The 72,089-nt window shown below is 37.3% G+C and overlaps 1 protein-coding gene and 2 non-coding genes across 3 annotated transcripts; 1 reads left to right on the plus strand and 2 right to left on the minus strand.

Annotated features, from left to right (window-relative positions):
- Positions 1-10,408: 10,408 nt before the first annotated feature.
- On the plus strand, positions 10,409-10,512 carry LOC148562303 (small nucleolar RNA R71). Its single transcript, XR_015888042.1, has one exon. It is a non-coding gene; the product is annotated as a small nucleolar RNA R71 (small nucleolar RNA).
- Positions 10,513-28,557: 18,045 nt separating this feature from the next.
- Positions 28,558-33,257, minus strand: LOC107647108 (uncharacterized). Its single transcript, XM_088489286.1, has 10 exons — positions 32,797-33,257; positions 31,681-31,962; positions 31,141-31,176; positions 30,811-31,046; positions 30,512-30,715; positions 30,311-30,403; positions 30,122-30,238; positions 29,548-29,990; positions 28,854-28,948; positions 28,558-28,676 (listed from the first exon to the last, which is right to left on the minus strand). The coding sequence occupies exons 1-4, from the start codon at positions 32,867-32,869 to the stop codon at positions 30,835-30,837; spliced, it is 603 nt and encodes a 200-aa protein (XP_088345412.1). The 5' UTR covers positions 32,870-33,257; the 3' UTR covers positions 28,558-28,676; positions 28,854-28,948; positions 29,548-29,990; positions 30,122-30,238; positions 30,311-30,403; positions 30,512-30,715; positions 30,811-30,834.
- Positions 33,258-39,688: 6,431 nt separating this feature from the next.
- LOC148562304 (small nucleolar RNA R71) lies at positions 39,689-39,796 on the minus strand. Its single transcript, XR_015887173.1, has one exon. It is a non-coding gene; the product is annotated as a small nucleolar RNA R71 (small nucleolar RNA).
- Between the last annotated feature and the right edge of the window lie 32,293 nt (positions 39,797-72,089).

Raw genomic sequence — 72,089 nt, forward strand, 5'->3', positions numbered from 1 at the left:
GCAAAGTAGCGTTCAGACCATTTAGAGTGGCATTAATGTTATTTTCCATAGTCTGTTGTCTTCGATCAATAGATTGTAGTAAGTCATCATTGGCAGATGAAGAAGGATAGGTAATTTGAGAGGTCTGCTGTTGGGTATTCTGTGGTCCTTGAAATTGCCTCAGGTGAGGTGCTCTGTAAGGCTGATTCTGATTCTGCTGCCTGTTATTGTTATTATTCCACCTCTGATATCCCTGATTATCTCTGCCTCCTCTGTTGTTGTTGTTGTCCCTCCAATTCTAGTTAGAATTGTCCTGCCATCCATGATTGTAATTGCCACCTTGATTGTACCCTTGGTTGGGGCAGTCATAGAAGTTATGAGTGGCTGCCGCGGTGTTGTCTTTCTGCTGGAGCTGCGGACATTCATCAGTATAATGACTGTAATCAGCACAGATTCTGCAAACTCTCTGTGGGACTAACTGTTGGTTTTGTTGTGCTGGAGAAGGTTGAGCTTGCTGAACTTGTTGTTGATTCAATTGCATTTGCTTCAGCAAGTTGGTCATTTCACAGATACTCTGAGTTAGAGCAGTAGTCTCTCTGCTAGAGGATACTTCTGCAACGGCTTTTGAACAGCCTTGTTTCTACCTGTGATTCCTGGTAGATTCAGCTAAGTCACTAATCAATTGCCATGCCTCATCAGTGGTCTTGTACTTTTTCATAGACCCATTGCTAGCACTTTCCAATGTGGTCTTATCTTGGGACTTCATGCCCTGTGTGACATAACCGAGTAACACTATCTTGTCAATCATATGGTGGGGGCATGCTACCAGAAGATTATTGAAGCGCTCCCAGTATTCATAAAGCATCTCGGATTCATCCTGAACAATCATGGAAATATCTTTCCTCAGTTTATCAGTAACTTCAGCTAGAAAGAACTTTTCCAAAAATTCTCTTCTGAGTGTATCCCAGTTGGATACAGTTGTTGCTGGTTGAGTGTAGTACCACTCTCTTGCCTTTCCCTCAAGAGAAAATGGGAAAGCTTTCAACAAAATTGAAGTTTCATCTGCACCATCACGCCTGACAGTAGAACAGGCTGCCTGAAAATCTCTCAGGTGCTTGATAGGCTCTTGAGCAGGTAAGCCATGAAACTTGGGCATCAAATTGAGCAGTGCGGTCTTTATCTCAAAATCTGTAGCCACCGCTGGATGATGCGTTTGGAACGGTTGCATTGAAAAATCAGGGGGCTCCAGCCTCCTGGATAGTAACTCTTCTGGCTGCCGCCATGTTACCTGTACGTAAATTAACCGAATCAGTAGAACGGGAGCTGGTTTCTTCCTCAAATGGCGTTTCAAATCCGCACTCAGAGAGGGCTAACTGACGCCGAGCTTGCCTTATTCGTGAAATAGTTCTTTCAATCTCAGGATCGAATACTGGAAAGCTTGGATCAAGAAGTGAACGCGTCATCTAACGAAAGAAACAAGCAGCTCATAGAACAAAATAAAATAAAATGCAAATAAATAAATTCCAATTAATAACTTTAGCACTCTATTGCAACTCTCCGGCAACGGCACCAAAAATTGGTGCGAGCAGAAATTGGCGAGTTAAGAATGATTATAAATTATGCGTTGCCAGTATAGTTCTCAACCAACCAGAAATCTGCTTATCAATTTAAAAAGGGGTGTCACAGAAATTAAAATTAAAATACTGGGAGTATGAATCCCAGGTCGTCTCCCAACGAGTTGCAGGAAAGTGTGCTATTTTATTAATCAGAAGGTTTTCAAAAAGGTTTGAGTTGAATGACAGAAAATTAAATTAGAGAATGTATATAAATATAAATGAAAGCCTTGACTGGGAGTTGATTAGATGGAAGCCCTATTCTTGTTGCAGTACTCTCAAGTTTAATTGACAATTGAGATTTATTGTGTTTAGTTGTCCCTTACTAAGTAAGGAAAAGTCAAACAAGTTGGAATGCTGTTCTATCCACAGGTTCTAATCCACTCTTGGGAGGATTGGTGTTAGTGACTAGAGGGCAATCCAACAATAAACCCAATTATAATCTTTCTCTTGAGCATTCCAACTCAAGGATTCCTTTTATCGACTCCCCATCAAGTTAGGGGACTACTCGCTCATTGTAAATGTAAAATTCATAACGTAAGAAAGGGAATTAAAGAAAGACATGATAAATAATGCTCAAAAGATTAATTTAAATTAAAAGTGATTCTTGTATTAATAAATGCTAAAATAATCCAATAGTAAAATTAAGTAAATTAAGGAACACGGAAGAGTAAAAGACAAGTGAAGAGAACGAACTAGAATGTCGAAGTCTTGATGAGGCAATAACTCTTATCAATATCCCAATGCAAAGATAACGAAAAATAACTAATCCTAAAAACTATGAATGTGTAGAGAGAAAACCTAGAGGAGGAGTAGAACTAGATCTAAAAACTAAAACTATGCGGAATGAATGTTCTCTCTGGTTTCTGCATGTTCTCTGGCTCTAGTATGCTTTTCTAGGCCGAAAACTGGGTCAAAATGGGGCCCGAAATCGCCCCCAGCGTTTCTGCAGATCGCGCATGTCACGCGATCGCGTCACTCATGCGGACGCGTCATTCGGCGTTCTGCTTTGCCACGCGGTCGCGTCATCCATGCGGCCGTGTCACTCGTACTATTCGATGCCGCGCGGTCGCGTCATCCATGCGGCCGCGTCACTGTGATTTGCTCTTCTCCGTGCGGTCGCGTCGTCCATGCGGCCGCGTCGCTTCTCGCTGGTCATCTCCTCAATTTCTTGTGTTCCTTCCATTTTTACAAGCTTCCTTCCCAATCTCCAACTCATTCATGCCCTATAAATCCTAAAACACTTAACACACAGATCACGGCATCGAATGGAATAAAGGGGAAATAAAATACATAATTAAAAGTCTCCAGGAAGCAAGTTTTCAATCATGCAATAACTTTAGGAAGGAAATATAAATGCATGCTTATTTAATGAATAAGTGGGCAAAGATCATGATAAAACCACACAATTAAAGACAATATAAACCATAAAATAGTGGTTTATCAGAGAGTAATGTTGTAAAAGTAGACAGAGAGTTGATGGAAATTGATCAAGAAGTGGATTCCATCATTAGTGATTTTTTGCCCACATTGATCAATCCCCTTGATGATCTTGTTGAGCCTTCTCCCAGTGGACTAGAACGCAATGTTGAGGAGGATGTGCAACCTCCAAGGCATATTGTGAGTGAAGAATTGGAAGAAGTGTCCCAAGCAACAAGCTCCCTTATATACGATGATTCCGCATCAATATATGACCCTTTCGAGTTTGAAAAGTCCTTCCCCAATATGCTTAGACTTGATGATAAGGTAGACTTCACTAGACCTCCTATCTATGATGAGAGTGATGGGGAAGAGATAGAAGAAATTGAGGAAGAAGTGTGTGAACTTGAGGAAGCTTGGCAAGAGGAGGAACTTGAAAAACCTTGCCAAGTGGTGGAAGCCTCTAGAAGAGGATGGACAGGAGTGGAGTGTGCTTTGTCAAGATCATTGGGAACTCTTCCACCTAGGTTGTCATCCAATCCTTTGTTTGAGTGGGTAAAACTTCTAATTCTAAGCTTTATTATTCCACTTGAATTTGGTTTGCTTGAAACGGATGGCCAACTTAGGGCGCTTTGTGGAATTAAGCGAAAGAAGAGGATGTTTAGTGGTTGGTGTTGTAAATCTAGGCTCATTATGGTTGGAAACTCAAAATTGAAGAGTATGGATTAGTGTAATGATCAATTAAATGGGTCTAGGAGGGTACTTTGGTGCTTTCATGAGAATTCTGCTTTCTTGTCACCCTGATGGAATGAAGGCGATTGGTGCATGAAATTGTGATCTCAACTGCGCCAACAACTTAGTACGCACGATCGTAATCTCAACTCTTTTTTACAACTCCGTACAACTAACCAGCAAGTGCACTGGGTCATCCAAGTAATAAACCTTACGTGAGCAAGGGTCGATCCCACGGAGATTGTCGGCTTGAAGCAAGCTATGGTCATCCTTGTAAATCTCAGTCAGGCAGATTCAAATGGTTATGAGGTTTTGATAATTAAAATATAAATTAAATATAAAATAAGATAGAGATACTTATGTAATTCATTGGTAGAAATTTCAGATAAGTGTCTGGAGATGCTTTGTTGCTTTAGAACCTCTGCTTTCCTATTGCCTTCTTCCAACCATGCACTACCTCCTTCCATGGCAAGCTGTATGATCCTCTCGGATGAAAACAAATCCATATGCGCTGTCACTGCACGGCTAATCATCTGTCGGTTCTCGCTAGCATCGGAATAAGACCATTGTCCTTTTACGCACTATCACTTGTGCCCACATTCGCAGGTTTGAAGTTCGTCACAGTCATCCCTTCCCAGATCCTACTCGGAATACCACAGACAAGGTTTAGACTTTCCGGATCCTGGATCCTACTCGGAATACCACAGACAAGGTTTAGACTTTCTGAATCCCAAGAATGCTGCCTTTATTCTAGCCTATACCACGAAGGTTCTAATCTTAGATTAGAAACCCAAGAGAATATACTCCAGCTATCGTCCAATGACTACATTGAACATCATGTAGATCGCTTTGTAGTTGTCAGGCACGCGACCTTGGCTAAGCTAGTAACAAAGATTGGGTGATTGTGACGGGTCACCTCTTCATTCTGACTTAACTGAATTAAGTACGAGAGTATATCTTGGAGAAGAAGTAGGCAAGAATTGAATAGAAAAACAGTAGTAATTGCATTAATTTATGAAGAACAGCCGAGCTCCACACCTTAATCTATGGGTGTAGAAACTCCACCATAGAAAATACATAAGTGAAAGGTCTAGGCATGGCCGTGAGGCCAGCCTCCCAATGTGTACAAAATGGCATAAGCCAAGGACTCCCCGTCCAGAGATGTCTAAAAGTAGTTTTTATACTAAACTAGTAACCTAGGTTTACAAAAAATGAGTAACTAAGTGCAGATAGTGCAGAAATCCACTTCTGGGGCCCACTTGGTGTGTGCTTGGGCTGAGCATTGAAGCTTTTTCGTGCTTCGGCTGTTCCTGGAGTTAAACGCCAGCTTTGGTGCCAGTTTGGGCGTTTAACTCTAATTCTAGTGCCAGTTTGGGCGTTTTACGCCAAGATGTTTTAGGCTAACTTTGAACGTCGGTTTGGGCCATCAAATCTCAGACAAAGTATGAACTATTATATAGTTCTGGAAAGCCCAGGATGTTTACTTTCCAATGCAATTGAGAGCGCGCCAATTGGGCTTCTGTATCTCCAGAAAATCCACTTCAAGTGCAGGGAGGTCAGAATCCAACAGCATTTATAGTCCTTTTTTAGCCTCTGAATAAGATTTTTGCTCAGGTCCCTCAATTTCAGCCAGAAAATACCTGAAATCACAGAAAAACACACAAACTCATAGTAAAGTCTAGAAATGTGATTTTTGAATAAAAACTAATAAAAATATAATAAAAAGTAACAAAAACATAGTAAAAACTATGTAAAAACAATGCCAAAAAGGGTATAAATTATCCGCTCATCACAACACCAAACTTAAATTGTTGCTTGTCCCCAAGCAACTGAAAAAAAATTAGGATAAAAAGAAGAGAATATACAATGAATTCCAAACTTATCAAAGAACTTAGTTCCAATTAGATGAGCGGGACTTGTAGCCTTTTTGCTTCTGAACAGTTTTGGCATCTCACTTTATCCTTTGAAGTTCAGAATGATTGGCATCCATAGGAACTCAGAATTTAGATAGTGTTATTGATTCTCCTAGTTCAATATGTTGATTCTTGAACACAGCTACTTTATGAGTCTTAGCCGTGGCCCTAAGCATTTTGTTTTCCAGTATTACCACTGGATACATAAATGCCACAGACACATAACTGGGTGAACCTTTTCAGATTGTGACTCAGCTTTGCTAGAGTCCCCAATTAGAGGTGCCCAGAGCTCTTAAGCATACTCTTTTTGCTTTGGACCACGACTTTAACTGCTCAGTCTCAAGCTTTTCACTTGACACCTTCACGCCACAAGCACATAGTTAGGGACAGCTTGGTTTAGCCGCTTAGGCCAGGATTTTATTCCTTTGGGCCCTCCTATCCATTAATGCTCAAAGCCTTGGATCCTTTTTATTTTACCCTTACCTTTTGGTTTAAAGGGCTATTGGATTTTTTTGCTTGCTTTTTCTTTTTCTTTCTTTCTCCTTTTTTTTGCCACCCTTTTTTTTCTGCAAGCTTTGTCTATTCACTGCTTTTTCTTGCTTCAAGAATCAATTATATGATTTCTCAGATTATCAAATAACATTTCTCCTTTTTCATCATTCTTTCAAGAGCCAACAATTTTAACATTCATAACCAATAAATTAAAAAATATGCATTGTTCAAGCATTCATTCAGAAAACAAAAGGTATTGTCACCACATCAAAATAATTAAACTAATTTCAAGATAGAATTCAAAACCATGTACTTCTTGTTCTTTTGTAATTAAAACATTTTTCATTTAAGAAAGGTGAAGGATTCATAGGACATTCATAGATTTAAGGCATAGACACTAGACACTAATGATCATGTAATAAAGACACAAACATAGACAAACATAAAGCATAGTAAACGAAAAATAGAAGAATAAGAACAAGAAAATTAAAGAACGGGTCCACCTTAGTGATGGTGGCTAGTTCTTCCTCTTGAAGATCTTATGGAGTGCTTTAGCTCTTCTATGTCTCTTCCTTGCCTTTGTTGCTCCTCACTTATGGCTCTTTGGTCCTCTCTAATTTCATGGAGGAGGATGGAATGCTCTTAGTGCTCCACCTTTAGTTGTCCCATGTTGGAACTTAATTCTCCTAGGGAGGTGTTGATTTGCTCCCAATAGTTTTATGGAGGAAAATACATCCCTTGAGGCATCTCAGGAATTTCATGAGGAGGAATTTCCTTATGCTCTTGTTGAGTTCCATGAGTGGGCTCTCTTGTTTGCTCCATCCTTTTCTTAGTGATGGGCTTGTCCTCTTCAATGAGGGTATCTTCCTCTATGACAATTCCGGCTGAATTGCATAGGTGACAAATGAGATGAGGGAAGGCTAACCTTGCCAAAGTGGAAGACTTGTCCGCCACCTTGTAGAGTTCCAAGGATATGATCTGATGAACTTCTACTTCCTCTCCATTCATGATACTATGGATCATGATAGCCCGGTCTATTGTAACTTCAGACCGGTTGCTAGTAGGAATGATTGAGTGTTGGATGAACTCCAACCATCCCCTAGCCACGGGCTTGAGGTCAAGCCTTCTTAGTTGAACCGGCTTGCCTCTTGTGTCTCTCTTCCATTGGGCGCCTTCCACACAAATGTCCCTAAGGACTTGGTCCAACCTTTGGTCAAAGTTAACCCTTCTAGTGAAAGGGTGAGGATCTCCTTGCATCATTGGCAAGTTGAATGCCAACCTCACATTTTCCGGACTAAAACTAAGTATTTTCTCCGAACCATTGTTAGCCAATTCTTTGGGTTCGGGTTCACACTTTGGTCATGGTTCTTAGTGATCCATGCATTAGCATAGAACTCTTGAACCATCAAGATCCCGACTTGTTGAATGGGGTTAGTGAGAATTTCCCAACCTCTTCTTCGAACTTCATGTCGGATCTCTGGGTATTCACTCTTTTTTAGCTTAAAGAGGACCTCGGGGATCACCTTTTTCTTGGCCATAACTTCATAGAAGTGGTCTTGATGCACTTTTGAGATGAATCTCTCCATCTCCCATGACTCAAAGGTGGAAGCAATTGCCTTCCCTTTCCTCTTTCTAGAGGTTTCTCCGGCCTTAGGTGCCATTAGTGGTTATGAAAAAATAAAAAGCTTAAGCCTTTCCCACACCAAACTTAGAAGATTTGCTCGTCCTCGAGCAAAAGAAGAAAGAAAAGGAGTAGAAGAAGAAGAAATCGAGGAGATGGAGGTGAAGAGAAGGTTCGGCCAAGGGGGTAGTATTGTGTATGTTGTGTGAAAATGAAGGTGGTAAGGAGAGGTATTTATAGGGTAAGAGAGAGAGGGTATTCGGCCATGTGTGGGTGGGTTTGAGAGGAAAATTGTTTGAATTTGAATGGTGAGGTAGGTGGGGTTTTATGATGGATGGATGTGAGTGGTGAAGAGAATATGGGGAACAGGGTAAGATTTGATAGGTGAAAGGTATTTGGGGAAGAGGTATTGAGGTGATTGGTCAATGGTGTTTGGGGTAGAGTGTTATAGAAAGGTGTGAAGAGGAGAGAAGAAGAGGTGGGGTAGGTGGGGATCCTATGGGGTCCACAGATATTGAGGTGTCAAGGAATTTGAGTCCCTGCACCATTCTGGCGTTCAAACGCCCATTCTGTGCTAATTCTGGCGTTTAACGTCAGCTCTGCTACCTTTCCTGGCGTTAAACGCCACTCTGCTGCCCATTTCTGCCGTTAAACACCAGCCAGATGCCAGTCAGCCTTTTCTGGCGTTAAACGCCCAGAGTGCTGCCCATTCTGGCATTTAACGCCCATAATGCTGCCAGGATGGGCGTTAAATGCCCATTCTGCTATCCTTACTAGCGTTTAAATGCCAATAAGCCTGTCCTCCAGGGTGTGCTATTTTTAATGCTATTTTTCATTCTGTTTTTGATTTTTCAGTTGTTTTTGTGACTTCACATGATCATCAACCTAAAGAAAACATAAAATAACAATGGAAAATAAATAAATATAATTAAATAACATTGGGTTGCCTCCCAATAAGCGCTTCTTTAATGTCAATAGCTTGACAGTGAGCTCTTAGAGAGCTTTACAGAGATTCAGAGCTTAATGGTGGCCTCCCAACACCAAACTTAGAAGTTTAGTGTGGGGGCTATGTTTGACTCTGTATTGAGAGAAGCTTTTCATGCTTCCTCTCCATGGTTACAGAAGAAGATCTTTGAGCCTTAAACACAAGGTAGTCCTCATTCAATTGAAGGACTAGCTCTCCTCTGTCCACATCAATCACAGCTTTTGCTGTGGCTAGGAAAGGTCTCCCAAGGATGATGGATTCATCTTCATCCTTCCCAGTGTCTAGGATTATGAAGTCAGCAGGAATGTAAAAGCCTTCAACCTTTACTAAGACATCCTCTACAAGTCCATAAGCCTGTTTCCTTGAATTGTCTGTCATCTCTAGTGAGATTCTTGCAGCTTGCACCTCAAATATCCCTAGTTTCTCCATTACTGAGAGGAGCATGAGGTTTATACTTGACCCCAGGTCACACAGAGCCTTCTCAAAGGTCATGGTGCCTATGGTACAAGTTATTAAGAATTTTCCAGGATCTTGTTTCTTCTGAGGTAATTTTAGTTGAACCAGATCATTTAGTTCATTGATGAGCAATGGAGGTTCATCCTCCCAAGTCTCATTACCAAATAACTTGGCATTTAGCTTCATGATTGCTCTTAGATACTGAGTAACTTGCTCTTAATTAATATCTTCATCCTCTTCAGAGGAAGGATACTCATCAGAGCTCATGAATGGCAATAGTAAGTTCAATGGAATCTCTATGGTCTCTATATGAGCCTCAGATTCCTTTGGTTCCTCATTAGGAAACTCCTTAGAGGCCAGTGGACGTCCATTGAGGTCTTCCTCACTAGAAATCACTGCCTTTTCTTGCTCACTAGGTTCGGCCATGTTGGTTATATTTATGGCCTTGCATTCTCATTTTGAATTCTCTTCTGTATTGCTTGGAAGAGTACTGGGAGGGAGTTCAGTAACTTTCTCACTCAGCTGACCCACTTGTGCCTCCAAATTTCTAATGGAGGACCTTGCTTCAGTCATGAAGCTGAGAGTGGTCTTAGATAGATCAGAGACTACAGTTGCTAGGTCAGAGTGGCTCTGCTTAGAATTCTCTGTCTGTTGTTGAGAAGATGATGGAAAAGGTTTGCTATTGTCAAACCTGTTTCTTCCACCATTATTATTATTGAAGCCTTGATTAGGCTTCTGTTGATCCTTCCATGAGAGATTAGGATGATTCCTCCATGAAGGATTATAGGTGTTTCCATAGGAATCTCCCATGTAATTCACTTCTTCCATTCTAGGGTTCTCAGGGTCATAGGCTTCTTCTTCAGAGGAAGCTTCCTTAGTACTTCCTGTTGCATCTTGCATTCCAGACAAACTCTGAGAAATCATATTGACTTGCTGAGTCAATATTTTGTTCTGAGCCAATATTGCATTCGGAGTATCAATCTCAAGAACTCCTTTCTTCTGAGTTGTCCCATTATTCACAGGATTCCTTTCAGAAGTGTACATGAACTGGTTATTTGCAACCATTTCAATGAGTTCCTGGGCTTCTGTAGGCGTCTTCTTCAGATGAAGAGATCCTTCAACAAAGTGGTCCAATGACATCTTGGACAATTCAGACAGACCATCATAGAATATACATATGATGTTCCATTCCGAAAACATGTCAAAAGGACACCTTCTGATCAATTGCTTGTATCTTTCCCAAGCTTCATAGAGGGATTCACCTTCCTTCTGTCTGAAGGTTTGGACTTCCACTCTAAGCTTGCTCAACTTTTGAGGTGGAAAGAATTTGGCCAAGAAAGCATTGACCAACTTTTCCCAAGAGTTCAGGCTATCTTTAGGTTGTGAGTCTAACCATGTCCTAGCTCTGTCTCTTACAGCAAAGGGGAAAAGCATAAGTCTGTAGACCTCAGGATTAACCCCATTGGTCTTAACAGTGTCACAGATTTACAAGAATTCAGCTAAAAACTGATGAGGATCTTCCAATGGAAGTCTATAAAACTTACAATTTTGATGCATTAGAGAAACTAATTGAGGCTTAAGCTCAAAGTTGTTTGCTCCAATTGCAGGAATTGAGATGCTCCTTTCACAGAAGTCAGAAGAGGGTGCAATAAAGTCACCAAGCATCTTCCTTGCATCTCCACCATTGTTATTGGGTTCGGCCATGTCTTCTTCTTTTTCGAAAAATTATGTCAGGTCCTCTCCAGAGTGTTGTGCCTTAGCTTTTCTTAGCTTCCTCTTTAGAGTCCTTTCAGGTTCCGGATCAGCTTCAACAAGAATGTTCTTATCCTTGCTCCTGCTCATATGAAAAAGAAGAGAACAGAAAAGAATAGGAATCCTCTATGTCACAGTATAGAGATTCCTTTATGTGAGTAGAAGAATAGAATAGTAGAATGAAGAAGAGAGAAGATGAAGAATTCGAACACAGAGAGGGAGAGAGGGTTCGAATTATAAGAATAAGAGAAGTGTTAGTAAATAAATAAATAAATAGAAAGAGATGAAAAAGAGATAATTCGAATTTTAAATTAAAATAAAAGGAAAATATTTTTGTTTTTATTTTAATTATTGGTTAGTATTCGGAATTTAAAAGAAATAAAATAAAATTTGAAAACTAATTAAATTAATTAATTAAAAAGATTTTTGAAAAAGTGTTAGTGATTTTTGAAAATTAGAGAGAGAAAAGTAGTTAGGTGATTTTGAAAAAGATATGATTGAACTAGTAAACAATTTAAAATCAAACAAAAAGCCAAGTAATTAATTGAAAAAGATTTGAAAATCAATTTTGAAAACATAAGAAGTTAGAAAAAGATTTTGAAATTAAGTTTTGAAAAAGATATGATTGAAATCTTATTTTGAAAAAAAATTGAAAAGGAAATTAAAAAGATTTGATTTTTGAAATTAAAGTTGATTACTTGACTAACAAGAAATTAAAAGATATGATTCTAGAATTTAAAGATTGATCATTTCTTAATAGGCAAGTAACAACTTGAAAATTTTTGAATCTAAACATTAATTGTTAGCATTAATTTCGAAAATATGAAATAAAAATAAGAAAAAGATTTTGAAAATCAATTTTAAAATTTTCGAAAAACATGAAAAGAAATTGAAAAAGATTTGATTTTGAAAAAGATTTGAAAAAGATAAAATTTTTAAATTGAAATTTTGACTTAATCAACAAGAAACAACTAAATTTTAAAACTTTTTGACTAAATCAGTTCAAAATTTCGAAATTTATGAGTGAAATAAGGGAAAGATATTTTTTATTTTTGAACTTTTAATGAGGAAAGAGAAAAACATCTAAATGACACATAATATAAAAATTTAAGATCAAAACTAATAATGCATGCAAAAATACTTTGAATGTCAAAATGAACACCAAGAACACTTTGAAGATCATGATGAACATCAAGAACATATTTTTGAAAATTTTTATGAAAAGAGAAACATGCAAGATACCAAACTTAAAAATTTTTACTCTATAGACACTAATAATTCAAAAATGCATATGAAAAACAAGAAAGGACACCAAACAAGAAAAATTTTAAAGATCAAACAAAGAAATTCATCAAGAACAACTTAAGATCATGAAGAACATATACATGGATTTTCGAAAATTTTTTAAGATAAATTAAAAATATACAATTGATACCAAACTTAAAATTTGATACTAGACTCAAACAAGAAACATAAAATTTTTTGTTTTTATGATTTTATTAATTTTTTTTTAATTTTTCGAAAATAAAAATAAAATAAAATTACCTAATCTAAGCAACAAGATGAACCGTCAGTTGTCCAAACTCGAACAATCCCCGGCAACGGCGCCAAAAACATGGTGCACGAAATTGTGATCTCAACTGCGCCAACAACTTGGTACACACGATCGTAATCTCAACTCTTTTTCACAACTCCGCACAACTAACCAGCAAGTGCACTGGGTCATCCAAGTAATAAACCTTACGTGAGTAAGGGTCGATCCCACGGAGATTGTCGGCTTGAAGCAAGCTATGGTCATCCTTGTAAATGTCAATCAGGCAGATTCAAATGGTTATGAGGTTTTGATAATTAAAATATAAATAAAATATAAAATAAGATAGAGATACTTATGTAATTCATTGGTAGGAATTTCAGATAAGTGTCTGGAGATGCTTTGTTGCTTCAGAACCTCTGCTTTCCTATTGCCTTCTTCCAACCATGCGTTACCTCCTTCCATGGCAAGTTGTATGATCCTCTCGGATGAAAACAAATCCATATGCGCTGTCACCGCATGGCTAATCATCTGTCGGTTCCCGCTAGCGTCAGAATAGGACCATTGTCCTTTTGCATACTGTCACTTGTGCCCCACATTCGCAGGTTTGAAGCTCGTCACAGTCATCCCTTCCCAGATCCTACATGGAATACCACAAACAAGGTTTAGACTTTCCGGATCCCGGATCCTACTCGGAATACCACAGATAAGGTTTAGACTTTCCAGATCCCAGGAATGCTGCCTTTATTCTAGCCTATACCACGAAGGTTCTAATCTTAGATTAGAAACCCAAGAGAATATACTCCAGCTTTCGTCCAATGACTACGTTGAACATCATGTAGATCGCTTTGTGGTTGTCAGGCACGCGACCTTGGCTAAGCGAGTAACGAAGATTGGGTGATTGTCACGGGTCACCCCTTTATTCTGACTTAACTGAATTAAGTACGAGAGTATATCTTGGAGAAGAAGTAGGTGTGAACTGAATAGAAAAATAGTAGTAATTGCATTAATTCATGAAGAACAGCAGAGCTCCACACCTTAATCTATGGGGTGTAGAAATTTCACCGTAGAAAATACATAAGTGAAAGGTCTAGGCATGGCTGTGAGGCCAGCCTCCCAATGTGTACAAAATGGCATAAGCCAAGGACTCCCGATCCAGAGATGTATAAAAGTAATTTTTATACTAAACTAGTAACCTAGGTTTACAGAAAATGAGTAACTAAGTGCAGATAGTACAGAAATCCACTTCTGGGGCCCACTTGGTGTGTGCTTGGGCTGAGCATTGAAGCTTTTTCGTGCTTAGGCTGTTCCTGGAGTTAAACGCGAGCTTTGGTGCTAGTTTGGGCGTTTAACTCCAATTCTGGTGCCAGTTTGGGCGTTTTATGCCAAGATGTATTAGGCTGACTTTGAACGCCAGTTTGGGCCATCAAATCTCGAGAAAAGTATAAACTATTATATATTGCTGGAAATCCCAGGATGTCTACTTTCCAACACTATTGAGAGCGCACCAATTGAGCTTCTGTAGCTCCAGAAAATCCACTTCGAGTGCAGGGAGGTCAGAATCCAATAGCATCTGCAGTCCTTTTTTAGCCTCTTAATCAGATTTTTGCTCAGGTCCCTCAATTTCAGCCAGAAAATACCTGAAATCACAGAAAAACACACAAACTCATAGTAAAGTCCAGAAATGTGATTTTTGAATAAAAACTAATAAAAATATAATAAAAAGTAACTAAAACATACAAAAAACTATGTAAAAACAATGCCAAAAAGGGTATAAATTATCCGCTCATCAGCGATCAACTAGAAGATGGGTGCGAAGATAAGATATGGAACCCTAGATCACACTACGAAAACCAATTTTGGGAACTCATATCTTGGAGAGAACCTCACCCAAGCTTGGTGAAGATGGTTGGAAATTCTGACGACCGATTGAAGGACAAGCACTCTTGGAAGTTCAAGGATGGATACAAACATAAACCACCTTGACAAGGAACCTCTCAAATATCCAACTTAAGGACTTAAAATAAAAGTGTTTGGTGGGAGACACCCCACCATGGTAAACTCTTTCTATTCTCTTGTAGATATAATGAATGAATGAATTGGGTTCCATTGTATATAGCTTCCTTACCCCCTTAGCACATTTTGCCTTGCTTGCTAAGTTGTTTATAGACTCTATGCCTTAATTAGGGATGATTCTTTGAATTTGAGTTTTTTCTTGGATTGCAAGTTTTCTCAATTTGTTTGAAAAATCCCCAAAAATTCAAAAATATGTTTGATTTTACATTTTAGCTAGTTTTAGAGGAGATTGGGAGGATTATGAGCTCTTCTTGGTGTTTCAAAAGAAAAGAAAAAAACCGGACACGCGCAAGTGCACAGTGCGCGCACGCGCCGGCTGTGCATTTCGCACTTTCAGGGCCAAGGACCAGAGAGTTGTGCCACTTTTGGGCCAACTTTGGGCCTTAATCCACGCGGATGCGTACGTGACGCGTCCGAGTCCTTTTTGTTTCCCTACCCACGCGTTGGCGCACTTGGCGCCTCCGCGTCCCATCATCATTCAACTCAACCACGCACAAGCGCACAATGTGCGCGCGCGTTGATGCGTTTTTGCATCACCCAGGCCAAAGACCCGAGAGTTATGCCAACTCTGGGCCACTTTTGTGCCTTTGGCCCAGCTCACCCATGAGGATGTGCATAGTACACGCCCGCGCCCATTCTCACATCTCCCATCCACGCCCAGGCGCATATGACGCTCCCGCACCACTTCCTTATTCTCCCATCCACGCGGACGCGCACGGTGCGTGCTCGCGTGGATTCAAAATTTCACTTACCCCAGGGGCGCGAAAGCCCTAGCACAGTCGCTCACTCCCTTACCCTTTCCCCCCAACGTCTCTCCCTCTTCTTCTCCCTCCATAACCATCACCCTTCCTCTTCTCTGCAACCATCATCGAGCACCTCTGGCGACACCATCGCCATCACCATCACCCTCACCTCTCTTCTTTCCCCTCTCCCTCTTTCTTTCTCTCCTCCTCTATTTCCCACTCACCCTAACTCCACTGCCATCAACAGCCGTGACCCCGATTGTCGCCGGCAAGCCTTCACCGCAACATCAACCTTCATCCAGCACACTTCCCCTCCATCTTCCTCTCTCCATCAACTTTCTGCTCTGTTCACTCTCTACTCCTCAGTTCTCTGCCTTTCCCCTGTTTTATTTCAATTCGTTGCTACAGCTAGTTAGTAATTTTTGTTAACTTAGTTTAGTTAGAAATGCATGTTAGTTGATTAGGTGGTTAGGGAATCTGAGCTAGATAGTGGATTTAGGTTTGTTTTGAATAATGTTGTTGTTTGGGATGTTGCTGTTCTATTGATTTTCCTGCTTTGTTTGTTGATGTATGGTTTGCTCTTATGCTAATTTGGCTTGTTTGACGCTGCTGCATACTGGTTTATTGCTACTTTGTCCTGCCTGGTTGATGCTAAGTCTTGTTTTAATTTGAACTTAATTACTGGATTCAGTTAGGAGCATCTGTTTGGATTCATGTTGCTTGCTTGTGCAGTGAGGATTTTTGCTGAATGTATGAATTTAAGTTGTCTTTACTGCTATTTTGTCCCATTTTGAACTCAATCACTTGAATCAAAATACTTAGTTGTTCAAATTCATGTTGAATGCTTGTGATTGGCTGATGAATTCAAGAAATAAATGCTGCTGGATTGTTTCCTATTGCTATTTTGATGCTATATTTTTCTCGTTGTTCCGATTTGAGCCTAATCATTGAATTCAATTTGGTTTAAAGTGTTTGAATTCAAATTACTTGCTTATTGAATGGTTTATTGTCAATGGAGTGATACTGTTTTCCTTGAATTCAAATTGAATTGTCAATTGCTCCACTTCAAGTTTCCATTTTGTTCTTGCTTCAAGACCCTATTGTTGCTGAATTCCTGTTTTATTTTATTCATGGTGCTGTTCTGGTGATGTGTTGTAAGCCAGTATTTCTGTACATTGTTTAAGAAAAGAATGTTGTTTTTTGCTGGCTGGTTTGCTTTAAATTGCTTTTTGATGTTTAGTTGCTGAAGGATTGGCTTATTTCTTTGGATTCATATGAATTCAGACATGATTTTTTTTGTGTTTTTACTAGTTAATGAATTCATATGGAATCTGAATTGATTTATTGAGTTTGGGAAATAGCCAACTTACTATTGAAATGCTGTCGGATTTTTCCTAACCATGTTTTATGAAATAACATTGTTTTATTTGGTGCAACAAGCTTCTATTTGACGAAATTCTGTGTCAATAGAATTTTATTTTCTAAATGGTTTCGAAACTCCTCAAGAACTTGTTTACAAGTGTTGGTCATGCTTCTAACATTCTTTGCTTGTTTATAATGCTGATCTACTTCTATGCATTGAATAGTTTGAGTGAGTTTTCATATTGACCATAACTTGAAATTCTTTTAAGATTTTTGTGCCTCTTTTGCATAAACTCACAAGTTTGAAGGTTTTTAATCTATGTGGCTGATTTGATTCATTCTATTTATACCTAATTTGCATTAAGTCACATAGATCATGAGATTTTCCATTCTTGTTCCAACTTGTGACTTTTATGCGTCTTTGGATTTGGTGTTGAATGTTTCTTGGTTAACTTGTTCTTCAATATTTTGACTTTACCAACACCAATTAAGGCGAGCCTGGTGACCTTTACATTGATTGTTGATTTGATACCCATATACATGATTTAGTGCAAATTTTCATATTCCATCATCAATGACTAAATGTCCCTCATTATTTTGAGTGTGCTTACAACATACTTTGTGCTTTTCTTTTGAATTGAGCCAAGAACCGTCGTACCACTATCTTTGATCCACTTTTTTTTAAACTTCTAACTTGTTTAACTAACTAATTTCTCTTTTGGTTTTCAACTTAACTCTTTTGATCATTCTTTTGGGTATGACGTTTCATGAGCTTAATACACAAAGCATTGTGCAATTGTGGTTTGAAATTCTTGGTTTGTGACTTGATTTGAATTCTGAATTTTGTTACTTGCATTCCAAGAATTCTCTTTTCTTCACTCACTTTATGAGTATGTCTTACCTTGAGTGCTATACATCTACTTGGCTAGTCGCTTATATCATAGCACATCTGTTTTTCAGGATGTCGGATAAAGAAAAAGCCATAGCTACTACCTCAAAGAAGAGGAAGCGCTCTAAAGCCTCTACCCCTTCTCCTTACGCCAACTATGCTAAGAATCTGCTAAATGACGTGGAAAAAGAGAATCAATTGTTACCATCCACGGACCCAATCAAGTTTTCCAACCTCTACTGTGAGCTTCGCTTCCCCAAATATCAAAAGACGAATCTGAATATTGAAAAGAAACTAGTCTTTCCCAACGACGTGAGACGCGCCATCAATGGCCGTATTCTGGAATTGGGCTTGGATTTTGTTGATGGGCATTTAGGAAGGATAAACACTTCGTGGGTGAAGGAATTCTACTGCAACTTCTTTTGTACCACTCTTGATTCAGTCCACTTGCGGGGTAGGGAGATCTTGATCACTAAGGCAGCTATTAGGGAGGCATTGCTTTGCCGACCTCGTACTGATGACACATGCGCCTATCAGCAGGCAGATATAGCTATCCACTGCATGACCTTTGATTATGAGGTGTTGAAGCGCGTGATTGCCACACCGGACTCCCCTTGGGTGATGGATTCTGGCAACAAGAAGCCTAAGGGGATGCTATTCACTTATCTGTCGAGAGAGACTAAGACTTGGCAGCATATATTCGCCCATTATGTCCTGCCCACCATTCACTTTTTAGAGATCCCAATGGATATGCTAGTTCTTATTGGCTGTGTCATGGAGGGGAAGGAGGTAGACTTCCCCCGGTTGATCAGGCAGAGCATGTGGGGTGCACACATTCGTGGCCTACTGTCATTTCCTACATTGGTCACCAGCATGATTGAGCTAGCCGATGTCCCATGGGAGGACGATGACGTGACACCACCACCCCCAGATGACGACGATAAGGAGGTTACTATTCCTTGGGGTGGGTGGGTGCACGAGAAACCTCTACCTAGACACCGTTTTCGAGCTAGAGTAGTGGTGGAGGTAGCTCAGCCTTCATCCTCCGCAGCAGCAGCAGGACCCTCCTCGGCTTCCACTTCTGCAACCGCAGCACCCTTGCCGCCACCACCAGCACCTGAGCCGACATACCTGCTTGTACAGCGCCTGTTTCGCTTTATGGAGCGCAGCGAGTGTCGTATCATGTGACGTCTCGATCGCATCGACCAGGTCTTCGTATCACAGGTATTGAGCTACCTCCACTCCCAGACTCTTCCGCCTCTGATGAGCAGGATTAGGAGGAGGAGCATGTTATGGGGTGACGATCGGATTTCTGTCAGTAAAGAATTATTTAAAAATAATCACGTTGTAAGTATAGTTTCTAAACCAAAAAAGAATCCTTTCTTACAAAAACTTTGGTTGTCACAAGTAACAAAACCCAATAAAATTTATAACCGAAGTATTTAAACCTCGGGTCGTCTTCTCAAGGAATTGCAGGGAGGTGTATTTATTATTGGTTATGAGTTTTCTGGGGAATGTTGAGTTTGGGCAATGGGCAAATAAAAAATTATAAATTAAAGCAATGAAAATTAACAAGAGAATTTATGTAATTAAAATAGAGAGCCTTGAATGAAAGAATGATTAATTGGAAGAAAATAAATTATTAATTAGAAAAACTCTTGGCAAGGTATGAGAACTGGAAATCCTATCCTAGTTATCCTTATCAGGTGTGATGAGAATTGTTTATTGCTCCCACTTAGTTAACCCTTACTAAATAAAGGAAAGTCAAGTAGACTAATCAACTTGATCCCTCAAGTCCTAGTCAACTCCTATGGAAATACTAGCTTTAGAGGAATCCAAATCAATCAGCAATTCCAATTTTCAATCAACCGCTGAGTTTGATAACTCAAGTGTCACCAATTACTCAACCAAAGCCAAAAGAGGAAAAATCCAAATTATTTATATCATAAATAAAAGAAAGCAGTCATAAATCTGAAATACCTCAAATTGCATTAAATAGAATATTCAAATCTAACATGAAGAGTTCATAAGCCAATTTGGCTAAACAAGTAATTACCAAGTGAAATAGAGCAACTAAAGTAATAGAGTAAATAAAAGTAGAAGAGAAACTAAATTAAAGAAACATTGAACCTGGAATGAAGAAAATGAAGGAATCCTAATCCTAAAATCTAAGAGAAATCCTAATCCTAAATCCTAAGTGAGAGGAGAGAGCCTCTCTCTCTAGAAACTACATCTAAAATCTAAAATTGTGAATTATGAATGTTGTATGAATTGTTGTTTGATTCTCCCACTTTATAGCCTCTAATCTGTGTTTTCTGAGCCGAAAACTGGGTCAAAAATAGCCCAAAAATTGCTCCCAGTGATTTCTGATACGTACAGGTCGCGGCACTGTTACGCGTGAGCGTCGTCTACGCGTTAGCGTAGATTGGATTTTTGCCAGGTCACGCGTCCGCGTGTTCCACGCGTTCACGTCACTTGGCTTCAGGGCAGCTATTGCAAATTATATATTGTTGCGAAGCCTCAGACGTTAGCTTTCCAACGCAATTAAAACCGCGTCATTTGAATCTCTGTAGCTCAAGTTATGGTCGATTTAGTACCAGAAGGTCAGGCTGGACAGCTTTAGCAGTTCCTTCAGTTTCTTGTATTCCTTCCACTTTTGCATGGTTCCTTTCCATCCTCTAAGCCATTCCTGTCCTGTAAACCCTGAAATTACTTAACACACAGATCACGGCATCGAATGGTAATAAAGGATAATTAAAAATAAATATTTTTAAAGCATAGGAAACATGTTTTCACATATATCATAGAATAAGGAAGGAATTATAAAACCATGCAATTTATATGAATAAGTGGATGAAGAATTGATAAAAACACTCAATTGAGCATAAGATGAATCATAAAATAGGGGTTTATCAACCTCCCCACACTTAAACATTAGCATGTCCTCATGCTAAGCTCAGGAGAAGCTATAAAGGAGTGAAGGGGAATGGTAAAACTTATGAAATGCAACCTATCTATATGAATGCAACTAAATGCAAAAATACTTCTACCTACTTGGTTAAGAGTAAACAAATCTTTTAAGAACAAATATGAACTGGATTTCACTAATTAAAATCATAAAAATAAAGTACAAATAGACTTGCAGAAGAAAATAGCTCATGAAAGCCGGGAACAAAGAATCGAGCATCGAACCCTCATCGGAAGTGTATACACTCTAATCACTCAAGTGTTTAAGGTTTGACTCTCTCAATTCTCTACTAATCTTGTTTTCTAAGGCTTGCTCTTCTTCTACCAATCAACTCAAATTTGATGCACAAATACACATATCAAGAGGTATTTTAAGGATTGTAATGGGGTTAGGGTCAAGGTAGGATTGTATTTGGTCAAGTGGACTAAAATCTGAATCCTTAATTAACTTAAACTTTCCACCTAACTTAGACAATCCATGAAATCAAAATACAAAACCTAACTATCCATTAACCATGTTTTCCACATATTCATGCATTCTGATTTCGAATACAGTACATATGCATTGCTTTCACCATTTATTTTGGGGCATTTTGTTCCCTTTTCATTATTTGCTCTTTTTCTTTTCTTTTTCTCTTCTTTTTTTTCCTTTTTTTTATTTTTTTATTTTATTTATATATATATTTTTTCTTTTTCTTTTATTTTTCTCAATGCATATGATTAAATTATTGAATGCATGAACATGTCCTAAACATTTTTTCACATTTTCATAAAGATATATAACACCAAATTCTTAAACCAAACATTTCCAAACTCACTTTTTCCCACACTTAATTCGTGAGCACTCTCACTAGTCCAAGCTAACCAAGAATTCAAATTAAGGACATTATTGTTTTCTGCTTAGAGTTAGTGATGAGCTAAAGTAAATAACAAAGGGGTAAAATAGGCTCAACATTGGTTTGCAAAGGATAATGAAAGGGTAAGGCCATATGGATGTGTAAGCTCAGTGAAACAAAGGCCTCAATCATACAAGTGCATGTATACATCAAATAATGGAAATATAGAATTAAGCAAGACAAAGATCACAAGTTTAGAGAGAACAACACACACCAAAAATAAAATATTGGTTGATAAAATAAAACCAATCAAATAAGCTCAAAAATCTCATAGGTTTTGTGTGTTCGAGCTCTAAACCGTGTTTCAAAATAATATTTCTTCAAACAAGTTCAATAGAAATTTTAATTAAAATTAGTGAAATGTTATAAAAAGTTTCTTGAAAAAGAAATTTGTTACTTCAACCAAGTGGTGGTAAAATATGCACAAAATCAAACAAATATGCAATCATAATGCAAATGCAACAATGAACAAACAAAGAAAATAAAACATTGGTGTTTGAGAAGGAAATAACTAACCCACGGAGATCGGTATCGACCTCCCCACACTTAAAGGTTGCACCATCCTCGGTGCATGCTAAGATCTGCGAGTGAACGGGTTGCTCCAACTGATACTTTTCTCCAAAGATTATGCAGATGGACTTGTCTGTCGCCCCATGTAAATATTTTCTGTTTTCCTTCCTCGGTGGCCATCCTAAAAGAAGAGGAAAAAAAAGAAAGGTAACCGAAAAACAAAGATAGGAAACAATTTAAAATATGGTTGGGTTAATGCCAAATAATAAGGGTCTCAATTACATGGTAGCTACAACATGCAAGTGAGAAAATAGTAGAAGTAATTGGCATATTAATAGTGCAAAAGTTGCAACAATGGGGAAAAGGCAATATAAATTCATGTCAATGTAAAAGGGATACAGGTAACATAAAAGATTGGCACTGACAGATAAATAATATCATCCAACAGTGTAAAACAAGTCACTAAGCACCAAAATAATACCAGAAAAGATACAACAGTTGAAAAAAATTTAACACCAATGGAAAAATAATAAATTCAGAAAAGAAAAATAAAAATATGCACAAAATTAAAATGCAATGGATGAAAGTATGCAAATAAAATAAAATAGAATGGAAGTGAAGAAGGATGAGAGATTAAAGGGATGAAGAAGAACAAAAAAGTAAGAAAGGAGGAAAAAAGAATGAGAGAAGATAGAAGAAAAGGGAGGGAAATTGAAAACGGGACGCGGCGCGTGCGTGCAGGGCACGCGTGCGCGTGAAAACTGCATAAACCATGTGACGCGTAAGCGTCGCCCACACGTACGCGTGGGTGGTCAGAATTTAAAAATGGCGTGCACGCGTCAGGGACGCATACGCGTGGGTGATTTTGTGCCTTGGGCACAATGCCCACACCAGGCCAGCACAACTTTCGGCCTGACACCTCTTTACGCTGATTTGTAGGGTCACGCGTACGCGTGGGTGACGCGTACGCGTGGAAGGCTGATTTTGCAATTGACGCGGATGCGTCAGGGATGCGTTCACGTGAGCTTGTTTGTGCCTGAGGCACGCCTCCAGCCACGCTCCCGTGCAACTCTCTATAAGGTTTAGCGTTGAATGTGACGCGTGCGCGTGGTTCACGCGCACGCGTGCGACATGCTTTTCTTTTTTTATGCAGTATGCAGGATGCAAAATGCAGATGCTGATGCAGATATTATAAATAAACACTAAGAAAAATAGAATAAAATAAAATTAAGAATAAAACGAAAATAAAATAAAACTAAGACTGAAAAAGAACGATTATACCATGGTGGGTTGTCTCCCACCTAGCACTTTTAGTTAAAGTCCTTAAGTTGGACATTCGGGGAGCTCCTTGTCATGGAGGCTTGTGCTTGAACTCATCCAGGAATCTCCACCAATGTTTGTACTTCCAGTAACCTCCGGGGTCCCAAATTAGACGCATAAAGTCTTCAAGCAAGTTGAAGCAAGTGACAAGACCCCAAGAGTGTTGATTGTTGGAATGAATTCCAGGGTCCCAGACTTCGCTTTTACACCCGTCTTCTTGTTGATCATCATGATTCCATCCGGGTAGCACACAATTTAAATTCTCACTGAGACATCCAAACAGCTTCCTAGACCCATTCAATTGAGAATTGTACCAACCATTGCACTTAGAATTGGAGCGTGTAACCATATTGAATCTTGCATGACATTCCAACCACTAACCATATTCCTCTTACGCTTAATGCCACAAAGAGATCTAAGCTGACCATCCGTCTCAAGCAAAGCATATTCAACTGGGCTAATTAAGCTTAGAGATGAGAGATTTACCCACTTGAATGAAGGAATGGATGGTGATGGCTTTGGGGGAGAGGTCTCCATCAACTTTGGTAAGGTGATTTCCAGCTCCATTCCCTTGAGTTCTTCCTTGACAACTTTCACCTCTTTGCAAGCTTCTTCAATTTCAACCTCTTCCTCTTGGTAGTTTTCTTCCAATTTAATATCTTCTTCATTACTTACCAAGGGCATGGGAGGTTGTGCTTCTTCTTCTTTAATATCCATGCCTAGTCCAATGGGAGAGGATTCAATTGTAGGTAAGGCTTCATCAATGCTCGAATCCATCTCTTGATCAACCTCTTCAATTGCAACCACATCTTGATCAAAGTCTTCAATTTCTTCCTCATCACTCAAGTCATAAGTTGGAGGTTGAGAAAAATCTACCTCTATATCATCTTCATATTCACTTGGGGCAGATTCTTCAGTCTCAAATAATTTAATTACGGATGCAAGTTCATCACTAGGAGAGCTTGATTCGTGATCATCATTACCAAGGAGACTTGATTCTTGATTTGTTCCGTCCAGTTCTTCATAAGATACATGCCGTGGGGGTTGTGCACTATCTTTCTTAGCATCAATTAAAAATTTCTTGGCGAAATTCTCTACAATTCTTGATTCCCATGGAGGCTCAGCGTCTCCTAAGTCTTCAACCAATTCATCTTCTTCGATAATTGTAGCTTCCTCTACTTGTTCCAGTACAAAGTCATGTTCCGTGTTGTCCACCGGAGCTTCTAATGTCTCCTTCGTACTGTGGGCTAATCGGTTTATCGCTTACTCCAATTGATGAAGGGTTGCATGGAATTGGTTCACTGTGTCCTTGTGACGGTCCTGTGCTTCTTGGTTTGATGGACATGGATATGGTGCATATGGAAGTGGTGGTTCTTGGGGGCATATGGAGGTGAATGGTTGTAAGTGGCTTGTGAGTATGGTAGTTCAAAGCTATGTTGAGGAGGTGGTTTATAGGCATATGATGGGGCTTGTTGGTAACCACAAGGGGGTCCACCATATCTATCATCTTGGTACGCACCTCGGAATGGCTCTTGACCATAGTAAACTGGTGGGGGTTGGTTGTCACGAGAAGGTCCACCGTAACTATTGTCTGGATGTGCATCGTAGAATGGTCGTTGTCCATGGTACTTTGGAAAGTGTTGTTGCAGAAAAGATTGATCAGATCCTCGTGGCTCCTTCCATCTGTGATTGGTTTGACCTTGATGCATATTCCTGTTATAGCTTCCATTCCTTTCAACAACATTAGAACCAAACTCAAAGCGACGGGGGTGAGAACTCATAGTATCTAATAAAAATTAAAAACAAAAATAAAAACAAATAAACAAGCAAAATAAAATATTTACAATAACCAATAATAAGGCACACAATTGCAATTCCCCGGCAACGGCACCATTTTTTGACGATCGAATTTCTGCCAGTAAAGAATTTTATAAAAATAATCACATTGTAAGTATAGTTTCTAAACCAACAAAGAATCCTTTCGTACAAAAACTTTGGTTGTCACAAGTAACAAAACCCAATAAAATTTATAACCGAAGTATTTAAACCTTGGGTCGTCTTCTCAAGGAATTGCAGGGAGGTGTATTTATTATTGGTTATAAATTTTCTGGGGAATGTTGAGTTTGGGCAATGGGCAAATAAATAATTATAAATTAAAGCAATGAAAATTAACAAGAGAATTTATGTAATTAAAATAAAGAGCCTTGAATGAAAGAATGATTAATTAGAAGAAAATAAATTATTAATTAGAAAAACTCTTGGCAAGGTATGATAACTGGAAATCCTATCCTAGTTATCCTTATTAGGTGTGATGAGAATTGTTTATTGCTCCCACTTAGTTAACCCTTACTAAACAAAGGAAAGTCAAGTGGACTAATGAACTTGATCCCTCAAGTCCTAGTCAACTCCTATGGAAAGACTAGCTTTAGAGGAATCCAAATCAATCAGCAATTCCAATTTTCAATCAACCGCTGAGTTTGATAACTCAAGTGTCACCAATTACTCAACCAAAGCCAAAAGGAGAAAAATCCAAATTATTTATATTATAAATAAAAGAAAGCAGTCATAAATCTAAAATACCTAACATTGCATTAAATAGAATATTCAAATCTAACATGAAGAGTTCATAAGCCAATTTGGCTAAACAAGTAATTACCAAGTGAAATAGAGCAACTAAAGTAATAGAGTAAATAAAAGTAGAAGAGAAACAAAATTAAAGAAACATTGAACCTGGAATGAAGAAAACGAAGGAATCCTAATCCTAAAATCTAAGAGAAATCATAATCCTAAATCCTAAGAGAGAGGAGAGAGCCTCTCTCTCTAGAAACAACATCTAAAATCTAAAATTGTGAATTATGAATGTTGTATGAATTGTTGTTTGATTCTCCCACTTTATAGCCTCTAATCTATGTTTTCTGGGCCAAAATCTGGGTCAAAAATAGCCAAAAAATCACTCCCAGTAATTTCTGATACGTACAGGTTGCGGCACTGTCACGCGTGAGCGTCGTCCACACGTTAGCGTGGATTGGGTTTTTGCTAGGTCACGCGACCGTGTGATCCACACGTTCGCATCACCTGGCTTCGGGGCAGCTATAGTAAATTATATATCATTGTGAAGCCCCGGACGTTATCTTTCCAACGCAACTGGAACTACATCATTTGGACCTCTGTAGCTCAAGTTATGGTCGATTTAGTACCAGGAGGACAGGCTGGATAGCTTTAGCAGTTCCTTTAGTTTCTTGTATTCCTTCCACTTTTGCATGCTTTCTTTCCATCCTCTAAGCCATTCCTACCCTGTAAACCCTGGAATTACTTAACACATAAATCACGGCATCGAATGGTAATAAAGGATAATTAAAAATAAATATTTTTAAAGCATAGGAAACATGTTTTAACATATATCATAGAATAATGAAGGAATTATAAAACCGTGCAATTTATATGAATAAGTGGGTGAAGAATTCATAAAAACACTCAATTGAGTACAAGATGAATCATAAAATAGGGGTTAATCAAAGAGACGACTCAGCAGGAGGCACCCCCAGAGACACAGGCCACCACAGAGGTTCAGCAGCTCCCTGAGGACTCACAGCCTGAGCCACAGCCCAGCGCGACTGTTGCCCCCAGCCCGTGCTTCAGCAGTAGCATCGAGGACGATGCTTCATCCTAAAGTGTGGGGAGGTCACCGTTCGTGACCGGTGGATAGCATTTGTGTGGTGAACTTTCAGAAATTTATCCTCTAGTTTCTGCTACTTTATTTTATTTTGCACTTTAACTTTGAGATTATTGTATATATTTGTTATCTTGGGAATACTTTACCTTAGTTGTCACATTTTGCACCTTAGATGGTATACATTCCATATTTTGGTTGGATTTTTATTATATAGTTGTTTTAGCGATTTTAGTTGTGAATTGGAAAAATATTGTGAATTGTTGAAACCTAGTTGATCCCTTTTGCGTATGAAATTTGCTTTGATTGGAAAAGGGGTAAACTAAGAATTTTTTTTTTTAGTTTTCCGAATCACAACATTTCATTAGAATAAGCTTAGTCAATATGATGAAAATTTCCAAGAATTCCATTTCTAAGGCTCCACTCCAACTGGTTGAAAAATGTTTTTTAGAACTTACTTGAATTATACACTTTGTGGATCATGTTTTGAGCAAAGAACACAAGCATGTGAGTTTTGAGCCTAATTGTGTGGTTACATCATGTGACCACTTATTTTTATTCTTGTGTGCATTATTCTCTTCCTATGAGTGTAATCTTTGATTTGTTTGGTTCTTTATGTCCATTATTTTATGTATACATGTATTTATATGATTGAGGCCATTGTTCAAATAGCTCACTTACCCAAATAGCGTACCTTTTATCTTCCATTGTTAGCCAATTTTGAGCCTATGCTTAACCCATTTGTTCTTAATTGTAGCACATTACAAGCCTAAGTGAAAAACAATAAATATCCCTTAATTTGGATCTTTCATTAGCTTAGGCTAGTGAGAGTGTTTATTATTTGATTGAGGGAGAGTTGGGAACACTACTACATATTTGATTTTCACTAACATTTAAAAAATGTTACTAAATCATATTAAAATGTTACCTATGTATATTAGCAACATTTTTACAAATGTTAAATATACTCTATGTTACTAAAAAATTTTACTAACATTTTTCTAAAGATTTAATAAAATTTAATAAAAATGTTACAAAAGATATTCTATAGTAATATTATAAGAAATGTTACAATAGATCATTCATAATAACACTTAAAAAAATGTTACCATAGATATTTTTAGTAACACTTAAAAAAATATTACCATAGATATTTTTTGTAACACTTAAAAAATATTACAATAAATCTTCTATAACAACACTCTAATAAATGTTACGATCTATTTTTTTGCTAACATTGAAAAAATGTTACAAAAACTCTTCTTTAAGAATAAAAAAATATTACCATAAATTTTTGGTAACATTTATAGCTATAATATCTATTTACTATTCATATTTTAATATGTAACCATTTATTTATTTATTTTTATATACATTAGAAGGGTAATGCCACTAATTTAAATGCACAAAACATTGAAGATAAATTCATAATAAACACAAAGTATAATAAAAAGAAAATTAATAAGCCAATTAAATTTCTTTTCTTTAATATTGTCTAAAATTACCACAAAACAATTCTAAAATAAACAAAAGATTATAAAATCCAAATCTTCTCTATTTTGTCATGTTTAATCAATATTAACAATTCAAACAAACAAATTAGAATATAAAATCTAATTTTTTTTAGTTTGTCATCTGAATATTGCTAACACGCCACTTTCTTCTTCTTTAATCTTTTCTTATGTTGATCATGCTTCTTTTTCTCCAATTTCAAGTCGAGAATCTCTTGAGTAGAAGAAGAATAAAGAGCCTGCAAAAAGATAACTATTTTAAGACATCAATACTAATATTCTCACTGAACAAGAAGGAAAAAGTAATATCAACTTTATTTAAAGGTAAAACATGTCACTTTAACTAATCTCAATATGATTATTACAAAATATGAATCACAGATGCTATTTTAATTTCATTTTAGTTCTAAATATACCTGCTTCTGTTTAGGTGAAACAATCACATTCTTCTTTGTTCGAGGTAATAGCTTAGCTTGAGACTTAGAAACACCTTCTGTAATAGTAGATGATTCTAGAATATTTCTACTAGCTGACTTTGAGTTACTTAGAACCTATAACATGAGAAAATAATAAACATCAAATCTATCATTAGAGCATATGATGATCAGTGTATGTATGCTATGCTCTAGTATGCTATCTATTTGACATGTAAATTTCTATATAAAGCATGATTATGCAGCTTTTTCAATAAATAAATTAAAATCCTTCTTTCTTTCTTCATTCTATCTATCTATCTATCTATCTGTTCCAATTCTACTGCTACAAATTATGCTCCTCTGCCACTGCTTCTATATCTTTTAATCTATCCATCTATCTATCTCTTTTATACATTCAAGTCATGTTCCATAGCGCATCATCTATATCATTCTCTCATTGTCACATCGCTTAACACACTATTCTATCTCAGCTTTTATTTTGCCACACAAAAATGCCAAATTAACATAGATATATATGCCTAACTTAAAACCAGCTCTCAAGACACCAATTATCCACAAACACATTACTTTAGTGTAGTGTAGATTAAATAATTGACTACATTTAGAACAACACTATGAAGAGTAAATTTATAATTAATTATTAAGGAAAAGATACAAAGAAAGTTATAAATACCTCTTTTTCAGTAGCAGCAGTAACTTCATGATGTGTTGTTGCAGTAGCTTCTACTTCCTTCTCATATAGAGTAGTTGACATGAAAGAGAGATTCGGAATCTCTACTCCTGGGAGGTTTTTTTGTAGCTGATTTAAAAATATATTAAATCCATACAACATCTGTGACTTCATGGCTTCCATTCTTTCTTGAAGTTTTGTTTCCATCTCCTCTTGCATTTTTTGTTGTATATTCTGAATTTCAGCTTGAGCATTCTCTTTAACTTCTTCAATTAACCTCTCCGTCTCAACTTGAGATTTAGGTCCCCACAAATTCGAAGCTACAACACCTCTACCATAAGTTCGGACACGACCGGGTTGATCTTTCCCCAACACTTGAGAAAGTATATCATCTTGGTTTGTACTTTCTAATTTTTCAGGATGTGAAGCTATGGCATCCTCAAGCTCTAACTAAAATCCAAAATTCAAACTACATTAATTTATGACAAAACATCTATATCACACTATATATATATATATATATATATATATATATATATATATATATATATATATATATATATATTAAAAGAAATACATATCTTACAAAAATTTTGCTTGTTCCCTCACTCATTGATTTTCCATCTCTTGGCTTGTGTGTTAAAAAGAACATGTTCACTCGAGATGGTTCTCTTCTATCAGGATTTTTCATTGCCTATTAAGAAAAAACACAATTAACTAAAAAATAACCAATGCAAATAAGACAATGTAAACACATTAATTCTACCTCTTCTTCACGTATTTCAGCAAATGTTTTTGATCCTGTTGTATGTTAACTTGTATTCTTTGCTCTACTAGCTTTATTCTTCTTGCTTTGTTCCTTTAAAATCATAAAAAGATAATTGAATAATTAAGCCTAAAAGTAGCAAAATTAATTAGTATAACTAATTATAGTATGAAGGAAATTACATGCTAAGAATTAGTATACCTTAATCATATCAAGGCTCCAAAATTGAATAAGAATCTTCCAATGATCAAGTGGAACAGTACGAGGACAATTTTTCATATTGTAAGCTAGTGACATGTTTTCCTTAAAATACTGTGTTTTCAACCGACTTTTATATGTCCTCCAAGATGAACCCAAGGTTTTGAAAACCCACGCTTTACCAAGTACTCCAATGTCAAACTTTTCCTGCACCATAATGAACATAGATATGTTAATTAATATTTAGTTTTTAAAATCAATAAAAGAAAAACACCTAAGTTAAAAGTGTAAAAATGTAATACAATGGTAGCTTCCCACAAATCTTCTCAATTATCTTTAAGTCCATGCCAACTTGTGTATGTCAATGGAGCAAGGCGTGCATTTCTAACCAAAGTCCCCAAATGACTGCTTAACTTGGCGCGATTACAACCAATTGGTTGACCATACTTATTTAATCTAATTGATAACCGATCCTCATAGCTTAAACCATGAGTTTTAAGGCACTTTGTCGGACCCCTTTTTCTCTTAGTTACTGGTCCTGTTATGGGAATCAATAAATAAAAGGCAATTATACAGAAAATACTACACATTTATTATTAGTATTAAACTAAACATAAAACATGATTACTTACTATCATTATCATTAGCTTGGGGTGCTAAAGCTGGTCCTATTATCAAGAATGAAAAAGTTTAGAACAGAGAGGAGAAAATTTTTAAAAGACATCTATCTATTCATTCAATCTAATTTTATAAAAGTACAATTTTAAATTAATTCAAAATCTTTATTTGTTTTCCCTTCTGAAAATTGGCAATGACCACTGTATATCAAAGAGCCAAGTATAATAGTTCTCATAAGAACTCTTATGATAATAAAAATGGTGATCCAATAACACAATATAAATCCAAATATTTATCTAACAAAAAGTTCCAGCATCACTTTGAATGGATAAACTCAAAATTTCCCTAGAACAAAACTCTTAAGAAGCTTTGGCTTTATTCATGTGTATATATACAAAACTCATTACCGTAAGTTCACTTTCTCATCATCATGATTCATTACACATCAGAACAAGCACGTCTTAGATTATAATAAACCACAAATTATATATGGCTTTTTTTCAATTGATTCTTTGTAAACTCAAATTAAAAAAATGCAATAAAGGATCATTTACCATCATCATTAGTATGCAATACTAAAGGTGTTTGTGAAGGGCTTGATGCAGTATCCTCTAGCTCACCAATGATATTAACCATAGAACCACCTTTCAATCCTCTACTTTTCTTCATAGATGATATTAATCGGGATTGACGAGAGCCTAATTCAATTTGCTCTTCTTGTTCATAGATGATATCTCTCATTGAGATGCTTGACCTTAAAGCTTTGTCTTTCTTGTTTGCCATAGCACTATTATAAACCAGAATCACAGAATTGATACCACCGATGCCTAACTCCTCTGTAAAATCTCAATCAAATCCATATTCATATAAAAATTAAAAAAACACTGTCAGCTTGTAAACTTCAAAAACTGAGCAGAGAAGTCTTGAGTATTAACTATCATAAAGTAATTGATGAGTTGTTTTTAAGCCTCTTGTTAATGTTTTGTGAGAAAAGGAGCTATGACCAAAGCTTGTTTTGCTTCCAATTTTGGGTGGCTAAAGCTAAACAAAGCATGGCACTAATCTTGTATTTTGATATACTAACCTTGTGTCAGAAAAAAGAAAATATAGATTAATTAAGCAAGCACTTTTATGAAGTAAAATCAACAACACATACATGAAATTAATTAAAATATCATATGACAAAATCTATGAAAATTGGAAGTTCCTATTAGCTAAATAGTTTTGATAATCGTGGCTTATTATTTGTTTCAACTTGTTTCTTAGTGGCTCCAATAAAACCACCAACACCACTAATGGCACCGGCACCAAAAATAATTCAGATATTCGAAGGCACATCCCACACACCATATATGAAAACGTATTATAAGCTAGAAGTGAAGAAAGATGATAAAAGGACAAAGAAAAAAGAAGAACAGTAGCAGAATTCAATAATTCATCAAGTCTCAGTCACATACATCAAGGTAAATCTATCAAGAGGAACAAGTTAGATCAATAATTCAACTTAAGGAACCAGTTTCAATTAATGAAATCAAACCACATTTCATTTTGCTTTATCAATAAGCATAGTAAATACTAATCATAAGCATAGTAAATACTAATCATAGTAAATACCGGGTACTCTGTTGACACAAGCTGCAAGCTTTTCTTTGACAATGCTCTCAGCCAACTAACGAAATTATTATCCATACACCAACTAACGAAGGCAGCCATAAATGGACAATTAAAAGCAAACACAACCATAATTGAACAATTAAATAAGAAAAGACCAGAAGAACAAGAACTAAATCACAGCACAAATAAGAACTAAAATCAAGAACAAAGACCTATAATAACAGCAAAAGAGCAAGAACAAGAACTAAAAAAATTAAAAAAATCACAGCAAGACCAAGAACTGAATAACAAGTAATCAACCAAGGCATCCATTATAAACCAACAACATAAATTAAGTGAAAGAAAATTATTCTCCAAACACCAACTAACCAAGGCAGCCAAAATTGAACAATTAACAGCAAACACAGCCATGATTGAACAATTAAATAAGAAAAAACAAGAACAAGAAATCAAACCAGTAAATCATAGAAAACACAGCACGACTAAGAACTAAACAACAAGAAAAATAACTTAAATCGCAGCAAACCTTCACTCGAATAGAGTATGAGGGAGAGGGAGCACGATGGAACTCAAGGGAGAGAGAGCACGGCTAAAAACTGCAACAGATGGTGGTAGAACGAATTGACGATGGCGTGACGCTGTAGTGACGCCGCTTGGCTTGGGTATCTGGAGAGTGGAAGGCTAATTCCCTTGCTTTGATAGAGATTATTATCCTTATTTATGGGGGGTTTTGTAATTTCATTTCTTGCTCTCCATTCGATTCCTATGAGAAAGATAAAAATCAGTGCTCTTACTATGAAGAAGAGAGAGATTGATCATCATTGCTTCTTCAGTTCTTCTTCTTTCTATATTTTTGTTAGTATATTTTTCATAAAAAAATTTTCTTAGTTTTCTGTATTTCTATATTAGCTTTTTTCTTTTTTCTCTCTCTATAATATAATTTTTATGGAAATGGATTATTGTATGCAGAAAAACACAATGTATGCAGAATTATCTATAAAAATCTATAACATTAATGGATTATTGTATGCAGAAAAACCATCAAATCTAATTTCCTTTCCACCAAGAACAACCAAACAAAAACACTCAAATCTAGTAGTAACATTTCTGCCAAGAACCAAACCAAAACCAAAACCATCAAATCCGAAAACATTTCCTCCAAGAGTTCATCATCTTCTAAAAACACAACCTCCAACACAATGGCTTCAAGAAGCTCAATTCCACAAGCTCCACCTCCAACAAGAGTAACAAGCAGCTCAACTCCCCTACTATTCCCTCATCCACTTCCAAGTTCAAGAAGCTCCATTCCACATCAACATCAAAACAAAAATTAGAATCCAAACTTAGTAAGAAAAAGCAACTAGAAAACAGAGGATATGAAAACCTAATAATGTATGGTTTTTAACAACTTAATAAGCAAATAAACATGTTTTCAAATCGGTAAATAACCTAAATTCAAAACCTAACTACTAAATAACCAATTAAAAACTAAAATCAACTAATAATTATACATCAAATTAATTACTACCTAAAGATTAAAGAGGATTGAGGAGTAAGAAACTAAATAAACAAGAGAACTGGAACTTACCAGGCCGTGGGACGAGCTGACAATGGAACCGGCGAGAAGACGGCGGTGCAGGCGAGAAGACGGCGATGCAGGCGAGAAGACGACGGCGCGAGAGGATGAACCAGAAGCGAGACAACGCGAGCTGGAGTGAGAGTGAGAACACCGGATTGTGGTTTCGATTCGCGAACCGTGAGATCGAAGAGGCGGAACGAGAGATCAAAAAGGCGGAACGAGAGATCGAAGAGGAGGAGCAAGAGGTGGTTTCACAGCTTCGAGAGTGGGAGTGAGAAGACGCGTGAAATTGGGGGAAAATGAAGACTGAAGAGAACACCCTCGAGAGTGGGAGTGAGAAGACGCGTGAAATTGGGGGAAAATGAAGAGAACACCCCTGGGAAACGAAGACTGAAGAGAACACCCCCTTTGTATTTGGTAACGTTTATATCTTATTTTTATTTATTTATTTTAAATAAAAATAATATTTTCTAACATTTATTTTACAAATGTTACTAAAAGTATAATTTTATTAGTATAGCTAACATTTTAAAAAATGTTAGATAAAAAATGTTAGTAAATGTCTGAATTCTAGTAGTGGAACATTGGGTAGAGATAAAAGTGGTTTTTGTATTTGTGTTGAAAATCTTGAGAATTGGGTACATACTCATATATTAATCATGTGTAAACCATATTCATTGATGTTCTTGCATATATATATATATATATATATATATATATATATATATATATATATATATATATATATATAAAGAAAAAGAATTGCAATAAAAAGGGGACAAAATGTCCCAAAGTTTAAAGTTCAATAAATTCAATGCATATGTGTGGTGATCAAAAAGAGAATGCACGAGTATGTGTAGAAAAGTGAAGAATTCATAGCTAAGTTGTTTAGAATTGTATAAGTTGTCATAGGTTAGGTGGGAAGTTTAAGTTAATCAAAGATCCAAATCTCAAACTCACTTGACTATATGCATCCTACCTTGACCTAGCCCCATTACAACCTATGGGAAAGTCCTCATGATATTTGTATGCATTCATAAAGTAATTGTTGATTGTTAGATGAAAAATAAATCTTGAAAAGCATGATTAGGGGAGAATTGAGTGAATCAACCCCATACACCTGAGTTCCTAGAGCGGATACACATCTGGCGAGAGTTCGATCGCTCAATTACATGTTTCCACCCATGATCATCTTTTCTTGCAAGTTTGTAAAATCTTTCAATGATTCAATCCAATTGTGGTTTGCTTTGATTGCTAATGCCTGATGAGCAGATAATTTATACGGTTTTGACATTGTTTTTAGTATGTTTTTAGTAGGATCTAGTTACTTTCAGGGATGTTTTCATTAGTTTTTATGTTAAATTCACATTTCTGGACTTTACTATGAGTTTTTGTGTTTTTCTGTGATTTCAGGTATTTTCTGGCTGAAATTGAGGGACTTGAGCAGAAATCAGATTCAGAGGTTGAAGAAGGACTGCTGATGCTGTTGGATTCTGACCTCCCTGCACTCAAAGTGGATTTTCGGGAGCTACAGAACTCGAAATGGCGCGCTTCTAATTGCATTGGAAAGTAGACATCCAGAGCTTTCCAGCAATATATAATAGTCCATACTTTGGCCATGAATAGATGACATAAACTGGCGTTCAACTCCAGCTTTCTACCCAAATCTGGCGTCCAGCGCCAGAAAAGGAGCCAAAACTAGAGTTGAACGCCCAAACTGGCACAAAAGCTGGCGTTCAACTCCAAGAAGGACCTCTACACGTGCAACACTCAAAGCTCAGCCCAAGAACACACCAAGTGGGCCCCGGAAGTGGATTTATGCATCAATTATTTACTTTTGTAAACCCTAGTAGCTAGTTTATTATAAATAGGACCTTTTACTATTGTATTAGGTATCTTTGATCAGTTGTATGCTATCTTAGATCATGTTTAAGGGCTGGCCTCTCGGCCATGCCTGGACTCTCACTTATGTATTTTCAACGGTAGAGTTTCTACACTCCATAGATTAAGGTGTGGAGCTCTGCTGTTCCTCAAAGATTAATGCAAAGTACTACTGTTTTCTATTCAATTCATCTTGTTTCGCTTCTAAGATATTCATTCGTACTTCAATCTGAATGTGATTAACGTGACAATCATCATCATTCCCTATGAACGTGTGCCTGACAACCACTTCCATTCTACCGTCGACTGAATGAGTATCTCTTAGATCTCTTAATCAGAATCTTCGTGGTGTAAGCTAGAATGATGGTGGCATTCAAGAGAATCCGGAAAGTCTAAACCTTGTCTGTGGTATTCCGAGTAGGATTCAATGAATGAATGACTGTGACGAGCTCCAAACTCGCGATTGCGGGGCGTTAGTGACAGACGCAAAAGGATAGTAAATCCTATTCCAGCATGATCGAGAACCGACAGATGAATAGCCGTGCCGTGACAGGGTGCGTTGACCATTTTCACTGAGAGGATAAGATGAAGCCATTGACAAGGGTGATGCCTCCAGACGATTAGCCGTGCCGTGACAGGGCATTTGGATCATTTTCCTGAGAGAAGACCGAAAGTAGCCATTGACAATGGTGATGTATCACATAAAGCCAGCCATGGAAAGGAGTAAGACTGATTGGATGAAGATAGCAGGAAAGCAGAGGTTCAGAGGAACGAAAGCATCTCCATTCACTTATCTGAAATTCTCACCAATGAATTACATAAGTATTTCTATCTCTATTTTATTATATTATTTTCGAAAACTCTATAACCATTTGATATCCGCCTAACTGAGATTTACAAGGTGACCATAGCTTGCTTCATACCGACAATCTCCGTGGGATTCGACCCTTACTCACGTAAGGTATTACTTGGACGACCTAGTGCACTTGCTGGTTAGTTATGCGAAGTTGTGAAGATATGTTTAGACCATGGTTCTGTGCATCTGTTTTTGGTGCCATTGCCAGGGAATCAATTTCGAACAACAATTCACAACCTGAGTAGCAATTTCGCATACCACGTTTTTGGCGCCGTTGCCGGGGATTGTTTGAGTTTGGACAACTGACGGTTCATCTTGTTGCTCAGATTAGGTGATTTTCTTTTTGTTTTATTTTCAAAAATTTTTCAAAATTCTTTCAAAAATTTTTTCTTGTGTTTTCGAAAAAAAAAATAATGTTTTCAAAACTCAATTTTTCTTCAGAATTTTTAAGAATGAATTCTAGTGTTTCACGAAGCATGCGAAGCCTGGCTGGCTGTAAAGCCATGTCTAAATTCATTTGAACTGAGGCTTGCAATTTGTTATCAAGAGCAAGCTAGTTGTTGTTAATCCACCTGCTACTGTTCCTGATTTACATGCTAAAGCTTGGCTGGCCATTGGCCATGTCTAGTGTTTTGGACCGGAGCTTTCATTGAAAGCTTGGCTGGCTGATGAGCCATGTCTAATTCCTGGACTGAAGCTTTAGACTAACATGGCAAGATTCCTGGAATTCATATTAAAAATTTTGGAATCCTTATTTTTCTTTTTCATATTAATTTTCGAAAAAAAATCCAAAAAAATTAGAAAATCATAAAAATAAAAAATATTTCTCTGTTTCTTGTTTGAGTCTTGAGTCATGTTATAAGTTTGGTGTTAATTGCATGTGCATCTTGCATTTTTCGAAAATTCTCATGCATTCATAGTGTTCTTCATGATCTTCAAGTTGTTCTTAGTAAGTCTTCTTGTTTGATCTTTGCATTTGCATGTTTTGTGTCTTTTCTTGTTTTTCATATGCATTCTTGACTTCTTAGTGCCTAAGCATTAAAGAATTCTAAGTTTGGTGTCTTGCATGTTTTCTTTGCATTAAAAATTTTTCAAAAACATGTTCTTGGTGTTCATCTTGACATTCATAGCATTCTTGCATGCATTCATTGTTTTGATCTAAAAATTTCATGCATTGCATCATTTTACTTGTTTTTCTCTCTCATTATTAAAAATTTAAAAATCAAAAAAATATCTTTCCCTTTTTCTCTCTTAAAATTTCGAAAATTAGATTTGACTTTTTCAAAAATTTTTAAAAATCTAGTTGTTTTTATGAGTCAAATCAAATTTTCAATTTAAAAATCTCATCTTTTTCAAAATCTTTTTCAAAAATCAAATCTTTTTCAAATTTCTTAGTTATTTTCGAAAATTCTAAAAATATTTTTCAAAAATATTTTTCTTATTTTTATATCAAATTTTCGAAAATAACATAATCAATTAATGTTTTGATTCAAAAATTTCAAGTTTGTTACTTACTTGTTAAGAAAGATTCAAACTATAAGTTCTAGAATCATATCTTGTGATTTCTTGTGAATCAAGTCATTAATTGAGATTTTAAAAATCAAATCTTTTTCAAAAACTAATTTCAATCATATCTTTTCAAAAAATATCTTCCTATCTTCTTATCTTTTCAAAATTGATTTTCAAAATTTGTTTCAACTAACTAACTAACTTTTTGTTTGTTTCTTATCTTTTTTAAAACCACCTAACTAACTCTCTCTCTAATTTTCGAAAATATCTCCCCCCTTTTTTCAAAAATTTCTTTTTAATTAACTAATAATTTTTTTTTGAATTTTCGAAAAACTACTAACCTTTTTCAAAACTATTTTCGAAAATCACTAACTCTTTTTCAAAAATTATTTTCGAAAATCCTTCTCCCTCATCTCCTTCTATTTATTTATTCATCTACTAACATCTCTTCCTCACATCACCAAAAATCCAAACCCTCTCTCTCTCTCTGAGTTCAGATTTTCTTCTTCTTTTCTTCTACTAACAATAAGGAACCTCTTTACTGTGACATAGAGGATTCCTCTTCTTTTCTTTTTCTCTTCTCTTTCTTATGAGCAGGGACAGAGAAAAAGGCATTCTTGTTGAAGCTGATCCAGAACCTGAAAGGACTCTGAAGAGGAAACTAAGGGAAGCCAAATTACAACAATCCAGAGACAACTTGATTGAAAATTTCGAACAAGTAAAGGAGATGGCACCCGAACCCAACAACAATGCAAGGAGAATTCTTGGTGACTTTACTGCACCAAATTCCAATTTACATGGAAGAAGCATCTCCATTCCTGCCATTGGAGCAAACAACTTTGAGCTAAAACCTCAATTAGTTTCTCTGATGCAGCAGAACTGCAAGTTTCATGGACTTCCATCTGAAGATCCTTTTCAGTTTTTAACTGAATTCTTGCAGATATGTGATACTGTTAAGACTAATGGAGTAGATCCTGAAGTCTACAGGCTCATGCTTTTCCCATTTGCTGTAAGAGACAGAGCTAGAATATGGTTGGACTTTCAACCTAAAGATAGCGTGAACTCTTGGGATAAGCTGGTCACGGCTTTCTTAGCCAAGTTCTTTCCTCCTCAAAAGCTGAGCAAACTTAGAGTGGATGTTCAAACCTTCAAACAAAAAGATGGTGAATCCCTCTATGAAGCTTGGGAAAGATACAAACAGTTGACCAAAAAGTGTCCTTCTGACATGCTTTCAAAATTGACCATCCTGGATATATTCTATGATGGTTTATCTGAGCTATCAAAGATGTCATTGGATACTTCTGCAGGTGGATCCATTCACCTACAGAAAACGCCTGCAGAAGCTCAAGAACTCATTGACATGGTTGCAAATAACCAGTTCATGTACACTTCTGAAAGGAATCCTGTGAATAATGGGACGCCTATGAAGAAGGGAGTTCTTGAAGTTGATACTCTGAATGCCATATTGGCTCAGAACAAAATATTGACTCAGCAAGTCAATATGATTTCTCAGAGTCTGAATGGAGTGCAAGCTGCATCCAACAGTACTCAAAAGGCTTCTTATGAAGAAGAAGCTTATGATCCTGAGAACCCTGCAATAGCAGAGGTGAATTACTTAGGTGAACCTTATGGAAACACCTATAACTCATCATGGAGAAATCATCCAAATTTCTCATGGAAGGATCAAAAGCCTCAACAAGGCTTTAATAATGGTGGAAGAAACAGGTTTAACAATAATAAACCTTTTCCATCATCTACTCAGCAACAGACAGAGAACTCTGAACAAAACACTTCTAATTTAGCAAACTTAGTCTCTGATCTATCTAAGGCCACTGTGAGTTTCATGAATGAAACAAGGTCTTCCATTAGAAATTTGGAAGCACAAGTGGGCCAGCTGAGTAAAAGGATCACTGAAATCCCTCCTAGTACTCTCCCAAGCAATACAGAAGAGAACCCAAAGGGAGAGTGCAAGGCCATTGACATAAGCAAAATGGCTGAACCCAATGAGGGAGAGGAGGACGTGAATCCCAAGGAGGAAGACCTCCTGGGATGTTCAGTGACCAATAAGGAGCTTCCCTCTGAGGAACCAAAGGAATCTGAGACTCATCTAGAGACCATAGAGATTCCATTGAACCTCCTTATACCCTTCATGAGCTCTGATGAGTATTTCTCTTCTGAAGAGAATGAGGATGTTACTGAAGAGCAAACCGCCAAGTTTCTTGGTGCAATCATGAAGCTAAATGCCAAATTATTTGGCATTGATACTTGGGAAGTTGAACCTCCCTTGTTCATCAATGAACTAAGTAATCTGGATCAACTGACATTGCCTCAGAAGAGACAGGATCCTGGGAAGTTCATAATACCTTGTACCATAGGCACCATGATCTTTAAGGCTCTGTGTGATCTTGGTTCAGGAATAAACCTCATGCCCCTCTCTGTAATAGAGAAACTGGGAATCTATGGGGTGCAAGCTGCTAAAATCTCATTAGAGATGGCAGACAATTCAAGAAAATAGGCATATGGACAAGTAGAGGACGTGTTAGTAAAGGTTGAAGGCCTTTACATCCCTGCTAATTTCATAGTCCTGGATACTGGAAAGTAAGAGGATGAATCCATCATCCTAGGAAGACCTTTCCTAGCCACAGCAAGAGCTGTGATTGATGTGGACAGAGGAGAATTGATCCTTCAATTGAATAAGGACAACCTTGTGTTTACAACCCAAGGATCTCTCTCTGCATCCATGGAGAGGAAGCAGAAAAAGCTTCTCTCAAAGCAGAGTCAACCAAAGCCCCCACAGTCAAACTCTAAGTTTGGTGTTGGGAGGCCACAACCAAACTCTAAGTTTGGTGTTGAACTCCCATATCCAAACTCTAAGTTTGGTGTTGGAGAGTCTCAACAATGCTCTGAACATCTGTGAGGCTCCATGAGAGCCCACTGTCAAGCTATTGACGTTAAAGAAGCGCTTGTTGGGAGGCAACCCAATTTTTATTTATCTAACTATATTTTTCTTAGTTATATGTCTTTATAGGTTCATGATCATGAGGAGTCACAAAATAAATATAAAAATTGAAAACGGAATCAAAAATAGCAGAAGAAAAATCACACCCTGGAGGAGCATCTGCCTGGCGTTCAACGCCAGAACAGAGCATGGTTCTGGCGCTGAACGCCCAAAATGGGCAGCATCCTGGCGCTGAACGCCCAGAACAAGCATGGTTCTGGCGTTCAATGCCAGAAATGGCAACAAAATGGGCGTTGAACGCCCAAAATGGGCACCAACCTGGCACTGAACGCCCAGAGTTGTGTGCAAAGGCATTTTACATGCCTAATGGGTGCAGGGATGTAAATCCTTGACACCTTAGGATCTGTGGACCCCACAGGATCACCTCAGGATCTGTGGACCCCACAGGATCCCCACCTACCTCCACTCACTTCTTCTCACCACTCTCTTTCACACAACCCCATAAACACTCCTCCCCAAAAACCCTTCACCAATCACCTCAATCTCTCTTCCCCATCACCTCTTCACCACTCACATCCATCCACTCTTCCCCATAAACCTACCTCATAAACTCCACCTACCTTCAAAATTCAAAACCAATTTCCCACCCAAACCCACCCATATGGCCGAAACCTTTCCCCCCTCCCTTCCCTATATAAAGCCCTCCATTCTTCATCAAATTCACACAACACACCCCTCTACACCCTTCTTGGCCAAAACACTTCCCACTCTCCCTCTCCTCCATTTCTTCTTCTTCTATTCTTTCTTTTATTGCTCGAGGGCGAGCAAAATTCTAAGTTTGGTGTGGTAAAAGCATAAGATTTTTGTTTTTCCATTACCATTGATGGCACCTAAGACCGGAGAATCCTCTAGAAAGGGGAAAGGGAAGACAAAAGCTTCCACATCCGAGTCATGGGAGATGGAAAGGTTCATCTCCAAAGCCCATCAAGACCACTTCTATGATGTTGTGGCCAAGAAGAAGGTGATCCTTGAGGTCCCTTTCAAACTCAAAAGAAATGAGTATCCGGAGATCCGACATGAAATTCAAAGAAGAGGTTGGGAAGTTCTAACAAATCCCATCCAACAAGTCGGCATCCTAATGGTTCAAGAGTTCTATGCCAATGCATGGATCACCAAGAACCATGATCAAAGTAAGAACCCGGATCCAAAGAACTATGTTACAATGGTTCGGGGGAAATACTTAAATTTTAGTCCGGAGAATGTGAGGTTGGCGTTTAACTTGCCCATGATGCAAGGAGATGAACGCCCCTACACTAGAAGGGTCAACTTTAATCAAAGGGTGGACCAAGTCCTTATGGACATATGTGTGGAAGGAGCTCAATGGAAGATTGACTCCAAAGGCAAGCCGGTTCAACTAAGAAGATTGGACCTCAAGCCTGTGGCTAGAGGATGGTTGGAGTTCATTCAATGCTCAATCATTCCCACTAGCAACCGATCTGAAGTTACTGTGGATCGGGCCATCATGATTCATAGCATCATGATTGGAGAGGAAATAGAAGTTCATGAAGTCATCTCTAATGAACTCTACAAAATAGCCGAAAAGTCATCCCCCATGGCAAGGCTAGCTTTTCCTCATCTTATCTGCCATCTATGTTACTCAGCTGGAGCTTTCATAGAAGGAGACATTCCTATTAAGGAAGAGAAGCCCATCACTAAGAAAAAGATGGAGCAAGCAAGAGAGCCCATTCATGGAGCTCAAGAGGCGTATGAAGCTCATCACCATGAGATCCCGGAGATGCCTCAAATGCACTTTCCTCCACAAAACTATTGGGAGCAAATCAACACCTCCCTAAGAGAATTGAGTTCCAATATGGGACAACTAAGGGTGGAACATCAAGAGCACTCCATCATGCTTCATGAAATAAGAGAAGATCAAAAAGCAATGAGGGAGGAGCAACAAAGACAAGGAAGAGACATAGAAGAGCTCAAGGACATCATTGGTTCCTCAAGAAGGAAACGCCACCATCACTAAGGTGGATTCATTCCTTGTTCTTCTTTCTTCTGTTTTTCGTTTTCTATGTTATGTGCTTATCTATGTTTGTGTCTTCATTACATGATCATTAGTAGTTAGTAACTTTGTCTTAAAGTTATGAATGTCCTATGAATCCATCACCTCTCTTAAATAAAAACTGTTTTAATTCAAAAGAACAAGAACTACATGAGTTTCGAATTTATCCTTGAACTTAGCTTAATTATATTGATGTGGTGACAATGCTTCTTGTTTTCTGAATGTATGCTTGAACAGTGCATATGTCTTTTGAAGTTGTTGTTTAAGAATGTTAAATATGTTGGCTCTTGAAAGAATGATGACTAGGAGACATGTTATTTGATAATCTGAAAAATCATAAAAATGATTCTTGAAGCAAGAAAAGGCAGCAAAGAACAAAGCTTGCAGAAAAAAAATAATAGGCGAAAAAAATAAATAGAAAAAAAAATATAGAAAGAAAAAGCAAGCAGAAAAAGCCAAAAGCTCTTAAAACCAAGAGGCAAGAGCAAAAAGCCAATAACCCTTAAAACCAAAAGGCAAGGGCAAACAAAAAGGATCCCAAGGCTTTGAGCATCAGTGGATAGGAGGGCCTAAAGGAATAAAATCCTGGTCTAAGCGGCTAAACCAAGCTGTCCCTAACCATGTGCTTGTGGCGTGTAGGTGTCAAGTGAAAACTTGAGACTGAGCGGTTAAAGTCAAGGTCCAAAGCAAAAAAAAAAGAGTGTGCTTAAGAACCCTGGACACCTCTAATTGGGGACTTTAGCAAAGCTAAGTCACAATCTGAAAAGGTTCACCCAATTATGTGTCTGTGGCATTTATGTATCCGGTGGTAATACTGGAAAACAAAGTGCTTAGGACCACAGCCAAGACTCATAAAGAAGCTGTGTTCAAGAATCATCATACTGAACTAGGAGAGTCAATAACACTATTCAAAATCTGAAGTTCCTATAGATGCCAATCATTCTAAACTTCAATGGATAAAGTGAGATGCCAAAACTATTCAAGAGGCAAAAAGCTATAAGTCCCGCTCATATGATTGAAGCTCTGTTTCATTGATAGTTTGGAATTTATAGTATATTCTCTTCTTTTTATCCTATTTGATTTTCAGTTGCTTGGGGACAAGCAACAATTTAAGTTTGGTGTTGTGATGAGCGGATAATTTATACGCTTTTTGACATTGTTTTTAGTATGTTTTTAGTAGGATCTAGTTACTTTCAGGGATGTTTTTATTAGTTTTTATGTTAAATTCACATTTCTGGACTTTACTATGAGTTTGTGTGTTTTTCTGTGATTTCAGGTATTTTCTGGCTGAAATTGAGGGACTTGAGCAGAAATCAGATTCAGAGGTTGAAGAAGGACTGCTGATGCTGTTGGATTCTGACCTCCCTGCACTCAAAGTGGATTTTCTAGAGCTACAGAACTCGAAATTATGCGCTTCCAATTGCATTGGAAAGTAGACATCCAGGGCTTTCCAGAAATATATAATAGTCCATACTTTGGCCAAGAATAGATGACGTAAACTGGCGTTCAACGCCAGCTTTCTACCCAAATCTGGTGTCCAGCGCCAGAAAAGGAGCCAAAACTAGAGTTGAACGCCCAAACTGGCACAAAAGCTGGCGTTCAACTTCAAGAAGGACCTCTACATGTGCAACATTCAAAGCTCAGCCCAAGCACACACCAAGTGGGCCCCGGAAGTGGATTTATGCATCAATTATTTACTTTTGTAAACCCTAGTAGCTAGTTTATTATAATTAGGACCTTTTACTATTGTATTAGGTATCTTTGATCAGTTGTATGCTATCTTAGATCACGTTTAAGGGCTGGCCTCTCGGCCATGCCTGGACTCTCACTTATGTATTTTCAACGGTAGAGTTTCTACACTCCATAGATTAAGGTGTGGAGCTCTGCTGTTCCTCAATGATTAATGCAAAGTACTACTGTTTTCTATTCAATTCATCTTGTTTCGCTTCTAAAGATATTCATTCGTACTTCAATCTGAATGTGATTAACGTGACAATCATCATCATTCCCTATGAACGCGTGCCTGACAACCACTTCCGTTCTACCGTCGACTGAATGAGTATCTCTTAGATCTCTTAATCAGAATCTTCGTGGTGTAAGCTAGAATGATGGCGGCATTCAAGAGAATCCGGAAAGTCTAAACCTTGTCTGTGGTATTCCGAGTAGGATTCAATGAATGAATGACTGTGACGAGCTCCAAACTCGCGATTGCGGGGCGTTAGTGACAGACGCAAAAGGATAGTAAATTCTATTCCAGCATGATCGAGAACCGACAGATGAATAGCCGTGCCGTGACAGGGTGCGTTGACCATTTTCACTGAGAGGATAAGATGAAGCCATTGACAAGGGTGATGCCTCCAGACGATTAGCCGTGCCGTGACAGGGCATTTGGATCATTTTCCCGAGAGAAGACCGAAAGTAGCCATTGACAATGGTGATGTATCACATAAAGTCAGCCATGGAAAGGAGTAAGACTGATTGGATGAAGATAGCAGGAAAGCAGAGGTTCAGAGGAACGAAAGCATCTCCATTCGCTTATCTGAAATTCTCACCAATGAATTACATAAGTATTTCTATCTCTATTTTATTATATTATTTTCGAAAACTCTATAACCATTTGATATCCGCCTGACTGAGATTTACAAGGTGACCATAGCTTGCTTCATACCGACAATCTCCGTGGGATTCGACCCTTACTCACGTAAGGTATTACTTGGACGACCCAGTACACTTGCTGGTTAGTTATGCGAAGTTGTGAAGATATGTTTAGACCATGGTTCTGTGCATCCATTTTTGGTGCCATTGCCAGGGAATCAATTTCGAACAACAATTCACAACCTGAGTAGCAATTTCGCATACCAATGCCTTAGCCCTTGTTCTTGCATGTGTATTCTTGGAGATTGCTTTATTTTGACTAAGCCATTGCATTCATGTAAATAGGTTGCATATAGATAGATTACATTTAGTTAGTTTGCATTGAATAAATGTTGATACCCTTTGCTTCTTTCTTGATTTTAGCATGAGGACATGCTTAGTTTAAGTGTGGGGAGATTTGATAAACCCCGATTTCGTGGTTTATCTTGGGCTTATTTTAGGAGATTTTATCACCTTTTCCCACATTTATTCAATGAAATAATATGGTTTTGTTATTCTCCCTTGAATTGTACTTAAGTGTAAAAACATGCTTTTTAGGCCCTTAAATTGGTGATTTTAACTCACTTTAATTCCATTCGATGCCTTGAAGTGTTTGTTTAGTGATTTCAGGTTCATAAGGCAAGTATTGGATGGATTAAATGAGGAGAAAAGCATACAAAGTGGAGAATGCATGAAGAAACAAAGATTGAAAATGCATCGATGGGCGCGCACGCGTACAAGGCGCACACGCGTAGAAGTGATTTTGCATAGAGACGCGCACGCGTACATGCCGCGTACGCGCAGATGAAGAAACAGCCAATTGACGCGCACGCGCACATGGCACGTACGCGCCGATACTCACATGTGACCCACTTAAAGGCAAAACGCTGGGACAATTTCTGAGCTGCCCAAGCCCAAATCCAACTTGTTTCTGAGTGTATTTCATGCATAATTGAAGTCCAAGCAAAGGGGGAGCAATTAGTTAGTCAACATGAGCCTTTAGTTAGTTTTCTAGAGAGAGAAGCTCCCTCTTCTCTCTAGAATTAGGTTAGGATTAGGTTAAATTGTCTTGGATCTTGAATTAATTACTTGATTTCATCTTGTTTCTTTTATAATTTCTCATTTCTACATCTTGTCTTTCTTAGTTGTAATGTTAAATTCTCATTTTGCTATCTTTTATGTTGATGAACATTGTGGATTTAATTTCCTTTTAATGCAAATTTATGTTTCTATATCTCTTTTATGTTTATCTTCATTGATATTGTTGAGTTCTTGCTTGTGTTAGTTATGGGTTTCCTTAATTTTAGCATTTTGTGATGTTTACTTTTATTGCACATTAGGTGTTTAATAGAATACTTTCACTAGTTTTTGAGTAGTTCTCTTGACCCTTGGCCTAGGCTAAAGGGATTGAGTGATCTTGAGTCCATGGGCTTCATTGAATTGGTAATTCTAGAACCCTTGGAGACCAATTTGATAATCATTGACTCTAGCCTATTACTAAGTTAATTAGTAGCTAGGTTGGGACTTATGGATAGATGTTGATCAAGCCATTTGATATACTCCAAGCCTAGGAGTAGACATTGCGTACTTAAGGCTTTAGTGAGTAGACTTAATGAGCTTGGTTCCTTATAATTATCAATATTTAATTTGTTGACAAGGATGGTGATCTCAATTACCTAAGTTTTAGCCAAGAGTTCTTTATCTTGCTTTCTCTAATCACTTGCTTGATTTACCTTTTCTTGTTCCTCTTATAAACCAAAACCCCCTTGCCCCTTCATAGCCAATAATTGACCACTTCATTGAAATTTCTTGTGAGACGACCTGGAGTTTAAATACTTCGGTTAATTTTTATTGGGGTTTGTACTTGTGACAAAACAAATTTTTTTATTGGGAGGATTTTTTGTTGGTATAGAACTATACTTGCAACGAGAATTCATTTTGTGTGAAATTCTATACCGACGCGACAAAACTCCTACCATCAGTAAGCTGTTCTGAATGATTGCACTGTACTCTTCAGTGAGGAGGACTGTCTCTGCCTCTCTCCAATCCTTCTTATGACTTAAGATGTCCTTCATAAACTTTGCATAAGAAGGTATTTCTTCAAGAGCCTCTGCAAAAGAAATCTTGATCTCTAATGTTCTGAGATATTCCACAAAGCTAGCAAACTGTTTATCCTTTTCCTCTTGCCAGAGTTTCTGAGGAAATGGCATCTTAGCCTTGTACTCATCAATCTTGGTTGATGAGGGCCGAATGCCATGTGTGTTAGGAAGGGGGTTACTGGCTTGCTTAGGAGGGTTGTCATCAGTATGTGAATGTCCTCCTATGCTTGGGCATTCAATGCCCTTGTTGCTGCCCCCTTTTTGGCGTTCAACGCCAGGGACACTGCCCTCTGTTAGGCATTCAACGCCAAAAATACTTCCTCCCTGGGCATTTAAATGCCCAGTCTCTGCCCTTTCCTGGTGTTCAATGCCTGGTGCGATACCTCCCTGGGCATTTGAACGCCCAGTCTCTGCCCTTTCCTGGCGTTCAACGCCAAGAGTGATATCTCCCTGGGCGTTTGAACTTCCAGAGTCATCTTGTGCAGAGACTTGGTTATCCTCTGTGGGCTTTTCGTTCTTAATGTGCTGAGGTTGGGTTTTTAATGTTTTTCCACTCCTCAGTTGAATAGCTTGGCATTCATCTGTTATCTGCTTAGATAATTGCTACCTTGTTTGACTCAACTGGGCTTCTACATTTCTATTAGAAGCCTGAGTTTCTCATAAAGCCTCTTGTAATTCTAGTAATTGCTGGACAAAGGCATGTAGTTGTTGAGTCAATGGGCTATCTTTCTCTGGAGGGTTTGGTTCAGTATATACTGCCTTAACCTCTCCTTTTATAGAAGTCTCAGCAGCTGAGTACAGATGCTGATTAGTGGCAACTGTCTCAATAAGCTCTTGAGCTTCTTTAATGGTCTTTATCATGTGTATGGAACCACCAGTTGAGTGGTCCAAAGACGCTTTAGCCATGTCTGAAAGTCCATAATAGAAGATGTCTAATTGTACCCATTCTGAAAACATTTCAGTGGGACATTTCGTTAGCATCGTCCTGATCATGGGAATTTATGTATCACTACAAAAATTCTTTCGGAAAGTATACCGAATTGTCGTCAAGTAATAACTCACAAGAGTGAGGTCAAATCCCACAGAGATTAACAAATTAAGCAAGCAATGGTTGATTGATTATTCTAGTTAGACAAACATTAAGGAGAGATAATCAACAAGAAATGTAAATGATATAAAAGTAAAGGAAAGCAATAAAGTGCAAGAAAGTAAATGGCAAGAAAAGTAAAGTGCAACAAAGTAAAGTGCTGGAAAGTAAATAGTTAGAACTAAAAAGGAAAAAGGGGCATTGGAATCAAGAGGTATTGCATTCTCCGAACCAATCATATTCTCATCTCATCTTCAATCATGCAACTCATTGACCTCTTGGTAATCATGAGTGATTGAACTCTAATTTCTTGGTGATTCAATCTCTCAATTCTTGATCAATAGCCAATTCCTTGGTCTAGTTATTCATGAAGAGAGATATAGCTTGGTCCCTAATTATACCACACATTCTCATAGATCCAAATAATGGGTAGATTAAATGTCACAATATCCAACCCAAAACCTAAATCTACTCAAGTGTGAGAAGGAATTTCAAGCATGGTTTCATGTTTCCTCTTCTAAGGTTCCCATGAAACCCAATTTACATTCAACATCTTTTCCAAGATGATTGAATGCTAAACTTGAAGAACGAAATTCCTTCTAGCAAATCAAAGATAGATGAAGAGAAGAAGAAGAAGAAAAATAAATTAATCCATTAAATTGCAATAGAGCTCTCTTTCCCAATGGAAAGAGTTAGTAACAAAAATATTTACAAAGTGATATGGAAGAACATAGAGGAGAAAAGAAGGGTGGAAGGAGGGGTCCGAAGACCCACTCCCCCAATGGAGTGTGTATCCAGAATTTTATATGATTCCCCCACTTGTATGAAACTAAGGCCTTTATATAGGCTCTCCTAAATTACAAACTTAAATAAAATTGAAAGAAAATTACAATGAAATGAAAATGAACTATTCTAGATGCTTCTTATGGTTTTGATTGGTTGACAATTATGGCTTGAATGAGAGTTGGAGTGGGCTTGGTTAGAGGTTGGGGGCTGCAGGAAGACGTTGGCGTGCCACGCCCACTTGAATTTGCTCTTTGGAGTATGACCCACTTTGCAATGATTAATAGATGGAGTTATTTAGACCTCAAATTGAATGTCCACTATAAAGTATTATATATTTTTAGAAAGCCCTGGATGTCAGCTTTCTAATGCCACTCGAATCAACTCATTTGGACCTCTGTAGCTCAAGTTATGCCCATTTGAAGGTGAATAGGTCAGTCTGTCAATTACCCCGGCGTGCCACGCCCCTTCTTGGTGTGCCACGCCCCTTGTGTTGTGAAACTGGCGTGCCACGCCCATTCTTGGCATGTCACGCCTTCAATGATGCACTAAATCTTTCTCTCTAGCCATTAGAACTGGCGTGCCACGCCCAGGTTTGCAATGCTGAAATAATGGTCTTTTTCACCTCCATATTTAATATCCAATATAGAGTATTATATATCTTTGGAAAGCTCTAGATGTCAGCTTTTCAACCCCACCTAAATCACATCATTTGAACCTCTATAACTCAAGTTATGATCCTTTGAAGATGAAGAGGTTAGGCTGGTAACTCTACAGGGATGTGTTGTGCTCCTTGTGTTTACGGGGTCAATATCTTCCTCAATTCTTGTGTCCATAGTGGATAAAATCCACTCCATTAAGTACAAAATATACCACGAAACAGTGGTACATCAAATCTCCCCACACTTAAACATTAGCATGTCCTCATGCTAAGCTCAGGAGAAGCTATAAAGGAGTGAAGAGGAATGGTAAAACTTATGAAATGTAGCCCATCTATATGAATGTAACTAAATGCAAAAATACTTCTACCTACTTGGTTTAAAGTAAACAAATTCTCTAAAACAAACATAAATCAGATTCTACTAGTTCAAATCACACAATAAAAGACAAATAAACTTGTAAGAAGATAGCTCATGAAAGTAGGGAACATAGAATCAAGCGTTGAACCCTCACTGGTAGTGTATATGCACTCTAATCGCTCAAGTGTCTAGGGTTAATTCACTCTACTCTTCTCTAATCATGCTTTCTAAACTTTGTTCTTCATCTAACTAATCAACAAATATTTAGTATACCAATGCAAACATCATGATGTCTTTTCAAGGTTGTAATGGGGCTAAGGTAAGGGTGAGGATTTATGTATGGCCAAGTGAGCTATAATATGAATCTTTGACTAACCTAAGCTCTCACCTAACACACACGCACACTCTATATGTAACTCTAAAATCATGCCTAGCTACCCAAAAGTCCCACTTTTGCATCACATACTCATGTATCAACTTTTCTTTAATTTTATCATATATGCATTGATCTTTTATTAAACTTAACACTGGGGTAATTTTGTCCCCTTATTTATTTATTTATTTATTTATTTATTTGAATATTTTGGTTTTTTTATTAAAAATATAAAAGTAAGCATAACATATCAATGCATATGGATTTTTAATTTTTCTGGTCTCACATGAGTAGGTACCCAAATTCCCAATATTTTATCAATGAAACACTGTACACTTTCATCAACTCAAGTTCCCACAGTTTCCCACACTTAATTGACACACAATCTCTATCTTAAGCTAACCAAAGATTTAATTGGGGTAATTAATTATTTTTTTGCTTAAGGCTAGTGATGTGGTTAAATATAGAACAAATGGGGGTTAAAAGGCTCAAGGTGGCAAACAAAGGCCATTGAAAGAGTAGGCTATTTGGGATAAGTGAGCTAATAACAAATGATGGCCTCAATCATATGCAAGCATGTAAATACACTAAACAATGGATATATAGAATGGAACAAAATATAAATTGCAGTCATAGAGAAGAAAACACACAAGAATAAAATATTATGGTTAAATAATATAACCATGTAATTAAGCTCAAATCTCACAGGTTGTGTGTTCTTAGCTATAATTCACGTTCCAATTTACAATCTTCAAACAAGTTTAACACAAATTTTCAATTTAAATTAGTGAAATACTATAAAAAGGGGTCTTGAAAAGAAATTTATTACTTCAACCAAGTAGTGGTAGAAGAACATGCACAAAATCAACAAACATGCAATCAAACATGCAAATGCAACAACTAATTTAACATAGAAAATTAAACATTGGCGTTGAAATAGGAACTAACTAACCCACAGAAGTCAGTATCGACCTCCCCACACTTAAAGATTGCACCATCCTCGGTGCATGCTAAGATGTGCAAGTGGACGGGTTGATCCAACTGAGGCTTTTCTCCAAAGATTGTGCAGATGGACTTGTCTATCGCCCCATGTAAAAGTTTTCCATTTTCCTTCCTGGTGGCCATCCTGAAAGAAGAGGAAAAGAAGAAAAGTAACCCATAAATAAAGATAAGAAAACAAATAAAATATGGGTGGGTTAATGCCAAACAACGAGAGTCTCAAGTACATGGTAGCTACAACATGCAAGTGAGAGACAGTAGAAGCACATGGCATATCAATAGTGCAAAAATTGCGACAATGGGGAAGAGATAGTAGGTAATAAAAGACAATATAACTTCATGTCAATGCAAAAGAAGTATAGGTATCATAAAAGATTGCCATTGACAGATAATTAATATCACCCAACAATTTAAAACAAGTCACGAAGCACCAACATAATGCAAGAAAAGATGCAACAGTTGAATAAGAACATTTAACACCAATGGTGAAATAATAACTTAGAGAAGAAAATAAAAATATGCAAAAAATTAAAATACAATGAATGAAAGTATGCAAATAAATTAAGTAAAATAGAATGAAAGTGAAGAAGGATGAGAAGTTAAAGAAATGAAGAAGAAGAAAGTAAGAAAGGAGGAAGAAGGAAGGAGAAAGGAGAGAAGAAAGAAGTAAGAATTTAAAAATAGGGCGTGACGCGCACGCGTGCATCACGCGTACGCGTGAAAACTGAGTTGGCCCTTTTACGCGTAAGCGTCGCCCACGCGTACGCGTGGGTGGTCTGAAAGCGAAAGGATGCGCATGCGTCAGGGACGCGCATGCGTCAGGGACGCGTACGCGTGGGGTGATTTTGTGCTTCTAGCACAGTTCCAGCGCGAGGGCAGCACAACTCTCAGGTCAATCACCCATATACGCCGATTGCCATATCCACGCATGCGCGTTAGCGACGCGTACGCGTGGTTTGCTAAGGTTGCAAGTGACGCGCACGCATGACATACGCATACGCGTGGGTCAAATTGTGTGCAGAGCACACCAGCCGCACGATTCCATCACAACTTTCTGTTCGTTGGATGGGATCACAAAATTTGGAATCGACACCCACGCGTGGCCTACGCGCAAGCGTGGGTTGCCCCTTTTTTTTTAATATGCAGAAGCAAAATGAAGAATGCAGATGACTATGCAGAAATTATGAATGAACACTAATAAAAATAAAATAAAATAAAATTAAGGATAAAATTGAAAGATCATACCATGGTGGGTTGTCTCCCACCTAGCACTTTTAGTTAAAGTCCTTAAGTTGGACATTTGGTGAGCTCCTTGTCATGGTGGCTTGTGCTTGAACTCATCTAGGAATCCCCACCAGTGTTTGTAATTATAATAGCCTCCGGGATCCCACACTAGTTGCATAAATCCTTCAAGCAAGTTAATGTCAGTGACAAGGCCCCAAGAGTGTTGATTGCTATAATGAATTACGGGGTCCCAAATCTTTCTTTTGCACCCGTCTTCTTGTTGATCATCATTTTTCCACTTGGGTGGTGAGCAATCGGAATTCTTACTGAAACATCAAACAACTTCCTAGACCCATTCAATTGAGAATTATACCAACCCTTGTACTTCAATTTGGAGCATGCAACCATATTGAACCTTGCATGACAATTCCTACCACTAACCATCTCCCTCTTACTCTTAAAGCCACAAATATTCCTAAGTTGACCATCTGTCTCATGCAAACCATATTCAAGTGGCATGAGAAAGCTAAGGGATATGAATATTACCCACTTGAATGTTACGAAGGATGATGGTGACTTAGGGGGAGAGTCCTTCAGCAACTTTAGCAAGGTGATTTCAAGCTCCACTCCTTTATGTTCTTTTTTGACAACTTCCACCTCTTTGCAAGCTTCTTCAATTTCAACCTCTTCCCCTTGGTAGCTTTCTTCCAATTCAATCTCTTCTTCATTTCTTACCAAGGGCATTGGAGGTTGTACACCCTCCTCAACATCAATTTCAAGCTTCTTGGAGGGAGGTTCTATGACTGGAGGTTCCCATGGAGGTTCCGCATCTCCTAAGTCTTCAACACTTCCTCTTCTTCAATAATTTTGGCTTTCTCTGCTTGCTCTAGTACAAAATCCAACTCCTCCTTGATGACCTCTACTTCTTGACAACTTTCTTCAAGAGTCTCTCCTACCTCCACCTTTTGGGCCTCCTCTTGCTTCTTTTGAAGTATGAATTTGTGAAACCGATCCATTACGTCCCTAAGACGATCCCTTCTCTCTTGTTCCATGTCACTAGCATAATTGGGATCGTGTTGCTCTTGGATTGATGGATGTGGGTGCTCTTCCATGGGAGGTGGTGATGGGATGGAGAGAACATTATGTGGTTGAGAAGGAAGTACACCAGAGCTTGAGGGTTGAATATTAGGAATAAAGGATAATTCCACACGAGATATAAGAGCTTGGACAGTAGAGGTGAGACCGGTGAAAGCAGAGGTAAGTGTGGTTTGAAGCTCTATTTCCCTTTGGCGAATAACATTAAGGATGTTGTCATCCAGTGGAGGTTGGGGTGGATAGGGGGGTTCATTATTTTGGAGAAAGGGTTCATAATAGGAAGGTGGTTCTTCTTGGTACGGGTATGGGGATGGTGAATATTGAGGTGGCAGTTCTGGGTATGGTTCACATGGTTCGTATGGTGGTTGGTATGGTGGATAAGGGTTGGGGTCATAAGGAGGTGAATGGTTGTAGGTGGATTGTGAGTATGGTGGTTCAAAGTTTTATTGAGGAGGCGGTTTATAGGCATATGGTGGGGCTCGTTGGTAACTACAAGGGGGTCCACCATATCCATTGTCTTGGTATGCACCTTGAAATGGCTCTTGCTCATAGTAAGTTGGAGGAGGTTGTTTCCAAGAGGGTTGATCAAATCCTTGTGGGTCCCCCCATCTCTGATTGTTCCAACCTTGATGCATGTTCTCATTATAGCTTCCATCCCCTACAACATAATTTGAACTAAACTCATAGCCAAAGGGGTGAGAATTCATAGTAACAAAAGAAAGTAAAACCAAAAACTAATAAGAAGATAATGAGAATAAACTCCTAAAACTAGAAATAATTAAAAAAGAAACGAAAACGAAAATTATTCACAATATTCACAATAACCAATAATGAGGCACATGTTTGCGATTCCCCGGCAACGGCGCCATTTTGATGAACGGATTTTTGCTAGTAAAGAATTCACAAATAAATTACAGTTGCTAGTATAGTTTCTAAACCAACAAGAATCCTTTCATACAAAAAAATTGTTTGTCACTAAAGCAAACCCAATAAAAATAATAACCGAAGTATTTAAACCTTGGGTCGTCTCTCAAGAAATTGCAGGGAGGTGTGTTACTTATAATTGGTTATGAGATTATATCTTTTTGGGTTTTTGAAATAAGGAACAAGGAAATAAAATAACAAGAAAGTAAATTAATAATTAAGAAAGGCTCTTGGCATGGTATGAGAATTAGACGTCCTATCCTAGTTATCCTTATCAATTGTGACGAGAATTATTCATTGCTCCCACTTAGTTAACCCTTACTAAATAAAGGAAAGTCAAGTGGACTAATCAATTTAATTCCTTAAGTCCTAGTCAAATCCTAAGGAAAGACTAGCTTTAGAGGGATCCAAATCAACCTGTAACTTTCAATTATCAATCAACAAAGGAGTTTGATAACTCAAGAGTCTCCAATTACTCAACCAAAACCAAGAATAAAAAAATCTAACTTAAAATCTAACCAAGCATTTTGTCAAACACTTGGAAGGCATAACATAAAAACATAGAAGAGTAATAGGGAATGTAAAATCTAAAATAACCAATTGAAAGCACCAATAACATAAAAACAATCATAAATATCTAAAATACCTCAAATTGTATTAATATAGAAAATCAAGTCTAACAGTGGAAGGTTCATAAATCAAATTGAAAAAGAAGAGAATCAACAAGAAGAATAGATAAACCAAAGTACTAGAACAAATAAAAGTAGAAGACAAACTAAATTAGAGGAACATTGAACCTGGAATTGAGAATAACTAAACCTAAAACTAAGAGAAATCCTAAACCCTAGAGAGAGGAGAGAGCCTCTCTCTCTAGAAAACTACATCTAAAACCTAAATTATGAATAATGAGAAGTATCTAAATGAATCCTTGATTCCCCCACTTTATAGCCTCTAATCTGTGTTTTCTGGGCCGAAAACTAGGTCAAAAACAGCCCAGAAATCATTGGGGGCGAATTTTGATACGCTGAATTTTCGCAGATGTATGTGTGCGCGTGATGCACGCATGCGCATTGCTTATCTTCAGAGAAACTATGGCAAATTATATATCATTTTGAAGCCCTGGATGTTAGCTTTCCAACGCAACTAGAACCGCCTCATTTGGACCTCTGTAGCTCAAGTTATGGTCAGTTAAGTATGAAGAGGTCAGGCTGGACAGCTTAGCAATTCCTTCAATTTCTTGTATTCCTTCCACTTCTACATGCTTCCTATCCATCATCTAAGCCATTCCTGCCCTATAAACCCTAAAAATACTTAACACACATATCAAGGCATCGAATGGTAATAAGAGGGGATTAAACATAGCAAATTTAAGGCCAAAGAAGCATGTTTTCAATCATAGCACAAAATTAGGAAGAAAAATGTAAAACATGCGAATTATATGAATAAGTGTGAGTTTAGTGGATAAAATCCACTCCATGAAGTACAAAATATGCCACGAAATAGTGGTGCATCAGTCCACTATAAAGTGTTATATATGGTTGGAAAGCTCTGGATGTCTACTTTCGAATGGCGCTAAAATCACCTCATTTGGAGTTGTGTAGCTCATGATATGTTCATTTGAATGGGAAGAGGTCAGGCCGGCATATACCCTGGCGTGCCACGCCAATGCTTGGCGTTCCACGCCCATAGTACTGGACAAAATCACTTCTCTGGAACCAAAACTTGGTGTGCCACGCCCAAAACACCAAGTGGCACACCCTCTTTGAGATCTTGACTTCACAAGCTTGGCGTGCCACACCCAGAGTACCAAGTGGCACGCCCATAAATGAGAGTTGGGTTCACAAGCTTGGCGTGGCACGCCTAGAGCACCAAGTGGCATGCCAGCTTCCTTTGCTCGTTTTGTGCTTTTTGCTTCTTTTTCCACCATTTTCTACAAAGTTAAATAATTCAAAGAAATCAAAGCAATATACAACTTAAGCACAAAAACACTCAATAATTAAGCATTATAAACTAATTTTTCATATGAAAAAGCATAGAAAAACATAACATGATGCGCAGTTATCACCTCCTATACCTTCCCCAGGCATCATAAAGAGATTCATTATCTCCTTGTTTGAAGCCCTGGATGTCCAGCCTGAGCTGGGTCATCCTTCTTGGAGGAAAATATTGATTTAAAAACTTGTCTACTAACTGTGTCTAAGTTTTCAAGCTAGATCTAGGCTGGTTATCCAACCACCTCTTTGCTTGATCCTTTACAGCAAAAGAAAAGAGAAATAGTCTGTAGACATCTTAGTTTACTCCCTCATGGTGTACAGTGTTAGCAATCTTTAAGAAATCTACTAAGAATTCTGTAGGTTCTTCCTGTGGAAGTCCAAAAAACTGGCAGGTTTGCTGTACTATGGTAATAAGTTGAGGATTTAGTTCAAAGCTACTTGCTCTAAGGTGAGGTATGCTAATACTTCTTCCATAGAAGTCAGCAGTGGGGTTTGTATAAGACCCCAGAGTTCTTTTGAACTCTTCATTCCCATTTGGGTTTATGGTGAAGAAAGGTAAAAGAAGAGAAAGAAGGATGAAGATCGAAGGAATAGAAGAAAAAATAGAAGTAGAAAGGATGAACAAGAATTAAAATTATTTTTGTTTTTATTTTATTTGTTTATTGATTTCGAAAATTAAAGTTAATTAATTAAAAGGATTTAAAATTTAAATGTTAAATTTTTGAAAATAGAAGAGAGAAAAGGAGAAAGAGTTTTCAAAAATTAAGAAAAAGAAGATGAGTAATTAATTAAGAAGAGATTTGAATTTAAAATAGGATAAGAAAAGGTAAGATGAAAAATAAAAAAAATTTGAAAAAGATTTGAAAAAGATAAGATTTTTAAATTAGATTTTTAAAAAGATTTAATTTTAAAATTTGAAATTTGAATTCTTAGATTTTGAAAATTGAAAAAGATAAGATAAAATTTTGAAAAAGATATGATTTTTGAAAAAGATATGATTTTTATTTTTGAAAAGATTTGATTTTTGAAAATTGAAAACTAAGATAAGATAAGATAAAATTTTTGAAATTAAGATCTGAATTTTTATTTTAAAAATTTCGAAAATTACTAAAAATAAAAATAGAAAAGATATTTTTTTATTTTTGAATTTAATGATGAAAGAGAAAAACAAGTCAAAGACACAAGAGTTAGAATTTTTACATCTAATGCTCCTTATTTTCGAAAATTTTGGAGGGAAACACAAAGGAACACCAAACTTAAAAATTTTAAGATCAAAACACAAAGAAACACAAGAACACTTTGAAGACTAACAAGAACACAAAGAACAAGACTCAAGAAATTTAAAGAACACAAGAACATGCAAAAGGACACCATACTTAAAATTTTTAGAAAACTAAACACAAATTTTCGAAAAATATAAAGAAAAACAAAAAAAGACACCAAACTTAAAGATTAAAACAATACTCAAACAAAAAGACTCTTTTTTTTTAAAATTTTTAGGAAAGGATTCAAGGATTTTCAAAAATTTTACCAAGAACACAAATAAAAGACCCAAACAGAAAGCTAAGGATGCTTGAAAAAAAACTATTTTAAAAAGATTTTTGTAAAAGTTTTAAAATTTTTGGAATTGAAAAACAGGAACATGTAAGACTCAAACCAAGAACAAATATCAAACAAAGAAAATAAAAATTTTTGAAAAAGCTTTTTAAATTTTTTCGAAAAATAAAGAAGAGAAAAAAATAAAAATAAAAGACTCAACTAAAATCAAAAGACTCAATTAAAAATGATTAAGAAATAAAGTACCTGATAGCAAGACAATCCGTCAGTTTGTCCAAACTAGAACAATCCCCGGCAACGGCGCCAAAAACTTGGTGCACGAATTCCCACACTTTCGTACAGTTGTACTAGCAAGTGCACTGGGTCGTCCAAGTATTACCAGAGCGAGTCAGGGTCGATCCCATGAGGATTGTGGTTTTAAGCAAGCTGTGGTTATCTTGCAGGTTTTAGTCAGGCAAATCAGAAGTTGTTGGATTGGTAGAGTGAAAAAGATCTATTATAATAGAGTGCTAAGACTTTATAAATTAAATGGAATCAGTAATAGGGATATGTTGAAGGATTGGAGTTGCTTTGCCTTTCTGAATTAACTCTGGTATTACTGTCTTCTTTTTTTGTGAGTGATTTCTTCTATGGCAGGCTGTATGTGATTGACACCATGGGCCATGGTCATCAATCTCCTCTGCCTTCATATCAAACGCCATTGGCCGTGGTCATGCAATCTGACAGAGGGTGAAGCTCTAGCAGTTCATTCTCTTCCGGATCAGAGAATGCTGCTTCTTTGGATTCTAGCCTATACCATGGAGACCCTAATTGATACATGCTTGGAAAGACCACAGGGGCATTCTAAGACAAAAGGGCAGAATGAGAATTTCACATGTCCAGAGGGCCCCATCACTAGAGCACGTGCAAAGAAGCTCAAGGAGAGCTTTGGGAACTTGGCAGCGCTTATGCATATGGAGTTACATCAAGTTCTAACCAAGAAAGAATGGGCAAGGCCTATTGGGCTAAGTTAGGACAGCAAGAAGCCCAATAATGCTTTCCTAATTCAGTGGAAGGAATAATTTATCTTTAAAAAATGCAACTAAAATTTATTCATCAAAGTTATGTAAATTATCTCACCAAAAGGTGTTTAAATAGACCCCAAACAAACTAGCTAAAAGATAAGATAAGATAACTAATTTAAATAAGATTTGATCTTATTGGATTAGATCAGATTTGATTTAAATTTTAAAATCCTAAAGATATGATAACTAATTTAAATCAGATTTGATCTTATTAGATTAGATCAGATTTAATTTAAATTTAAAATCCCTAAAAATACTAAGACAAAATTAGTTTGTTCTTGGTTTGCCTAGAACTAGGAGAGGTCGAGATAGCATTTTTGTTGTGGTAGATAGATTTAGTAAAATGGCTCATTTCATTGCTTGCCATAAAATTGATTGATGGATCAAGCAACAATGATTGATTGATTGGCTTAGTTAGACAAACAGAAAAGAATAATTGAGAGTTCAAAAGCATTAAACAATAAAGAAGAGTTTGAGGACAGACAGGTAAATAAGTTGGGAATAAAATATGGAGAAGATAGTTAAAGTATCAAAGTTATCTATTTTTCCGGATTAACTTTTCTTACTAACTATTTTAATCATGTAGGATTAAATTATGGTAAACTATATGTGACAAGACCTTAATTCCTTAGACCTTTCTAGTCTCCTCTAAAATTCATTAACTGCCAATTCCTTGGTCAATTAATTCCAATTAGAAGCTGCATGATCAAATTCCAGTTTACATGCCACAAAAACTCTAATTATCCAAAAATAAAAGGATTATATGTCACGTATCCCGTTAAATCCAGATAATTAAAATTTAGGAGAATATGTTTTCAAGCTATTGTTCAAATAAAGAGCTTTTCCAAGTTTTACAAGAACTCAAATAGAAAAAGGGTCATACTTCCGTTCAACCCAAATTCATAAGATAAAGAGCGAGAACAATTCTTAAATTATAAATTCATGCATAAATTAAAATAGAAAAAGCAATAAAATCAATCCATACAAATAGACAGAGCTCCTAACCTTAACAGTGGAGGATTAGTTGCTCATGGTTCAGAGTAGAAAACTAGGATTGTAAATTATGAATTGGAATAATGTTGTTCTAAGATGTTGTTTTCGAATCACCTTGTTGGAATTCCCTTTTATATCTAATCCTAATTATTTAAAATCTATTATCTAAAACTAAAATCATATCTTTTCCTAAAAATAATATTTGAATTTAAAATTTGAATTAATTCAGTCTTCAGTTGATGGTGGGGACCACTTGTTTTGTCCATTCTGCAGCTTCTAATCTGTGTTTTTTGGGCTGGAAACTGGGTCAAAATAGCCCAGAAATCGCCCCCAGCGTTTTTCTGCATTTTCTGCACGTGGCGCATGTCACGCGTATGCGTCAGTCGCGCGTACGCGTCGATGGTCTTTTTCGCGAGTCACGCGGACGCGTCGGTCACGCCCACGCGTCGCTGTGCAAAACTTCAAATCACGCGTATGCGTCAATCACGTGCACGCGTCACCATGGAAAGCTCCAAATCACGCGTACGCGTCAGTCACGCGTACGCGTCGCTCCTCGCTACCATCTCCTTTGATTCTTGTGCTGCAGAAACTCTATCAAATTTCGCCAAATGCTACCTAAAATAAACAAAATTGCAAAAGACCAAAGTAGCATCCATATTGGCTAAAAGATAATTAATTCTTTATTAAACTCAACAAATTAGATGTAAATTCACTAGAAAAAGATAGGAAAGATGCTCGCGCATCAGTACCCATTTTTCTTTTCCTCCTCAGCCACTGCACTTGATGGAGCCCAAGCCAGAGTCTCCCTTCGATATCCAATCCATATATCCCGAGTGGTTCAATCCAGTGCCAGAGCCCATTTTAAGACCCAGAACTTTTGGAGAATCTTATTATGAGTCAATTTCAATTTATTTATTCATTAAAGACTTTAATTTCAGAAATAATTTTTATTAAAGCTAATTAAATCAAGTTTTGATAATTAAATTAGAATTTATCTAATTTTATAATTATTGGATAATTTTTATTTTTAAATTATAAAGTTTAATAATTATAAAATAATAAAAATTTTATATGATTTGATTTAAATAATAGAGATTTGGAGTTTAATACCTTCATTTTTATGAATAAAAAAATTAATGAAATTATCTCTAATTATTGAATTAGAATATTTATTTGAAAATAATTTGAAAGTTAATAATTAAATAGTATTTTTATAAATATTAGTGTTGGATTAAAATTGGTTTTTATTTACTATATTATCCACATTTTTATTTGAAATTATCAACCTACTTTACCCATTTTTAATTCAAAAAAACCCTAACCCTAATTTCATTACACACAACACACTCCCTCACCCTTTTATCAAACATAGCTGCCACCCCCAAAACCCCTCTTCCTCACTCTCAACACACACACACACACATATACACATAGCAGAGGAAGAGAGGGAGAACAAAAAAGGGGAAGACGAGAAGAGAGGGAGATGGAGAGGTAGGTGGTCTTGCCACTGTCATCACCGCTGTACCATCGAAAGGGGAGAGCCCGCAGAGAGAGCTCGTATTGAGAGAAGAGGAACCGTGGACCGCCGCGTCTTGTCCAAGCGTCGCTGTCATCGTGGTCACCGAGAAGGAGGACGGCGCATGAGGAAGAGAGGGCTATGGTCACCCTCGTCGCCGTTTGTGTTTGGCCGTCGCCACTGCCGCACCCTCTATCAGTGCTGCTGCACGCGAGGTGAAGGAGCTCATCCTCGCCATTTTGTGATAGTCGGGTCTTTTATCTACTTGTGATAGTCGGGTCTTTTATCTTCCCTACTAACTTTGTGATATTGGATATGGAAGAGGACAAGAATGCATCCATCATTCTTGGAAGACCCTGATAAACCCCGATTTCGTGGTTTATCTTGTGCTTAATTTAGGGGATTTTATCACCTTTTCTCACATTTATTTAATGAAATAGCATGGTTTTAAGATTCTCCCTTGATTTTTGCTTAAGTGTAAAAACATGCTTTTTAGGCCCTAAATTAGTAATTTTGATTCACTTTAATTCCATTCGATGCCTTGATGTGTGTGTTGAGTAATTTCAGGTTATAAGGCAAGCATTGGATGGGAGAAGTGAGTAGAAAATTATACAAAGGGGAAAATGCATGAAGAAACAAATATTGGGAGTGCATCAAAGGACGCGCACGGGCACAAGGCACGCACGCGCAAAAGGGATCTCGCCCATGGACGCGCACGCATACATGCCGCTTCCGCGCGGATGGAGAAATTGCCAATCGACACGTACGCGCACAGAAAACCCTTCTTAGCCACAGGAAGAGCTCTCATTGATGTACAGAAGGGTTAAGTAACTCTAAAAGTCAATGAAGAGGAGATTGTGATAGATGTTTTAGAGGCCTTGCAACATCCGGATGATTCCGAAGGATGCATGAGGATTGACATTATTGAACCTCTGGTTGATGAAGCATTTGAAGCCGGAAAGCCTAAAGATGACCTGGACACTTCCCCTGAAGACACTCTACTTGAAGTTGATGAACCAGCACCTCAGAGGGAGAAGCTTGGCACGCCCAATACTGAGGAAGGACCCCCTAAACCCGAGTTGAAGCCTTTGCCTCCATCCGTGAAATTTGCATTCCTAGGTGACAAAGACACTTATTCAGTGATCATAAGTTCCTCCCTAAGACAGGAGGAAGAGGAGGCGCTGATTCAGGTGCTCAAGAGTCATAAAACATCTCTTGGATGGACCATTAGTGACTTAAAAGGGATCACTCCAACCAAGTGTAAGCACAAGATCTTACTTGAGGATGATGCTAAACCAGTTGTGCAACCACAGAGGCAACTGAATATAACCATGAAAGAGGTGGTCCAGAAGGAACTTATGAAGCTTTGGGAAGCCGGGATCATTTATCCTATTTTTAGTAGCCCATGGGTGAGTCCAGTATAAGTGGTTCCCATGAAGGGGGGCATGACAGTGATTTAAAATGAAAGGAATGAGCTTATCACCATAAGAACTGTCACAGGATAGCGCATGTGTATTGACTTTAGGAGGCTCAATAACGCTACAAGGAAAGACCACTTTCCTCTACCTTTCATTGATCAGATGCTTGAGAGGCTCGCGGGCTATGCCTTCTATTGATTTTTATATGGATACTCTAGATAAAATCATATCGCAGTAAACCCTCAAGACCAGGAGAAGACAGTGTTCACTTGTCCCTTTGGAGTATTTGCTTACCGAAGGATGCCGTTTGAACTCTGTAATGCCCTAGCAACTTTTCAAAGGTGTATGCTTTCTATTTTTTCAATCATGGTTGAAAAGTTCATTGAGGTATTTATGGATGACTTCTTTGTTTTTGGTGATTCTTTTAATTCTTGCCTTAAGCATCTAGCCTTGGTCTTGAAACAGTGTCAAGAAACAAAACTTGTTTTGAACTGAAAAAAATGTATTTTATGGTAACTGAGGAAATTGTTCTTGGTCACCGGATTTCAAACAAGGGAATAGATGTTGATAAAGCCAAGGTGGAAGTAATTAAAAAATTACCACCACCCGCTAATGTTAAGGCAATAAGAAGTTTCTTAGGACATGCATGATTTTACAGGAGGTTTATAAAGGATTTTTCCAAGATTATGAAACCTCTGAGCAACCTATTGGTTGCTGACACTCCTTTTGTTTTGGACAAAGAATGCCTGCAAGCCTTTGAAAATTTAAAAGCAAAGCTTCTCTCTGCACCCATTATTGCCCCTCCCAACTGGGAATTACCATCTGAACTAAAGTGTGATGCCAGTGATTATGCAATAGGGGCTGTCTTGGGATAGAGACAAGACAAGCTTCTTCACGTCATTTATTATGCCAGTCGTATTTTGAATGACGTGCAAAAGAATTATACCACTACAGAAAAGGAATTACTAGTTGTTATCTATGCAATTGATAAGTTTAAATCTTACTTAATTGGTTCCAAGGTTATTGTTTATACTGACCATGCTTCTCTTAAGTACTTTCTAACCCAGCAGGACTCTAAACTAAGATTGATCAGGTGGGTACTACTTCTTCTTCAGGAATTTGATATTGTGATTAGAGACAGGAAAGGGTCAGAAAACCAAGTAGCTGATCATCTGTCCAAGATTGAGCCTGAAGAAGGAACGCTACCCCGCATTGTTGTAACTAAGATCTTCCCAGATGAGTACCTCTTCATGATCCAGAGGTCTCCATGATTTGCAGACATTGCAAACTATATGGCCATGAGGTTCATCCCTAAGGAGTACACTAAGCCACAAGTTAGAAAGCTTTTACATGATGCTAAGTATTACTTATGGGATGAACCCTACATTTTCAAGAGATGCTCGGATAGGATGATTTGTGTCTCAGATGAGAAAGCACAGCAAATCTTCTAGCATTGTCACAGTTCCGAGTATGGAGTCCACTTTTGTAGAGAAAGAACAATCACCAAGGTCCTTTAGAGTAGGTTTTACTGGCCGACCCACTTCAGAGACTCACGAGAATTTGTAAGAAACTGTGACAAGTGTCAAAGAGCTGGGAATCTTCCCCACAATCTTGAAATGCCACAGCAAGAGACTCTAGAGATTAAACTATTCGACGTATGGGGGATAGATTTCATGGACCTTTTCCTCCCTTATACTCAACACATACATCTTGGTGGTAGTAGATTATGTATCCAAATGGGTGGAAACAATAGTGTCACCCAATAATGACACCAGAGTCGTACTGAACTTCTTGCAGAGATACATTTTTAGCAGGTTTGGTGTCCCAAAGACACTGATCAGTGATGGGGACAGTCACTTCTGTAATAAACAACTGGACTCACTTCTGCAAAGATATGGAGTCCATCATAAAGTGGCAACCCCCTATCATCCAGAGACAAATGGACAGACTGAGGTTTCAAATAGGTAACTCAAGAAGATCTTAGAGAAGACAATGAGCATCTCAAGGAAGGACTGGACAAGGAGACTTGATGATGCTCTCTGAGCGTACAAGATAGCTTTCAAGGCCCCCATTGGAATGTCTCCATACTAGTTAGTTTATGGTAAGGTTTGTCATTTGCCAGTGGAGTTGGAGCACAGAGCATATTTGGCAACAAAGTTCCTAAACTTTGATTCCAAAGCTGCAGGAGAGAAACGTTGCTCAAGCTGAATGAGCTTGATGAGTCCAATCACTCTGCATATGAAAACGCCAAGCTCTACAAGGAAAGGGCCAAAAAGTGGCATGACAGAAAGATAGCATCAAGAGTATTTGAGTCTGGCTAGATGGTTTTACTATTCAATTCTTGGCTTAAGCTCTTTCTTGGGAAGCTTAAGTCTAGATGGTCAGAACCCTTTGTGGCCACTGGAATGTCACCCTATGGTCATGTGGAACTTCAAGATAGGAATTCAGACAGCAAATTCATAGTCAATAGCCAGCGGGTGAAGCATTATCTTGGAGATGAGATTCATCGCCAGAGATCCACCCATCTGCTGACATAGCAATTGTGAATGTCAAACTAATGACAGTAAAGAAGCGCTTGTTGGGAGGCAATCCAGCCATAAGTATCCTTTGGTTTGTTTTAATTTGATTTCAGTTTTATTTTAGTTTGATTTCATTTCATTTTATTTTTCATTGATTTTCATAGTTTTCCTAATTTTTCCAATGTTTGTGGTCATGTACAGCACTCAAAACAGGGACAACAAGATTCAGACAGAAGAACAGAACACCCTGAAGACAACATGCTGGGGGCGCTAAACACCGAAGAGGGCGTTTAGCACCAGCAGAGGAGTTTTGAATGGGACATTTGACGCCCCAAATGAGCGTTCCAACTCAAAAAGTAACCACTGGGGCATTTCACGTCCATAATGGGCGTTTAACACCACCAAGGATAAAAAAAAAAAGAAGGGGGGACTGCGGGCATTTAACGCCAGCAGTGGCATTTCATGCCAGAAAGGGGACAAAGCCATCTCCACTTGGGCGCTAAATGCCAGGGAGGGCATTTAGTGCCACCAGGGGGGTCAATTTCCTACCAAATCTCTTAAATTCCACTCATATCTTTTCATATCATATCTTTTTTATTTTATCCCCTCCTTCCTGTTCCACTACTCATTCTCATGCATCAAACTCTTTTTATGTCCCTATTATTTTTATACCGTATCTCCACATAATCTACTCATATCTTTGCATATCATCTCACCATTAGGCAAAAATTCACTCCATTTTCTCTTCCCCCCCCCATGACCGAAATTGCACCCCCACCCCTATAAATATCACTTCAATTCTCACCTCTCCTCACCCATTCATTCTACTTTTCATTCTCCCTTTTATCTCACCCTTTTTCTTTCTATTCTCTCTTCTCTTTGCTCAAGGATGAGAAAACGTTTTAAGTTTGGTGTTGGAGCGCTCTGTTTTTCACTCTCCTCACACTCTCTATGGCACAAAAAGTTGGTGAATTATCTTCAAGGAAAAGGAAGAAAAAGACTCCCTCTACAATCCCACATGAGCTCCACCAGTTCTACACTAAGCTTCACGAGGATCACTACTACAAGATTGTAGCAAAAAGAAGGTGATACCGGAGGTGAAGTTCAAATTGAAAGCTGACGAGTATCCTAAAATTCAAGAACAAATTTGAAGCAGGGGTTGGAAAATTCTGGCCAACCCTGTAACTGGAGTCAGAGTTCTGAAGGTCAGAGAGTTCTATGCAAACCTGTGGATGATGGACAAGCACAAGAATGAGCATTCCAAGTTCAAGACTTGGCCCACCATGGTTTGAGGAAAGACCCTACAGTTTGGAATGGGAAGAGTGAGGGAGATACTTCAGCTACCTCCATCTAGAGATGACCCTCACTCTTATAATAGGAGAGTCATAGCTGATCTGAGGTTATATCAAGTCCTTAAGGATATATGCCTTCCAGGAACACAGTGGAGGAAGGATGCCAAGGGCTGGCCATACCAGCTGAGAAGGAATGATCTGAAGCCAGTTGCTAGAGGATGGCTGGAGTTTATTCAACACTCCATCCTCTCCACTAGTAATCGGTCTGAGGTTACTGTGAGGTGAGATGTGATGATTCACTGCATTATGCTTGGCAATGAGGTAGAAGTTCATCAAATGATCACTCTAGAGATATACAACATCGCAACAAAGACCTCAACCATCTCTAGATTAGCCTTCCCTCACCTCATCTCCCACTTATGTTAGGCAGCCAATGTCCAAATTGATATAGATATGATTATTGTAGTGGATAGCCCAATCACTAAGAAGAGTATGGAATACACTCAAAAAATTGGCCAAGAACCACCTCAGAAGCCGATTTCCCCTCCTCAAAAGAGGCAGCCAAAACTACCTGCAGGATAGGATCTCCCTCCGCGCGAGTATTGGACTCAGCTAGCAGTATCTATCGGACAGTTGATATCCACTATGGATCAGCTGAAACAGAAGCACCAGAGCTAGTCCACCATCCTCCATAAGTTGACAGAGGAACAACAGAAGCAGGGGCGTGAGCTGGAAGAACTGAAGCACCAGAGAAGGTTCCCTGAAGGAAGCAACAGCCACTATGACTAAGGTGGTTGAGTTTCACTCTTCTCCCACTACAAGAAAATAAAGCATTTGTAACAAAAATTAGTTATAGTTACAAAATAAGAATTTTTTGTAACAACATGATTTCTTTTGTTATAAATTGTGTTGATTTTTTTAACAAAATGATATTTTGTTGCAAAAATTTATAATGTTTTGTAACAAAAAATTAAGCTATTGCAAAAGTTCAAAATATTTTGTAACAAAAAATTAATTTTTCACAAAATTCAGTATTAAAAATTTTTTGTAACTAAAAAAGATTTTGTTTGAAGATGTTAAAACCTCTAGTGTTAAAAAAAATTATTTATATAATTTTTTGTATAGTAATTTTTTTTCAAAACTTTAGTTTTTCTAAAATATTGGTTTTGATAATTAAGTATTTTTTATAAATATTAAAAATTAATTGATTAATTCTAAAAAATTGTAAAAAATATCTTTTAATCTTTTAAAAAAATTAATAAATTTAATCTTTATTAATAATAAATTTTTTAAAAAATTAAAATATCTAATATCTATTAGAAATCAACTCTGAATTCTTATTAGAAATTAATTTCTCAAATAAAAAATATTTAATAGTAAAATATATTTGTTGATAATTTTATTTTAAAAAAAATATTTTTTAAAGGTAATTAAATTAAATTTTATGATACTTTGAGTTCAAAATCTATTAGGATTTATAAATTTTTTTAAAATAATTGAGTATTTTCATATTAAGAATTTAAAGTTTTATTAACTAAAAATAATTAAAATTTTATACAATTTAAATTGAATAATTGAAAGTTTTGATTAATTTTATGAATTAAAAAAAAGTTGTTTATTTATCTCTAATTTTAAATTAAAATATTTAATTAAAAATAATTTATAAATTTAAAAAATAAATACTATTTTTAAAATTAATTATATTAAATTTAATTTAATTTTTAATTAATCTCTAACCAAACCCTAATCTCCAAATTAAGATCCTAATTTTACCTCTAAGAACCCTAACATTACTTCTTCGGTTCTTCCCACAGCCCCCCCCCACACACACACACTAAAATAACAAAGAAAGAAAGGGAAAGGGAAGACAGTGAGATGCGACAGAAGAGAAGAGGGGAGGCGGCTGTCCCACGCCGGCATAGTGCCTCACCATCCGTGAAGTCACATGTCTTCGTCTCACCGCCGCCGAACGCCTACTGTTGTCCAAGCTTGGCCGTCGAGGAGAGAGAGAGCAAGCATGAGTAGGGAGCTGCTGTCACGTTCCATCGCCATTGTGGTGGTCCGCGTCGCCATCGTCACCGTGAGCTACCACTGCATGCACCGTCACTGCTACTGACGGTCCATCAACATCGCCGTTCGTTCCAGTCACCATTGCTCCCGTCGTCGCTAGATCTGTCACTGCCGTTGAACCTGTCGCCGTCGCCATGCACACCATCACCGGGAGAGGACCAGAATGCGATGAGGAGAAGAAGCTGGTTTTCGCTGTCGCCAGGAGAAGGAACCAGCATCTAGTCCCTTAGCTGGTGGTTGTTATCGTCTTCGGTCATCAGTTGGTCAGCTTCCTTCACCATCAGTTAGTCCCTGGAGTGAGCTTCCTTCGGCCATATTCTTTTTTTTTTCAATTTTATTATCTATAAATCATCGCTGTGCCTTTAATTTTTTTATGAAAGTTGAATTTGTTGCTGAAATTATGAGTAAGCTAAATTTTTTTGTTGCTTAAAATCATATTTAGAGGTAAAGTTTTATGTTGCTGAAAAATATCACTGAGCCTTGTCTCTCCCCTATTTGTTAGTTACTGATCTTTCTGATTCTGACTTGTTGATGGTGCTATGGTGTTTCCCTGCATTGTTAAGTTTGTTAATTTTATTCATTATGATTTCTGAGTTGTTGGTTGCTTATTTGTCTGATTCTAAGTTATTGATGGTGCTATGATGCTGATTTTTTTTATTATGAACTCAGACAGAATAAAGTTATTGCAGCTTCTGTTGTTAAGTTTTTTGTTTCTATAATCTTTATGAAACTAGAATAACTATTGATGGTTGATTTTAATGATTATGGAATAATTTTGTTGATGGTGCTGTTAAAGCTAGTGATGAAAAGCAAGACCAATTAGAGTTCAAAAAAGTTTAAGATAGTGGGGCTTAGCTTCTAAGTTGTTATTCAGTTTGTTATAAGATAGTTGGGGAGCCTTTAGCTTTATTATCAACAGTCTCCTCCTATATAAGCCTATAAAAGCCTAATACTCATTATAATCCATTAGCATTTTCTTCTCATTGTCAATTTTAGTTAATTCAGTTTTATTTTTCCATTCTTGTTATACTTTTCTATTTCCAAACTCTCTGCATCACTATATGCTTCTGCAATAACATAAACTTGTTCAGGTGCTTCACTGCTTTGTTAAATTTAGATGGCGTGTTGCTTTGGAACTTTCTCTTTTCAAGTTTGGATTTTCAATAGGATAATTATTGTAATGTTCTTATCTTGTATTTTGACATAAACATCATTATGGAACTTTATGAGTGTAAAAGCATAAAGAGAAAAAAGTCAAGTATATTTGTTATGAGGATTTTGGTGGAAATTGTGTTTTGTAGCGATTGTTTGACAATTGATACTTATGTAAATTTAATGAATTGAATTATGATTAGTTAGTCCAAGCTTATATATTGAATTGTCAATTTTTGATAATTTGCATTCTTGATTGGCTAGTTTTAAACTTGAGAATAAATTCTTAAAGAATTAGTTAATTTTAACTTGTAAGTTCTTTTTTAATTTTTACTTTGATGAAGATAGTATTATGTGTTGTTTTTTAATTTTGGTTTTTATTGTTCATATTTGCAGGGGTACAAAATTAATACCAACATGCTAGACTTTATATTAACTGAATATGCTAGAAGAGTCAAGAATTATAAAGTCGATACGATACAATTTTATGTTAGAAAAAAGTTATGTTTAGTTGAATTTGTAGAACTTATTTTGTTGTAAAAGAATCTTAATGACATGTAAGATATTCTAATTATCTATATGATTAGATATTATAAAAATGTTAAGCTAGCTTGTTTAGAAAATTAATTGATATATCAATTATTTAATTAAATATTTTAAAATAACTTTTCTATTTTTGTAACTA

This window comes from Arachis ipaensis, chromosome B6 (assembly GCF_059453495.1).
Source record: "Arachis ipaensis isolate K30076 ecotype BB chromosome B6, ASM5945349v1, whole genome shotgun sequence".
Lineage (NCBI taxonomy): Eukaryota > Viridiplantae > Streptophyta > Magnoliopsida > Fabales > Fabaceae > Arachis > Arachis ipaensis.

Bases quoted from the DNA above. Each gene is read 5' to 3' on its own strand.
- LOC107647108 (XM_088489286.1), bottom strand. From the start codon at position 32,869: ATGGTTGTGTTTGCTTTTAATTGTCCATTTATGGCTGCCTTCGTTAGT. The intron at 31,963-32,796 runs GTTGGCTGAGAG...GAGATTTTACAG, and splicing joins TATGGATAATAATTTCGTTA to AGGAGTTAGGCATCGGTGGT. The intron at 31,177-31,680 runs GTAAATGATCCT...TCTTGATAATAG, and splicing joins ATTGCATACTAATGATGATG to GACCAGCTTTAGCACCCCAA.